Here is a 71,097-nt window from a genome sequence, read left to right as displayed (position 1 = left end):
CGGAGCACACTAAGGAGATTTTAAGAATGAAAAGCAAATTGCACGCAGAGCCTGCATCTTTTCCACTGCTCACCTGTTCACTAGTTTCCTCGCCTACTTCCACGGCCTCCACCGGGCGGCCACTGTGCAGCAGAGGCTGGCCTCCTAGGGCTCCCGGGAGCACGGATGGTGGGGGTGGAGGGGTGAGGGGCTGCAGCCCAGCCACCGGGGCATCCTGCAGGGCGCTGGGAGCAGGCAAGGCCCTTGCAGGGAGGAGGACCCAGCCTGCGGCTCTGCCAGCTGCCCTGGAGGGTCATGACCTTGGACAGCAGTGCCCTTTGGCCAACGACAGAGAGACGTAGTGGTAAGAGGTCAGCAGCCTGTGTCCCCATGACCGGGAGGACAAGGGCCTCAGACCTGAGGGGTCCGAGCAGCAGCCCAGCACCCACCCAGCGTCCCCTGGGCACCCAGCTTCGACTCAGTACCCCAGCACCCACTCAGCACCCAGCTCAGCACCACAGCACCCTCTTGGCCCAGACCCACTCAGCACCCAGCATCTACCCAGCTTCTTGGTTCGCTCTGAGCTGCTACAGCAGAATTTCACAGACTAGAGCCATTCATAGCGAGCACGCCATCTGGCTCTTGGCCGGGAGGCCAGGGAGTCCGAGACGGGAGGGCCGTGACTGGAGAGGGCCTCCGCAGCCGCATCCCACGGGCAGGGCCTCACGGGAGGGCGGGAGCGGGAGAAGGGCGAGCCCCTCTTTTGGCGAGCTCCCCTCCCGGGAACAGCACCAACAGCCCGTCTCCTCTGGAGGCCCCTCCGAAACGCTGCTGCTTTGCAACCTTCCTGGCACGTGGACTTTGGGGACACATTGAGGCCACAGCGGCCACCAAGGGATCCACTTTACCTGGAGTTTTGAGGTGACAAGGGCCCCCCTGGGAAGGACCTCAGCCCTGAGCGCCTGGCGAACAGGCCCATCCCTGGGCTCTTCCACAGTGAGCAGGCCGCTCTCAGTCCTGGCAGGAGGAGCTCAGGTCCCTCTGAGTTTCAGGACCTCCCACAAACCCTCCACAAAAAAGCCTTCGAGCACTGAAAACTAGCCCTGTGCCCGCGGCCCAGGAGGAAGAAGCCGGCCCTCCGACAGTCCAGGAGGAGGAAGCCGGCCCTCCCGCAGTCCAGGAGGGAAGCTGGCCCTCCCGCGGCCCTCCTGGTGGCCGCCCCGCGGCAGCACTCCAGACCTCCAGGAGCTCCTGAAACTTGCTCAGGCCGGAGGGAGCTGGGGAGGCAGAGGCCCTGTTTCTGACGTCTCCTGTTGGTTCACGGTGGCCAGGCTGGAACCCGCTGCTCTGGACACCTCGGGCCTAGCGGCAGGAGGGAGCACATGCCAGCCTCGCCGTCCGGGCGGCCCCACAGGTCCAGAGGAGTGACGACCCTCTCACCCACTGGCACCAGAGCTGCCACATAGATGGCTGTCTGTGATCGTAACACGATGGTGTGATATAGGCTTTTGCACGACAGCGGGCCAATCCCTATTGCTTGGAGCAGGTTCCTGGGGAGTTTTGAAAAGAACCAAATGACCTTAACACTGAGACCAAGGGTCAGGTCCTGCCAAAGCTCCTGGTTCCCATGAGTGGCCCTGCAGGAGGGAGCCTCCCTCGCGCTGCACGAGACAGTAAAATCAGATGCAGCACCCCCCTGGGAAGGGAGCAGCCAGGAAGATGTGACCAGCTGCAACCAGCTTGATGGTTTGTGTCAGGGTCTGCTTGACCCAGACACCAGGAGCTCGGTCACTTGGTCACACTTTGTTCTGGGTGTGTCTGTGAGGGTGTTTCTGGGTGAGAAGAGCCTTTGAGTCAGTGGACTCAATAAAGCAGACGGCCCTCCACAGGGTGGGTGGGCCTTGTTTAATCAGTCGAAGACCCAAATACAGCAAAGGCAAGGCAGGTGAAGGGGAGGCTGTGGCTCTCCCTGCCTGTGTGCAGGCTGGGACCAGGGCCTTCTATCCCTGGACTGGATTCACACCATCAGCACATGTCCATCCAGCTTGCTGACCATAGGGCTCATCAGCCTCCATTATACCCTGAGCAGGTTCCTTAGGATAATCTCTTCGCACCCAGAGCCAGGGCCATTTAAGGAGGGGACGCTCTGAGAAACATGTCCTGTGTGGAGAGCTAGAGCCCATGCACACAGTGCGGGTGGAGGGGCGGCGGTCCACACAGGTGCAGCCAGCGCCCACCTGCAGGCCCGGTTCAGCAGCAGCCTCCCTCGGGGAACAGGGGCCATGCCAACCACAACACCGGAGCCGCGCAGGAAGCCCAGCCGAGCCGCCAACGCTCCCCGCGCAGCAGGGCGCTGTACACGGACCACCACCAGTGTCTGCCGTGCTGTCAGGTGACGGGCCTTTCAGCTGTGTTGTGACCTCTGGGGCCCCTGTCAAGGACATGTGCCGGTGGCCCTCATGGCCAAGCTGGGGCTGTGCAGCGTGTGACTTGCTTAGAGACGCAGCTCATTCCATGCCTCTGTGTCCTGGCTGTTCTGCACCAGGGGACAGGAGAGAGCCCAAGGGAGGCCACAGTCCCCAAGGGCAGGGCTGCGTCTCAGCCAGGCTCCAGGTGTGGAGCCGGAGCGGCTCTCCTGAGGTCAGATGCCAGGGGTCTGGCCGTTCAGCCCCCGGCTGGGGCCGCCTGTGGAAACTCCCTTGGCAGTGGCTCCGGTGGGACTTCCAGGCCTCTGGGGCAGCCCAGGCGAGACATGGGAGCAGCGTGGCAGGCGGAGCACCAGGAGCAGGGTGCACAGGTGCCCAGGCCAGCCGCCTCCTGTGCGCGCTCTCTCCCCAGGGCTGGGCCACCCTCCAGGTGTGCTTTCTCCCTCCTCCACGTGGCCACTCCCAGAATCTGGGTGGGGACAGCGCATGCGTGTGGCAGGGGCCTCCGCAGGCTCGTGCACGGCCCGGGTGCCTGACTTTCGCCTGGCACGCCCGAGGTCCCTGGCGGTCCCCTCCCCTCTCTTGACCCCTCCTGGTCTTTCCAGGCTGGTCTGTGGCCTGCAGCTGCCGCCCATGAGAACTGATGGAACTGGGGCCGCTCTGGCTGCAGCCTGGGGACCCCAGATGTCCAGTCGGGCTCCCGTGAGCACCTGTCGCCCACCGTCCTCAGCAGGACCTGGACCCGGCACCCCGAGGCCCTCTCGGGAGACCCTCAAGACCCTCCTGTTCCCAACCACATAACTGTGGAGATGTTCTCCCCACTCCTAACCAGGACACCCCCTCATGTGGAGGGGCGCCCAGCAGACAGGACGATCCAGCCGCCGACAGGAAAGAGTTGGAAAACAGGGAACGGGCCCCTCTGTCCCTGAGCTTGACTTTGCCTAGGAGACCATGGCCGTCAGAGAATACGCATGCTGGATCTGTCAGCTTTGCTATTGTTTTTAAGGGTATGGATGAAGTTTTAGCGTCTATTCCTAGGATGGTAAATAGGGAGGGCTACGACCCCCAGAGCTAGTGCCCTTTGAGGTCCTCGGTGACTTTTAGGAAGGTCAAGGGGCCCTCTGGCCAGAAGGAGGAGAACAGGGCTCGGGTCCGGCTCTGCGCCCCGCCCAGAAAAGGGATGCCTGCCTCCTGTCACCTGAGCTGCTCAGGTGAGGGGAAAGTTGCAAACAGTGCTTTCTTTTTTCCAGGTGCTGCTTAAGCCCTTTGCAAACACCGGCTCACTTGATCCTCCTCCAACACAGCAGGCTAGTATGCCTCCACCTCCACTCACGGGTGAAGGACAGAGAGGTCGAGACACTTGCCTGCCGTCTCACAGCTAGGAGGAAGCGTCAGGCTGCAGCAGATCTGGCCTTCACACCAGACCTCACCCTCTTCGCTCTGCCAGCTTGAAGCTCCGCTTCCCCTCGGAGGGCTCCCCAGCCTCCTTGCCTCCCCACGCAGGCCGTCCTTCCCTTTCACCCAGCTCCTCGGTCTCAGGCCTGGCTGCTGTGTTCAGGTGTCTGCTCAGGCTGCGGTCGCAGCACGCTGCACCAGCTCTGTGTGCGCCAACCACAGAGCTCACCGCAGTGGGGCTGGCGTCGGAGGGCAAGGTGCCCTGAGCTCTCTCCTCGGCCTGCAGACGCACCTCCTCCCCATCCTTCCGTGCCTGGGTCCTGACCTCTTCTTGCCTCTCACCGATCAGGCTGGTTGGCGCTCAGCTGCGACCCACTTCAGCTCCTCGAAGGCCTGCCCCTGCCGGCAGCCACGTCCTGGCCACGGGAGCTGTGGCTTCCGCACAGGAGTTTGGGGTGCACTTCGGCCTCGTTGGGATGCCCCTGGCCGAGGCTGCTACTGGCTCCGTTGGAGGAAAGAGGGGAGCAGTTTACCGTTCGCCTTGCAGTGAGCTGGCCTGGGCTCTGAGAGGCTTCAAGGACAGACGGTTGGGACGGGAGGGCAGAGGCGGCTTCCCCGTCACAGGCAGTTCCTGGGGGCCCCGTGGCTCATGGTACCCACGTGCGCCTGGCGACGTGGGCAGCGAGGTGTCGTGTGCCCTCTGGGGCGCACCGGGAGACGGTGCTGCAGCACCTCTGGGCTTGCCTGAGATCTGCCAGAGTCCTTGCTCCTTGGTCTGTGGCCTGAGAGGCTGAAGCAGGCTGACTGGGCAATCACCTTGGGCCATCCCAAGGCCACCCCGGGGGGACCTGCCAGGCCTCTGCCGGTGGGCAGTTGGCCTTTGTTCAGTCACACTTCTGTTTCCGTAGTGGAATCCCTGTGCCCAGAGCGTGTCCTGCAGACCTGACCCTGGTGGGACCCTACGGCCCTGGCCTGCTGTTCCCTCCTGGGGAGCTCAGACTGGAACCCCGACACCATCTCTCCACAGTAGGGCTGGCTGGACCCGAGGCGACTTTACAGAGCATGTGGGGGCAGGGGTCTGGGCTGGTCTGGAGACAGGGCTCCAGATCCCTGAGTCCAGCAAACGGCCACTTGCCCCCAACCTCGGGGAGCTCCGCTGCAGGCTGCCCTCTGGCCCCCGGCCTGGTTGCACACAAGCCCACTGGCTACAGGCTCCCCTCTGGCCCCTGGCCTGCTTGCACAGGAGCCCACTGGCTGCTGGCTCCCCTCTGGCCCCTGGCCTGGTTGCACACGAGCCCACTGGCTGCTGGCTCCCCTCTGGCCCCCGGCCTGCTTGCACAGGAGCCCACTCGATTTCTGTTGTTGCAAAAACTATCAAAAGAACAACAGAAACCTGAGACAAGGTCCCCCTGCAGGCTGCCCGGGTCAGCTGGTCACCTGACTGTGCCCCTTCCACTGCCTGCCCCACCGTTGGTCTCACGCTTCATACTGATAAGGCAATGTCTCCCCTGGGGAGCGCCCTGTCTCGCTCTCCCCTCCGCTCCTCACTCTGCAGCGCTGGTCCGCCTTTCCAGTCTCTGTGCTGCTCCCAGAGCACTCAGAGGAAACGGAGGTGGGGCCACTGTCCAGGCTCCCAGAGGACATCAGGGGCAGCCCCAGGCAGGACCCAGCTTCTTCTGGGCTGTGGACGAGCCAGAGTCCTGCCCTGGGCCACTGCATAGCCCCTCCACCCGGATTTGGGCTGTCTTGCAGGCAGTGTGGGGGCGTATGCAGGCAGAGGCAGGGGAACCGGGGCCCCAAGGCCAGCAAGTGCCCTGTCCTCCTGGGCTTTGTCTACCTCCAGGGCCACCTTCCTGAGGACAGGGCCCCTCTCTCACCCAGGGGAGAGGGTGGGAACCTGCTGCTCCTCTGCCTCCTGGGCTTTGAAGATACGGCTGGTTCCCCAGGCCCCAGTCCCTGTGAGTGCCCACCCTCGCCTGCCCACCAGGACAGCCCTTCAGGCCCCAGGTGGGCACCCGCCCCTGGTCTGCCTGCCTGCACCGTGTGTCCCCTCCTCTAGTTGCACACACGCGTTCACAGCATGCTGGTGCAGCCAGGGCCACAGCTGGCCCAGGGCATCCTTCTGCCTGTCCCTGGCCATCTTTGTGGTCCTGAGGAAGCAGGAGGTGACTGCTGGCGGCTAGGGCTGGGACACCCAGGGCGGCTCAGGGTCTCCCGGACGTGGGCTTCCTCAGATGACCATCCCTTCCTCCTTTCACCAGCCTCCTGAAAATAAGCATGAGGACTTATCTAAAAGGCACTCAGCACGAGGCCGAGGAGCCCCACTGTTCAGAGCCCCGGCTGGGTCAGGGGGTTTCCTGCAGGCTGAGCACAGCCATCCTCCTGCTGGGGCAGGTGGTCAGCTCAGAAGCTCCTGACAGCGGGCCTGTCTCTCCAGCAGCTCTCCCTCCTGGCTGCCCCCATGTGCGGGGCCTGCCCCGCCCGGTGAGCCGGCTGCACAGGTGGGTGGTGGAGCGTGATCTGGCCCCTCAGTCCCTCTGCTCTCCAGAGCCCCTGTCACGGGTAACAGCGTGAGGACCCTCCCAGGTGAGGACCCTCCAACTTGGCCAATTTCATATCCAATGTGATTCCAAAAGCAAGAACAAAAAAAAAAATGTGCTTCAGGTAAACCTTTAAGATACAAGGTCAGGACGGGATTTTAACACTGATTTTCGAGACCCAGAGCACAGTGTGGAGACGTCATGACTGCCCAGTTGCAGGGGTTGGCACCAGGTGGCAGGGCTCCGAGCAGGCAGCCAGAAGAAAGGGGCCTACAAAGGGTGTGTCCACCAGAGCCAACCTGTGACAGGCGAAGTCTAAGGAGCTCCAGAAGACAGGAAGCTGGGACGGTGGCCCGCTGCAGGGGCATCAGAAGAACCCAGGCACGCTGAGCACGAGAGGAAGCCATCGCCCCGATGCAGGTGGCCTCTACGGTAGAGCCAGGGCCAGGAGGCAGCACAGTGTGGCACCCCACAGCGTGCCCCAGCAGAGGGAGGGGGCAGCCAGTGTGAACGGAGCCGCCCTAGGGAGGCTGGGCGTTCCTCCACGGGAACCCCGTTCCTGTGCCAGCGCACCTCACTCCCTCCTTCCGAGGCATCTGAGGAGACAGAGTCCACCCTGAGCACCAGTGCCGGCCAGCTCTGACCCCAGAGGGAGAGCCCGGGGCCAGCATGGCACCTCCAACCCTTGCCAGCTGTGGTCACCAGGGCTACAGGTCAGAGAGTGATCTGGCAGGGACACGTGGCACCAATCTCACTGTTGAAATGTCCACCTTCCTCCCTGAGACCCCTGTCTGGGACCCACCCCCTGGGAACATTGGAGAGGACCCTCAAACCCAAGGCCTGTGAGGACGGGGAGGAAGAGCCTCATGGAGCAGGCTGGTGACAGGTGTTGGCCGTGTCACTTTCTTTCGGGGTCAGGGAGAGACGCAGTACTGGAATGAGGGACTCGAAGCCCCGGCAGTGGACAGTGCACTGCCAGCCCTCCTGCTGGGGTCTGTTCACCTGAGGAGCAGGAATCCTCCCTGCTCATGGAGAAGCCGGATCTGTGGCCCCCAGGGCTCCTGCTGGCCACTGCAGTGCTCAGACCAGACCCTCCACCAGAGGCCAGCCCAGAACTCTGTGCCCCTCAGCCTCAGGGCCAGGGACCCACCCACAGCCCGAGCCTGGTCTAGACAGCAGAGCAGCCATGCCAGAGGGAGGCTCCGCGTTTCAGAGAGCAGCCTGGACGCTGCCCCACTTCCCACTGCGTTAGAAACACGGAACTCAGGAAAGCCTCCACATTTGGCCTCCCAGCTGTGGGCACCTACCCGTGCTCCCACCCTGCGGGCCGGGCCCCGAGCCCCTCTCCTCTGGTCTTCAGCCTGGGCTCCCTGCGTCCTTCGCCCACCTCCAGCGGCAGCCGGGCCCTGGGACTTATCTACCACCTGTTCACCTTCACTCCTCCAGCACCTGTGTCGCCGGCTCCCTGGACTAACAAAGCCCCTGCAGAGCCACCTTCCTGGCACCAACTTCCTGCCATCTGTGGTGATCTCAGAGCAGTTAGTGAGTCATGAGGTAGGAACCTGCAATGACCTTGAGCTTCTAGGGAACCTGCCAAGGGAAGAGGCCAGGGCAGGAGGACAGTCACAGACCAGGGGAGGTGTCTCAGCAGGAGGAAGGAAAGGAGGCCCTTCTGGGGAGCCAGAGGCCCAGTGGGTCTTCAGAACTCCCTCTATGGTGGCTGGCACGCCTCTGCCCTGCCAGGCCACGTGAGTTACACTGCAGAGCTGGGCCGAGCCTGGCCCACTGGGCGCTGGTTGTGTGGACCACTTGTGGGAAAGTGCCTCATTAGAGGACAGGCTCTAGGCCTCCCTGGGCCTCGCTGTGCAATGGAGCTGCGGCTTCAGAGGCCTGTGTTAAGGAGGAAAGGACCCAGGGGCGCCCAGCACTGGCTGTTCTACCTGCTGCCGATGCCATTCCCACCAACACGGCCGTGCCCACACCCAGCACCGGCGTGTTTCCCTAAAGGTCTCACTGTGCTCGGCTGCACTTGGGTTGTCTGGTCACCAACAGCTGCAGTCCTCGAGTTCAGCTGAGAGTCCAGCAGCTTCCCCAGCTCATGGGAGCAGGGTCCCCGGAGCCAGGCCCGAAGGAACACTGCACGCACACTCTCCCAGCAGGGACAGCTTCTTGTCAACAATGAGGACAACCTCAGAATGAACTATTGTTTTCTTTAATTTAAAATGTGAAAAAGTCCACGTAGCTGGTTTGTTGTTCTCTAGATCTGAAGAAGCACATCTGACTGAGCGTCTCCTTGCTAGGCCCGTGCCCTGCTGTGTGATCCGTGTCTAGCAGTGTCCAGGGATGTTTCAGGTGGTCAGGACTCGGGTGGGGACGGGGATGCTGCCTGCCTCCAGTGAGCGGAGCCTGCAGTGCTGGGTGGCCCGCCCTGGGCCCCACACAATACACCCACCTGCAGGGGAAGACCTGGAGGGGGCCAGAGCACCCTCGGGCCCCTCAGATGAGAGGGTCAGAGCTGGTGGGAGGCAGGTCAGTTAGGCCAGGCCTCCAAAGCCTGCTGTCCTGGTGGCCTGTGCTCGCGTGCCACAGAGCCCCACAAGCAGACGTCCTTCACGTCTTAAACATGCAAGCGACACTGACGGCTTTGTTCCAGGAGGGGCTTCCGGGAGCAGAACCTGAGGTGGGTAGGAGGATGTGGGATCTGCTGAGGAGTGAGAGGAGGCAGCGGGAGGGGCTTCTCAGCAACATGTGGTGGGGGAGAGCTCTGCCGGGGCACGAGCAGCCCCAGTCTTTGGTCAGGAGTGATGGGGACGGGGCCCATGGGTGAAGCACCCCCAGAGTGAGCGCTAGCCGCAGCCACAACTCAAGGGGCTGGAGCACTGGCCCAGCATGGGGGACCTGGACACAGAGGCGCCACCAGCCAGGAATTTCCCCCTTGGACAGGGATGCCCATCCCTCCAGGTCCCAACTGCCTCTGGCGTCCTGGTGTTAAGTCCAGAGCATCCCTGTAACATCAGCCCACCCATCATGTTTTGGGGACCAGGAAAGAGGTGCTTTTCCCAGAGGTAGGGCCAGTGTCCCCGCCATCCATCTCCTCTCCAGATGGCTCAGGAGACATCTCGTCCACTGTGGGCAGCTTCAGGCTTCCATGGAACAGGCCCCTGGCTGGGTTTAGCTGGGGTAAGGCCCCAGGGCTTGGGGACATGGTCAGTGCCACTGGCCTGGCGCAGACAGTCCAGCTTGAGAGCCGCCCCCGTTGGCTCTGGGAGCCATTCGAACTGGACCCAGCTTGACCAATCTGAGGTTATGCATGTATGTACGCATGTTTGTGTCTATTTTTTATCAGTTTTTCTGGGGGGAAACCTGGGGCCTCCCACAAACTGAGCACCACTCTGATTCTGAAGTATAGTCTGGAAGCAGCGAAGACATGTGCAGACTTTCCACGTTCACATCAGTGAGGTTCTGTGAGCGTCTGGTCAAAGCAGACCACAGGTAGCTGGGGGATGGGACAGGACCACCTAAGGGAGGGTAGGGAGTGGCCCCTTCCTCAGTCTGCTCTGTGACTGCAGAGGTGACTCTGGGGTCTCCGAATGGGACCAGACGAATGGCAATAGAAAAGTCAGGGAGGCGGAGACAGGGAGGGACAGAGAGGGACAGAGACGGAGGAAGGAGAGTAGAAGGTGGCAGATGGAGGGGGCCACCGTCTGCGCTGTCACCATCTGGGGACACCGCGCTACTGAGGGTCCTAGAACTGTCCCTGAGCTCTTCATGACACTGCACCAGGGAATGCAGCCCTCGAGGCCCACCCGGCCATGTTAGGACGAAACTCCTCACGGGACCAAGGACGGAGAGCCACTCTCACCCTCAGACGCCACCCCACCAGGGCCAGCTGGTGTTGAGTGCTGAGAACATAGAGAAGACCTCAATGGTCACGGCTTAGTCGATTTCCTGGTCAAGAGAAGACCGGGTCCTGGCCATGTGCTCCCTGGGCCCTGGCGGCAGAGAGCCACGCGTGGTGCGCACGTCTTAGACATCTGCTGGGCTCCACGTCGTCTGTGAATAAGTCGGCTTTAGAACCTAGGGCTGATGGAATCGCAGGGAGGTGACCAAGAAGGTGCAGCTGGTCCCTGGCTCCCCAGGCAAAGGAGCCACACCAGGGAAGCAACAAGGAAGTCTGGGGAAGGCAAGGGACCCCCAGAAATGGCCAGATGCCTGCCTTGCTAGAGACTGGCCACAGGTCACCTGGAAGACTGCCCCCAGCAGCAGCGCTTCAAAGTAAGAAAGACAAGACCAGCAGCAGGGGCCGGAAGCCACATATTTTTACGTTTTGTCTCCACAGGTCTGGGGAGGAATCGTGGCTTCTGAAGCAAGTGCAGTCGCGGGCCCCACAGCCCTCGTGGCAGGTGCTGTACACCTCCTGCCGAGCTCGGTGCTGCAGATGCGTGTTCTCTGCAACAGCCACCTGACAGGTGAGGAGGCGTGCCTCTGGACTGTTTCTGCCCAGGTGGCCACCTGGGCGTCCTTCTGAGGAGACGATGGGGCGGGTTCCACCTATCGTATGGGCCACCTCAGGTGTCTCCTGCCAGCACAGACCTCTCCAGGTCCATAGCCCGCTTGACCCAGAACAGCCTTCCTGAACCAGAGGTCTCCTCTTCTCCCTTCCCTAGGGCCTCCTGCTGGCTTCAGGGCTACAGGTGAGGCTCAGGTAGCTGACCAGGGTTTCCAGAAAAGCCCACAGGAGGGGAGAGGCTAGCCCCAACCAGGGAGGGAGGCCACACAGGCTCTGCCCAGGGAGGGCAGGATGGTGCAGGCTGTGTCGACTGAGGGCAGGGCAGAAAGTCCAGAGGTCTGGGCCTGGAGGTTAAGGTCAAGAGCCCCTAGGAAAGGGAGCCGAGAGGGCTGGACACACTGACCCCAGCTTAGTGCCCCACATCACTCACGCCATGGAAAAATCCCAAGCCCACACATCCTGCTGCAGGCTCTGGTGGGCCTGTCTTCCTCACCCGCTTCCTCCTGGCTCCTGAGCTTCAGTCGACCACCTCCCACCCCTATGCTTCTGGCAGCCCAGGGCCCTGCAGGAAGCCGCTACCCCAGCCTGTGGGTCACTTTCCCTCAGCCCCGTCCCTTGCTGCTGCTCACCTCCATGTGAAGGCAGTAGATCACAAGAACCCTGCGGAAGAGCGGGCAAGACGCGCTGGGGGCGGGGACAGGAGGAAAGGGGGTCCTGCTCCCCGTCTCCATCACCCAGCGCAGCCAGAACGAAGAGGAGAGGAAGAGGAGGAGGGGGAACGGCGGCAGCCAGTGCACGGCTCCTCCACCCGCCTGGGGGCCACGGGGCTACCTGGACAGCTGGCTGGGCTGAGAGGCTTCTGTCCCCAGTGTTGTATGTAAGGGTCAAATTAAAAACGCATGCTGACTCCTAATTAATTCAGTTACAATCAGACCACACGTCGCCCTCAGGCGATTGCTGCAGTCTGCAGAGAAGCCCAGGGATCACCCCGCATGCCCCCACAAGCAAGGGGGGAGGTGAAGACAGCAGCCAAGCGTCCCCCGGGGGGCTGCCCAGCATAACCAGAGAAGAAAGTACCCTGGAAGCAAAGGGTGTCTCTCCATGAAAGGAAGCCACGGGGCAGGGCCCACTCCTCCCGGCTGTGCACCGGAGCACTGGCCCAGCTCTCCCTCCCCGGGCGCAGGGCTGCTCTGGGGAGACCCCTTCTCTCCTGGTGGAGTCCTGGGGATTACATCTGCACCTCAGGACGATGCAGACCCCAAAGGTAAAATCTGACCTTGCGTTTCAGGCTTATGGGCTTTCTGGTGACGGTTACCTGAGGAGCTTGGCCGTTTCCTCTCTCAGGACACGGGGGACAACCACCTTCCCAGGGGCCTGGACAACTGAACACAGATCAAAGACCCGCCCGTCATGGGTCCCAGAGGAGGCAGAAACAATGACGTCACAGACGCGGGCCAGCTCATGGCATTCCACGCCCCTGCCCTGGCACGCTTGGGCTCTCACCCAGGGAGACACATTGCAGGGAAGAAGCTGAGCACACAGCTTCCAAGCATGGAGTCGCCCTGGCAGAGAGGGGTGGCCTCCCCAGCCTCGTCGCTGCTGCCAGTGCCCACACCTGTGGCCTTGCACCGTTCCTGAGTCATCCACCAGGAACTCGGGGCATTGCGGGTTCCCAGGTCCCCAGCCTGCTGAATCACTCTGCAGGAAGCCACAGCGCCCCCCGGAGGTTCTAGTTCATGCGCAGGGTCTCCTGAGGCCCCCATGTCCCCTGCAGGCCACCCCTGGTTCACAGGAGGGAGAACCGGCAGGAGGGGAGGCACTCTAGCACCTACACTGTGGGCCAGCCCCACCCAGGCCCCCCTCACCCATCCTCACCCCACCCATCCTGGCACCAGGAGCTCCTGTGACAGGAACACACAAGGGCCGTGCCAGCCCTCACACTTGGAGCAGAGCCCCATCTTCAGGCGCCCGAGTCCAGACGTGCGTGGTTCCCTGCGCGGCAGCTTCATCCGGGACATCCCTCCTCCCAGGTCTCCTCCCGACAGTGCCGTGCAGGTGTCGGCTCATCTGCGTTCTAATGGAGAGTCACACCCCCTTGCAACAGTGCACTGAGCCGCTCAGCCAGCAGAAGCGAATCCTCTCCCAGCCCTGAGGCTTTAGCCCGAGATCAGGTGTCCTCAGAGAGGTCCCGAGGGTGAGCAGGGTCTGCCCCAGCCTCTCCCCTCCGCTGGCTGAAGCCGTCTTCCTTGTCTCTCTCCCCTTGTCTCTGTCTTCTCATGGCGTCTTCTTCTGAGGACACCAGTTGGATGGAATTAGGACCCACCCTAATCACTTAATCGGGCCTTTAATTACCTCTGCAAAGGCCTTGTCTTCAAATGCATTCTGTCCTGGGGGTTGGGACACAGTACAACCCACAACACCTTGCGCCTCAGGTGTGTTTCCTCTGTAGAATTTTTAGTGTGTGGGATGTATTCAGAACCCTCTTTGGCCAGTCCTTGCAGGGAATCCTTAGGAAGTGAAGGGTCGAACCTGAGGCAGTCGCCAGCAGGGAACGCACACATCTGGGGTCCGGAGGGCCTGGGCTTGCCTCCCGGTCTTCCCTGTTCTTGAATCATCTTTCTCCCCTTTGTCTTGCCCTCCTGTTGACCCCCACACTCAGTTCCTGGAAAAGGCCATGGCGTGAAGTCTGTGGTGGGAGCAGGGGCCAGTTCCCTCCACAGGGCAGCGGATCCCTGGTGCCGGGCTGGGGGCCAGGTGCCGCCTGGACAGGTCTCTTCCTCCCTCCCTGCCCTCCTTCCTTCTCAGGAACACGTTAGATGTACCTAGTCCTGGAGTTGGGTGTGAATTTCAAAAGGTGCACCCAGTGCGCATGGCTGGGTCAGAGCTTCAGGGTCTGCTCTGCTCGTTACCAACACCACCACGGTCACTGTGAAAGGGCAGTGCCGTGCTCCCGCCTCACAGGGGAACAATAGCGACTCTGCAGAGGCCCTCAGACCTCGGCGCTCCACCTGCCCACAGTGTGAAGCCTCCGAGGGAGAAGAGGGGCTGGCGGCTGGGCCTCGCCAAGGCAGCCTGAGCAAGTGTCCAGACTCGGGGAAGCGAGAAGCCAGGGCAGGTTACTTGCTCTTTCCCCCGGGGCTTGATCCGGAGTTGAGCCTCTCCCGGGCTTCCAGGACGTCTGGCTCCCGGTGGGGCTTGCTGAGTGCCCCCGGGCATCCTGGGTGCTGGGAGGACTTGGTGTGTCTCCAACGCTTCCCAAGTGTTAGTCATGCTTTCCCTACAACATACTGCAGCCACGTGATTAAGCAAGACAGCAGGGAAGAAATGGCACAAAAAGAAAGCATTTTATTGTTTCTGTGAAAACCAAGTTGGACATGACTTCAGAAGATTCAATGGTGTGATTTTTTTTTAATGCCATTTTATTCCATATAGTCCAAACACCCATAAAAGAAGGGAAATCAGAACTATCAGGGAGCTTACCCTAGGACCCCCCAGCTCTCCACGCGCTCTGTGTTCCCAGACTCCTCACTGAGGCGTCAGAAGCACAACACTCGTGGTCTTAACTGCACGACTTGGTAAGTCCTGATCCTGTGACCTCCGTGTGGCTCAAGATGGGGCACATTCTAGCACCTGAGAAGGCCTCCAGCCTCTCACTGGTCGGTTCTGCTACTCCACTTCCAGGCCCAAGTGGAGACCCCAGACCACAGTCATGGCAAGGAAAGACACACCTTTTTAGGTTCTGGGTTTGAAACTTAAGCAAGATCTTATGTACTTTTAAAAATCTCCCTGCACCCCTCACCATTTTTACATGACCCCCAGCCAAGCTCTCCGTGATTGGCTTCTACAGCAGTTGAGGTGTCAAAACGAGCTTTGATTTCCAGGTTTGACCTTGACCTTGTCTAGTCTTTCCAAATACTCCATTCCGGGGTTTCCTCAGCAGAATTCAGTGCAGAAACACTGAGGGGCGGCCCCCATTCTCCAAGACTCCAGGGCACCTTGCCACCCTTGACTGTCACATGTGAGCACCAGGGTCATCGCCCCTCACCCCCCTTGCCCAAACTCTTGAGGCCGGTGGCACAAACCCAAGAACAGGTGTGAAAGAACGGGTGCGAAGTCATGGTTAAGTGCGTGAATTCCAGCATGCTGAGATGGCTGCAGCTGGGTCGACAAGGGAACAGCACTTGAGCCACACGCAAGACGCAGACGGGGGAGTGCGCAGGTCTGAACCCCGTTCCCAGCACGCATGTCCCTGGGAGAAGGCGACTGGAGGGACAAGCAGCCTGTGAGCCCCGGCCAGCCTGGGGCAGACTGAGGCTGGGTTCCTTTCCTTCTGCTCTTTGTAAGTATGCGTGGTAGCGTCCACTTGTCCACTAACAGAGTGCCAGGCCCCTTCCTCCTGCTGTCCACCGAGGCCATGTGTCCTCAGGGCTCCCGTGTCGCAGAGGCAGCCCTTTCCTGGATGTGCTTGGGCTGCCCAGCCTTCTCAGAGCCGGGCCTCCACAGCACTCAGGGGGACCCAGAGGCAGCAGCTGAGCACAGAGCAGGTGGTGAAGGAAAGTGCTTGGGTCAGCGGGTGTGCGAGCCACCAGGGAGCCCGGAGGCTGCGCCTGGGCCCTGACGCCAGGCCCCGCACCCCTGCTGACTGTGACGGGGCCCTGCCTGCTCCACCACCTCCCACAGTCGCCTCTCCACCAGAGCCCAGCCTCTCGCTGCTGGCCACCCAGCAAGGTGGCAGGGCTGAACCTCATTCCACAGCGAGGAGACCGGGCTGGGCTGGGCCAGGTGCTCGTGGCCGGCAGTGGAGCGAGGGCTGCAGCCGAGACCCCGAGGCCCGTCCCACACCTCCTCCCATCCCTGGCCTTTGTGCCGCCTCCCCTGGTGCCTGCCTGTCACGTCTCCCTGCCCGCAGGAGCCGTTGCCTCAGAGCTGGCCCACACAGCCCAGAGGCGCTGAGGCCCTGGTTCCTCTGCTCCTGGGAATGAGGAAGTCTCACCCTGGCTCCACAGCTGGTGGCTCGAGGGCTGGGCGGAGAACTCCAGGTGCTGCTGACCCCGGCTAAGGGAGGGGGCACCTTGGAGGTGGGGCAGGGCTCGCCTAGGGAGCTTAGAATCACCCCACTTCCTCGTCATGCCACGAATGAGGCCAGTTCTAGGCATGGAAATAGCCATCAGACCAGTTCTGGAAGCCAGGTAGGTTCCTTCCTGAAGGAGGCTGGAGGAGAAGGCCCAGTGTGCACTACCCTGCCCTGTCCCCAGAGGCCCTCACTGGGAGAGGAGTGGGCCAGACTGGGCAGTCATGCCGCTGCTGAGACCCCTGCTGTGCCCCCGGGGGCAGCAGGATGTTCTCATGCCCCCCGCCCTGCCCATCGTGATGCCATGGATAGAGCAGCTCCTGGGTCAGGAACTGGAGTCCAGCCTGGAGACCAGTGGGTCTGGTGATGTGCTTTGCAGGCCAGTAGAGGCAGCAGCTGTGACCTCCATGCAGCTCCATCACAGCTGCCAGGTGAGCACCACACCCAAACCAGAGGCCCGGCGTCTCACACGCTCCACGCCTGCAAGAGTGTGGGTTGGGCTCCTGTCACACGTAGCCTCCTGTCACAGCCCCTCCGTCCCTGACCAGGCCCCTGCCCAGGACCCAGGAGGCCAGACGCAGGTCAGCCTTGACCAGCTGCTCTCCCTCCTGCAGGCTGCAGCTGGAAGACAGTCTTGGCATCGGTCCTGTCGGTGACCTGGCCCTGAGTCCCACGTCCACCATCACCCCGTGTCAGTGCATGTGTTCACATGCCCACCTGCCCACTGTCCCCTGCACGCATCATGAACCACACAGACAGAGCTCCCTGTGCCAGGGGAGATGGACACTGCAGGGTGACGTCATGAACAAATGAACACTGGAGAATGCTCAGAATACCCGGGAGGGTTCAGAACTGCTGCCACGTGCACAGTGAGGGCAAGCCACGAGTCAAGCTCAAGACCGATTGGCAGTTTTCGTGTGGGGTGAAGGGCACAGGGTAGCGGTTCCAAGTTCAGAGCATTGGGTCAGTTTGTCTGTTGTGGTGGGGTTGTTTGTGGGCTTGTTGTTTTGTCTCTGTGTGGGCTTGTTATTGTTCAAAGTACGGTTCGGTTGTATTCCAAGAAACTTTGCTGGATGTTGGTATCGAGCGGGTCTTTGTGAGGCAGCGGGTCTGCCTCCGTGGGCGGGGAGCAGGCTGGGGCACTGTCCCCCTACTCTGCTTCCTCACGGCAATCTCAGGTCCCGCCCCCCGTGCTTAGTCAACAATGCTGGATCTAAAGCTGTTTGGGAAACTGTTTTGCAGAGTCCACCTAAAGCAGCAGAGTTGCCCACCCATGTGGACCTAGACCAGCCGTCCACACCGCGAGCACAGCGAAGTGACCAGGAGTGGAGCATCGTCCAGGAAGACGCACGTCCCTGGGCAGAGCTGCTCTTCCTCAGCCCTGCTTCCACCTCGCCTCCGAAGCTCGCAGCTCAGGAGTCAGGGCTGGACCCCTCGGGGCCATGGGAGTCCGGGAAGTTCACCGGAAGCAGCTGGGCTCCTGGAAGGCCTTCCCTGCACGGGCTCTGGGCAGAGTCGTGAGCCACAGAGTGGTCCAGGGCTGTGCAGGTGCACTGACAGGAGCTCCCGAGGCCCCAGAAGAGGGGACACTGGGCAGGTGCCTGCTCTGGAAGCAGGTGGCCAGGCCCAGTGAGGGCCTCTGGGGACAGGGCAGTGCAGACTCGGGGAGTGGAAACACCCGCCTGAAGAACTTCCTCAGCCGCGCTCACATCCGGCCCTGCGGGGGGCCAGTCTCGTCTGGTTTTAAAGAACACGGATGGGTTACCAGAACGTTCCAAAATGAGGAGCGACTAGCAAAAACAGAAGCTTGTCAATTAGAAGCTTTTTTCAAGAAATGACACTGGCATGGGAGGGGACGGAAAGAGAGAGCCGCAGATGGGGAGCTAGAGATAGGGACCCGGAGCGAGGAGGCCGGGGAGGAGGGAGGGGAAGGGGAGACCTGGTTCTGCTGGGCGCTGGGGAAGCAGCTTTCCAGGGGCCTCCCGCTCCCGCGGTGGGATCTATCTGAAACGCGGTGTGGACATGCTTGCAGGCTCTGTGGTCAAGCTTGGTTTATCTAATTAGAGCCATGATCTCAGCTGCCGCTAGGAGTCTATTAGAGCCCGTCCTCACTACCCTCCAAAACCCGCATCAAGGGGTCTCGCTCCCACCACCCTGGGGGCTACTTTTATCCTCTTGATCTTGGTGTGATTAGTGAAAGCAATTAAGCAGCAGGATCAAAGCTCAGGGCCTCACTGCCTTCCCCATGTTCTTTAACGACCCTGGAAGGGTTTGCAGAAATGAGCCTGGGAGGAAGAAGCGTGGCCATGCATAAACATCGCCCAGAAGATGCTGAAGGAGACCGGGCCCAGAAGCCACTCCACTGAGTATGAGCAGCAACCAAAATATCCAACCAGCAGCCACAGCCCGCGGATGCATTCAGTCAGTGGCCCGTGGGCTCCTGAGGCCTCCCCACTGTGCCCAAGCAGAGCAGGAGGTCAGGCGACGGGAGAGGCAGGCGGTGTGGGATTTGAGGAGCAGGCCTGCTTCCACAGGGGGCGGCCTGGGGAGAGGCCCTGCAGTTTTTGAGGCTAGCGCCATGACTGCCACTGGCCCAAAATCTGCTGATCCAGTTCCCACAGAGCAGCTAGTCCAGTCCAGGGGACACCTGGGCAGGCCTGGAAGCACCTGGACACCACTGGGGGCAGGAAGGCTTCAGGTTGTTAGATACGAGATCAAAAGAGAGCAGAGGGAGACATACCAGGGGCCAGACCAGGGGTCTGCTCAGACTCCATGGGCCTCCCAGGCCTCCCACTGCCCAGCACCCACAGGCCGGGCCTCTGCCCTGGGGCTGCAAAGCGCCCTTCCCCACACAGGTTCTCTCCCTCAGGCTGCGAAGTGGTGGGCATCAGCCAAAGGCACCTCTAGGACACCAAAAGTCAGCCCGTAGGGAGGAGGAGCGGCCAGGGCATCTCCACACAGGGCAGCAGGGAGCCAGGCAGGGCGTCCCAGGGTGAGGCATGCAGGACCGTGTGGGAACACAAGGCCGGGGGCGGTCCGCTGTGAATGGTGCTGGGAAGAGGAATTCGGGTTTCACTCCAGCCTGAGCCACAAAACAGCCTCTCCCCTCCAGCCGCAGGAGCCTGAGGGCTGCTGTGCTCTGGAGTCAACTCCGCATCCCAGGAGGTTCCCAGGAGCTGGCCCAGCCAGCCCCGGGCACAGTGGGACAGCAAGGCAGGCCCGGTTCTGAAGGTGAGGGACCTGCTGGGGCTGGCTGCAGCTGGAAGACCCCCGCCCACAGCAGCCGCGGATGGGGCAGCACCGGCTCTAGCAATTCAAGAGCCATCACCCAGCGACTGGCCAGTCTCCAGTCACCAGAGTTAAATGGACCGTGCAGGGGTCCTGAATGCCCAACCGCCTGCTCTGGGGGGCGTGTCTGAGCAGCTCCTGCACATCCCTGCCACACTGCGGGCTAGGCTGCCCACTCCCTCCTAGAGGCTCCCCAGCCGTCTCCAGCACCCGCCGTCTTCTCCACAGGCGTTTTGTGGTAAGCTGCATCCATCTTTCACCCCGTCTTGATGTCTGCTTTCAGTAGACCCAGAAGATCGCAGGGCCAGTGCTGGTGGGGCAACATGACCGACAGGAGCCAAACGGGGGCTGAGAAAGGAGAGCAGGGGTCCCAGGAAGGGGGAGCGAAGCTCGCAGGAGCGGGCAGGGCGGGTTTGGTAGCAGATGTCCCGCCTCTCCCCGTGGCGTGCCACCGCATTTGCTGACGGGCTGCACTGCGGCAGCAGGTCATCACCCAGACTTTAATTTGCATGCTTCAAAGCATGAGACGCTCCTGGTGGGGTTCAGTAGTTACTACGGATCCCGCGCTGGAACCAGTGTTTAATATCGTAAGAGGTCCCTGAAACAGCTGCAGAATGCAGAAAGGGACACCCTCACCCAAGAGCAGCCGTGGCCCGGCCACCCTCCTGGGAACGAGGGGAGCTGCGTGCACAGCTGTGCTCCTGGGGAAGGCGCTGCACAGCGAGCCTGGCGCGGCCGGGGCTGACTTCCATCCACGAGGGCGGCTTGCCGTGTAGCAGGCCTGGGTGGCCCTCCGAAGGCATGGGCACTCCGGTGGGCTGTGTGTTGGGGGCTGTGCAGGGGACTTGGGCATGCTTACAGGACGGACAGCAGCACGAGCAGAGGCCTGCTCAGAATTCTGTGGGGCCCGGTCTCAGGGCATCGACCAGCTGTTAAAGAAAAATCACTCAACCGCTCTTGGTAAAGCAGTGTGGAAGGCTCCACTTAGGAGCAGAGGCAGGCGCAGGGCCACTGGACAGGGCCTGGCCACGGGGAAATGACAGACTCAAGTCCAGGCACAGCACAGGTAAGCGGGGTCTCACAGCCGAGGAGCAGGGTAGGGTCAGCCATGGGAAATCTCCAAAGGGGCATCAGGGTCTGTTAACCCACCCGAGGAACCAACCAGCACAGGGCGCTATGCACACCCCGCTCCCAGGCTAGGAGCAAGGTATGGAGAGGCTGGCAGGTAAGGGCTGGTCTCATGACAGAGAGAGGCGGGAAGAGGCGCGAGTCTGTCTGGCCACAGGGCAGAGCTCCCTGGCCTTGCCAGGCTAGGTGCTGGAGACGTCCACACCAGAGCCCACAGGTGTGTCTAGGGTCAGGCAGCTTCCTAGCTTGGAGGCCACAAGGTCCACCCAAGTCCCTGTTGAAAGGCCCACTCTCCCTGCTTAGCACCAGTACCCGTACCAGGGGGCCTGTCCTCACCGTGCCTGCCCTGTGCCCGAGGCCCTGGATTGTGTGGGGATCAGTGCGAGGCAGAGCACCCTGCAGTGACCCTTTCCTCTCCCAGGCCTTGGCTTCCTGATGGGAAAGTGGAAATAATTCACGGTGTCTGCTCACTTACATCACAGAGGTTGTCAGAAGCTCTGGGGAGTCGTCCAAGGTCACACTAAGCAGTCGACAAATTCTGCCGCAGGAGGACTTTCCTGACGTGGGACGTGTGCCTGAATCTTAAGTGAAAGCAGAAAAACTCCTCTCTGTGGGCCAAAAGCAGGAAAGGGGAACTTGGCAAAGCCGACGTGCGGGCGAGGGGACTCCTCGGGTGTGACCCGTCACTAACGGTTCCCAGAACCGCTCACTGCACACTCCACTCAGTCTCCTTTACAAAACGACATTAAGGTCTGTTACCGCAACAGCGTGCCACAGGTGCCTCTTCTTAAGCTGGTTCTTTATGGACCTCAGTCCAGATTTCAGGAATGTGTAAGGGACCAAGAGTTTCAAAGATGGGCTAGAATCTCCTGAGCCCTTTTGGAAGAGGGTGGACCAGCACGGCCCAAATGGCCTCACCAGAGGTTGTCCCTGTGGTGGGCACAACCAGGAGTGGATGCCACCTCCTGATCCCTGGACCTGTGAGAGCAGATGGTCTGACCAGGAGACAGGAGGCTATCCCGGACCCAGGTGGGCCAGATATCACCAGGGGCCCTTAAAGCCAGAACAGGTGGCCTCGAAGTTAGAAAAGGACAGGAAGAAGTGGGTCCCCAGAGGGACTAGCCACATGAACACTTGACACACACTGGGCTCGTGAACCGCACAGCCGGAAGATGGTGCTGTTGGAAACCTCGAAATCTGATGATTTGCTCCACTGCAGAAGAGATCAGGTTGCTGGACCCCCCCGGGGGGCCGTGGCAGAGGCAGGGTTGGGACGGTGGTGGGCTGCCTCCCAGTTTGTTCTGTGCCAGTGCCTGCCCACTGTCCACATCCCTGGTGGACTCAGCGACCTGGGGCAACACATCATCAAAGTGTTTCTCGCTGAAGGCCCATTTTTCTCACCAGTTTTAATTAATGTCACAGGTGCAGAAATGAGCAGCACCCTGCCGTGTCTCCACGGAGAACCCTCCTGGTGGGTCCAAACAGCCTTCATGAGGGCATTTCTCACGAGGTTCAGTCCTCAACACCTGCTCTGAAGCAACTGCTCCTCCCACCTGACAGGCTGTACGCTGCTTGGGGCTGAGGGGCGGCAGAGCCCCAACTCAGACTCGGCCCTGCCCACGGGTCTCAGGTCCTGTCACACTGTCTCCAAAGCCTCCAACACCTGTACTCAGTTAAAACATGTCACTTTCAGGCATTAAAAATGGTTTTCTTAAATGCATTTATTTCCTTATTGCAGTGCTGGGAATTAAGCAGCAATGGGTTTTAAAGGAATTGAAGACATGTCAGACAGCTGAAATGACCAACGTATTTCCCTGTCAGGTCTTACATCAGACACTTGTGCCGGAATTGCCACAGATTCTGAAATGGGTCCAGTCCAGTGCAAGGAGATGGGCCTCCTAAAAGTGACCCCTGCTGAGGAGGGCCCAGCAGGACCGTGCTGCCTCTAACAGGCATTTCCTCCTAGAATCTTTCAGCCTGCCGGCCAGATGCATGCCTAGCTTCTCACCAAACGGAAAGGAGAAAGGCTTCTTCCCTCTGCCTGAGACAGACCCACCGATGCTGGACCTGCCACAAGCTCCCTCGGGGACATCACTCTGCCCGGGTCTAAGTTGCCAGCACTTGCAAGGTCAGAGAACCTGGCAGTTGGCAGGAGGACAGTTCAGCAGGCTGGAGGAGCGGGTTTCTGGCCTGGGGACACAGCCCAAAACCAAGTTCACAAAACAGCTGCTTTGCTGGGGCCCCTGTGATGAGCAAGCATGTCAGCATGGACTCCGGGTGGTGCTGAGCTGCGATCATCGGAGGGAATGCCAAGAACAAGGACAAGGCCAGGGAAGGCCAGAGGCGTGGTGAGCCTCGGTGACCTCAAAGCCTGTCACTGGCCTGGCCAGGGACGGGCCCCTGTCTCCACTGCCTGCTCGGCCTCTCAATCAGGGGAGGAGCACCTGCACGATGGCACAGCACGCCCCGTGCCTGGGGAGCCTGCTTAGTCCTGGCCGTGAACCAGACTAGAGAAAAGTGTAAGGTGCCAAGAATGCAGCTTCGGTTGGACACACCCAAACGTCAGTCGCGGAAAATGCGCTTTCACCTGGACGGCTTCTCGTAGACGTCTTGATTGACACGCACCCTTGTCCATCTTGTGGAAAGGGAGCGATGTTTGGACCCTGTGCACGTCGAGCCATGAGTAAGGCAGGGTGATGGGCATGCCGTCACCTTCTGCAGTTTCCCTGCGGCGAACCGGCGTAGGCATGGCCTTTCCACATCAGAGTGCTTTCGGTTCTCACAGCGACCCTGATGGGGAGGGCTGCACCCTCACGGGAGGGCCCTGAATCTGGCAGCAAGACTGCTATGCGGGGAGGGGCTGCCAGCTGGGCTCTGCCTGGATCCGGGCTTCCTTTTGTCACCTGGCTCCCAGGCAGCCTTCCGGCCCTGGCCAGAAGGTCTTGATGGCTACTGCTCAGACAGGACACAGGGATCTACAGTCTCTGCCAGCTTCGAGGCACTTGTGATACTGGACACTTTGAAGAGCAGAAGCGACGTGACTAAGGATCCAGCTAGGATACCATGGGCTGCGGAGGCTGGGACGGAAGGCCACACTGCCGCAGAAGATGCTCGCAGAAGGCAATCCTCAGTGTGCCGCTGGCGCTGGCTGGCGCCTGAGAACTTGACCCCTGTCTGTCATGCACGTCACGAGGGGGTGCAGAGTCTCCCGCAGACTAAGGCTCAAAGCCTGGAGACAGGGCCATCCTCCTTTCCCCTGCCTGGGATGGTGTCCTGGCCCAGGAGGTGCTGTGGTCTTGTGATGGGCTGGCAGACCTGGCTCCATGAGAATGGAGGCCAGACAGACTCCATTTTGCTTTGAGACTCCATGTTATGTAGGAAATGAGCTTCTCCCATGGGAACACCCCGCCTCTGTCCCATCATCGGTTACTTAGCATGACATATTTAGCAATACAAAATGACAATTCTTATGTAATGAAAAATTGTTCTCTGTTGATTCCTATTTCTCCTAGACAATGCACCGTGTGCACAGTGATGTCAACGATTATGTGGATGTTAGTAACCATTCTTTAGTTTGTACCCAGGTAAGGGTCGTTTTGACCCACTTCTCCCTCTGTTGATGATCTCATGATGTTAGTTTGTAATTTTGATCATAGCAACAGACACTTAATGATTGATGTGATTTTTGACATAAGAACCCCTGCAACACTATGGTCAGGGCTGTTCTCCTAATAGCCATTTTGGGGGGCATTGTGTGAGACAGTCAGTGGCCAGCTTAATAAAGACTCTCAGATTTGGACTTCTCAGTGGTGGTCGGTCTGCTCGTAAGTTGCGCCCATAAGAGCATGCTTATTCTTCCACGGTCAAAGTTTGTCACTCTCCTCATTATTGCTACGCTGTTGACAAAAAGAACTTGAAGCAACAGTTAATTTGAGTCATTTTTACCATTTTCAGATGCAATTCCTCCAGTCTCTCTGAGCCACTGCTCTCTAATGTCCCTTCCTGCTGTCCCTTCCTCCCCAGTAGGAAAGACAGGAGTTTCCATGTGGGTACCAAGTTCTGTTTCTCAGCTTCTCATGCAGCAAAATGTGGCCACGTTCCCGTTCAGGTCGTAGGATGAAAGCAGGGTTGGCCTGCCCACTTTCCAGGAGGAGTTCCTAAAGGAAAGAAGCACCGATTTTCTTGTGTTCCCCTCGTCCTTCCTGGCTAGAATAGGAACCGAACGGCTGGTGCTCTGGCAGTTCTTTTGGAACATGGGGTAGCCTTGGCGAGGGAAGTCAGGCATGCCAGACGCTGGGCAAAGGAGCCTGGCTCCCGGATCCTGCATTGCCACAGGCATTGTGCTTCCTGCCTGTGGGAGAGGTGATCTTCTGCTTCCTGTTGTGGCCACATGTGAGTCTAACACACACATCCTGCCTTTCCCCTCCTCTCTCAGCCAATGCTGGGGACAAGGACAGAAAACCAGGTGTGACGCTGGGGTACAGGAACACACCAGGGCAGGCAGGGGATGAGACCTCAGTGGCTGTTCTTAGAATCTCCTTCCATCTGCCATCACTCAGCTCATCAGCCTTTATCCGGCGTCTTTCCTAGGATAACTTGAAAGGAAAGCCCCTAAGATCAGAGCGCGCGTCCTCTCTGCGGCTCTGCGTGTTAAGCACGGCAGTTGCTTTCGGCCGCTCAGTGGGTGAAGAAGTGGCCGCTCAGCACTACACAGCTGGTGTGTGCTGCAGGGGATACCGGGCCTCACTCTGGGACGTCTTGAAGGGGAAAAGGCACGCAGGTTCCCTCCCTGGTGTCGTCCCTCTCCTCCAGCAAGGACGTCACCGTGGCCGCGCATTGACACAGGCATGGCTTCCGTGGAGACACAGACTCAGCAGCACTTCACACCACCTGGCGTGGAAGCTACCAGTTCTAACTCGTGCCCCTGGGGCCGCCTCTCTGCAGCTGCGGCCCCTCCAGCCCTGAGCAAGTGGCCACAGACAGAGGAGTGGGAAGACAGAGGCGGTCCATCCCCACAACAGGGAGTATTCAACCCTAACGAGGAAGAAATCCAGACAGACAGACCCCAGGGAGGAGCCCTGGGGTGAGCCCAGCGAGACCAGCCAGTCACTGAAGGTCAGATTCCCTGCGATTCCCCCTTGAGGGCACCAACTGCCGTCCCCTCAACTGCACAAATTCCGTTACCTACAGTCAACTGCAGGACACAAATCATCCCTTGGAACAGTGTGTCCCTTCTGGATATCCTACCCACCCAGTAGTTACTTAGCAGCTGTCTCCGTTATCAGACTGACTGGCAGTATCATAATGCCTGTGTTCAAGCAACCCTTACCATAATTAGTAATGACCCCAAAATGCAGGAGTCCTGAGAGTAATTTAGGGTGTGCCACAGAGAATCCATAGGGCCTCCTTCAGGTAAAAAAGGTGAAAGTTTATCATAGGTATGTATGTGTCACAATATGTATAGGGTTGGTACTATCCAAGGTTCCAGGCATCCACTGGGTCTTACAAGATACCCCTGAGGATAAGAGGGGGTGCCACTCAATTCAAATCACAGAGGACAGTAGCTGCAGGAGCAGGAGGGAGGGGAGAGGGGAACTAGTGTTTACTGAGGACAGAGTTCAGTGTGAGGATGAAACAAATTCTAGACGGAATTGCCCCACACTGTGCTTATACTTAACTATAACCAAAAGGGGGCCGAGATGGTAAATTTTATATTATATGTATTTTACCACAAATTTTTAAAAACTCAAAACTGGACTGATCTCTCCCCTCTGGACTTGCTTGCTGTCCACACACCCAACCCTGAAGGGCCACCTATGGCCTGGTGGCCCAGGTCTGAGTCGGGTGCCTGGACTTGTCCCCTCCCCACCTCTGGCCAGCCCAGCCCCTCATCTTCCCTCCCCCTCCTTCTAACCCAAAGGCTGCAGCTGGCCCGGTGTCCCCTCAGAAGTGAGGGACTTTTTCATGTGACTTGAAAGAACTTTACTAGGCTTCAGAGAACTAAAGTGCTCTTTAAACTTAAAAGCCCATCTTGGTAATTGGCTTTAAGAAAGCACATTAATTCACAAAGCCCAGGGGGCGGCGTGGACAGAAAGCTAACTTTCAGGGCCCTGGTCAGGGCTCTTTGGAACGACTTCAGTGAGCAGGGAGTGGACGGAGCTGTGTGACGCTCACTCCTGCATTTAACAAGCATCCAGTGAGCAACCAGTGTGTGCTGGGAACAAGGCCACGGCATGGATCCCCGACAGACAGGGAAGCACTGTCCACTACTGCTGCCGGTCAGCAGTGGTGAGGCCAAGCCTGACTCCCCAGAGCCTTCTTTACAGGGGAAGGGTGACAATACAAAATAGGGTTAAAGTTAAGTAATGCTGTGGAATGTTTGGCAGTAATTAGGATCCAAAAGAAAGCAAAGCCAAGCCAGGGGGCAGGGAAGGGCTAAGGCAGAGCCAGCTAGCGCAGACACTCTGTTATTTATTTATTGTGGTACTCGGGGTTGACCACGGGCACTCTCTACCACTGAGCCACCACGTCCCCAGCCCTTTTTTCACTTTTTATTTTGAGACGGGGTCTCAGTTGCCTAGGATCTCACTAAGTTACTGAGGCTGGTTTTGAACTGGTGATCCTCCTGCCTCAGCCTCCCCAGCCACTAGCATTACAGATGTGCACCGCTGTGCTGGGCTCCAATTTTATTTTGAGACAGGATCTTGCAATGTTGCCCAGGCTGGACTCAAACTGGCAACCCTCCTGATCCTGGCTCCTGGTTGCAGTCCCTGGGTTGCAGATGTGCAGCACTGTCCCCAGCACATGAAGACACCTATAAAGCCAGGGAGGGAAGGTTTTAGGCAGAGGGAGGAGCAAACACGCAGGCAGCCCAGCCTTGTTCTGTCTGGGGCGCAGGTGGGCCCAAGGGGAACTTGGGACTGCACTTAGTGGGCTGGGGCCAGAGGGGCTGGGGCTTAGGCACTGCTGTTCTCAGTGCTTCTGGGACTGCCTGCACCAAATGGTGAAAAACACTAAGGCAGAAAATGCCTGGTGAGGCTGGGTGTCAGCAGGTCGGTGTGCAGAGGAGTGGTGCAGGAGAGCAGGCCTTGCTGATTGGTGGATGTCAGAGCAGGAGGAGTGGTGCAGGAGAGCAGGCCTTGCTGATTGGTGGATGTCAGAGCAGGAGGAGTGGTGCAGGAGAGCAGGCCTTGCTGATTGGTGGATGTCAGAGCAGGCCCGTGTTCAGGGGAAAGATTTAGGAGAGCCAGCCTCGGGAACCAGAGGAAGGGAGGATGCTCTTCAGGCCTTGCACCGTGGAGGGCAGTGCGTTGTATGGAAAGGAGACCAGGAGAAGCAAGAGCTCATAGACGTGCAGCTTCAGAGGCCTGTGGGCACCAAGCCAAGGTGCCCAGGAGGTAGGTTTGGAGCCCAGGCAGAAGTGGAGAAAAGGACATGTGGGTGGGGACAAGGTGAGGTCACCAAGGAGCAAGGATGGTCATTTGTGGCCCTCACCAGGGCCAGAGGAGCAAAGAGCCCTGGCTGCCGGAAATGCACAGAAGTAGTGGCATTTCAACTACCTCTACAGAGCACTTCAGTTCACACAAGGAGGAGCAACGGGGCTCCAAGCGGAAGGAAGACCAGAAGCTGAGTCAGAAGACTGAAAAGGACTGTCCACTGTGTAAAACCCTCTGCAAGTCTAGCCTTACTGGAGCAGCCGTGAGCATGCAGACTGGAGGAACCCTCGACCTCACCAGGGAGCGGGGCATGCAGAGCTGGAGATAGCAGCTGAGCAGGTAGAAAAATTCAAGGACCTCCAGGGCAAAAATCAGTGAACAAATGAAAGATCACACTCGTCCAAACGGGGGCTCTGAAGTGAGTGCAGACCCTCCAACTCGGCGGGGCTTCTCCCCCTCAGCGAGAGGGCCCCAGTCCTCACGGCCCCTCCCCAAACACTGGCTTCCCACCCGGTCCTCCTGTACCCCATTCTCTCCTGCGAGGTAGAAGATGCCGCATCTGTCCCCAAGGTCTGGCACCCCGCCTGGTCAGCCAGGGGCTGCCCGGGCAGCCTCAACAGGGGTTGACGTCTTACCATCACGCAATTGCCTGTGCTGGGTGCCGCCTACCCCTCAGGCCCAGAGACACTGTCCGAGTGGACTGGCCATGGGGGGCACACACCATCCAGTTTCTAGCTGGGTTAATGCTGCTCCTGCCACAACCAGGTGGAAGGGACTGAGGTGCCACCGGGAGCAGATCCCAGGAGCACCGTCCAGGTCCAGGGGTTGGACTGCTCCCTCCATCCCCGATGACCGCCCCAGCTGTCATTGGCACGCGTGGTTTTGGTGTCATTCCACTCCGACTGTTAAGTCTGCGACTTACATGTCTGCCTGCGCAGAATCCAGGGAATGGGCAGCCAACCAGAGAAGGGCAGCTGCAGAAATCAAAGATGAGGAGGGGTCCCTAAGCCACCTGCAGGGCTGGAAGGAGAGCTGGGCAGGCTCTCCAGCAGGGGTGGCCCTTGCCTCCAGTTCTCAGTGTCCCTGCCCCTTCAGGCTGACTTCAGGCGTCACTGTTGGGGCACGTCCCTGAAGACCCCTGAGCTCCTGCATGGATCGCCCCACCCCGGTCGCACAGCTGCGTGAAGTGTCACTCATCGAGCCGTAGCACGTGCCGCTTTTCCATCCCAGTGTCTCTGTTGGTTGAGACCTCACAGGGCTGACCTGCGACTCCAGATTTACAGACGGAGGCATTGAGACCCCAAGGAGACTGGGTCATTGTCCCACGTCTTCCCACCAGCAGATTCTGGACCCCTGTGAGCTCCCACACAGCACCAAGCCCACCGCCGCCCTTCGTCCCGCCCATGAGCAGGTTTCTTCCCCCCTTACCTGCCAAGTGACCTCTCTGCAATGGACCCTCAAGGAACAATGGCCAGAGAGGACGTATCCTGCCTTCAGGCCCTCTCGCCTGGTAGGAAGAAGAGACAGAGGCCCCAGCAGTGCCGACACGGTGGGGCCCGAGCCTAGAGGGCAACCTGACCCAGGCCCTGCGGTCTCCGTGGGTAGATGGCTTCTCCTAGAAGACAGCGTCCAATCAGAGGCCTGCAGGATCATGGATGTGACCAGAGCAGGGTTTGAAGAACCCTGGGAGAGGAGGCTGCGGACAGCCAGGAGCAGCTCCTGCCAGAGGAGCTGAATCTCAACCTCTTCCGTTCCTGCGCTGCTGATGCAAACCAACAGACTTCACATGTGGGCTCGCTCTGGGCAAGGCCCACCTGTCTCGTGCATGTATCGGGGTCTCTGTGCGCCAGACATGAGGGATTCTGACTGTGCGAGCTTTCTCAGCCACCACAGCAAGTGCGCAGGCCAGGAGTCAACCACAGAAACCATCACCTCACCGTCCGGAGGCTGGAGGCCTGAGGTCAAGGTGGGCAGGCTGGTTCCTCCTGAGCCCTCTCTCCTTGGTTTGCAGATGTGTTTCCCGTGGCCCCACAGGGTCGTCCCTCCGCATGTCTGTGTCCTGACCTCCTCTTATTCACACCAGTCAGACAGGTCAGGGCCCACCCAGTGACCTCATTTTCTTTAATTATCCCTTTAAAGTCCTTGTCTACACAAACCCACACAGATACAGTCATCTGACCCCTGGCAAAAGTGCCAAAAACGTACAATGGGGAGAAGACGGTCCCTCTTAAAATGGTGCTGGGAAAACTGGTGATCCACGTGTAGAAGATGAGTCTAGACTCTGAGCTCTCACCCTGAACAAAATCAACTCAAAATGGGTCAAAGACCCAGGAATTAGACCAGAAACCATGAGACTTCTAGGAGAAAACAGGGCCAACACTCCAACCCAGGCAACGACTTTCTCAGTAGGACCCCTAAAGCTCGGGAAATAATGCCTAGAGTTAATAAATGGCAGGGCATCGAACTGAAAAGCATCTTCACAGCAAAGGAGACAATCAGGACTGTGAGGAGAGAATGGGAGAAAATCTTTTCTAGCTGCTCTCTGACAGAGGATTAATATCTAGAATACATAAAGAACTCAAAGAACCTTACACCAAAAAAATCAACTAATCCAATCAATAAATGGGCAAATGAATTGAGACAGTTCTCAAAAGAAAAAATACAAAAGGTCACCAAATTTAAAAAAAAAGTTCAACATCATTAGCAATTAGGGAAATGCAAATCAAAACTATCCTGAAGTGGGAGCAGTGGCTCGCAGCAGTAATCCCGGTGACTCAGCCGGCTGAGGCTGGAGGCCGGCAATTTCAAGACCAGCCTCAGCAACTATGAGAGGCCCTTAGCAACTCAGCCAGATGGTCTCAAATTAAAAAATAAAATGGCTGGAGATGTGACTCCATGCTTAATTGCCCCTGGGTTCAATCTTAGTACAAAACAAAACAGAATGCAACACTAAACTGAGATTTTATCTCTCACCAGTCAGAATGGTAGTCATCAAGAATACAAACAATAATAAATGCTGGAGAGGATGTGGAGAAAGGAATATTTTTGTTTTTGGTGGGGTTATAAATTAATACCACTATGAAAATCAGTATGGAGTTTCCCCAAAAGACTCAGCATGCGACCACATATGACCCAGCTATACCGCTCGTTGGTATTTATCCTAGATAATTAATGACATTTATCCTAGATAAAAGAATTAAAGTCATCTTACAGTGATACATGCACACCTATGTTTATAGCAGCACAATTTACAACAGCCAAAGTATGAGACCACCCTGGGTGTCCACCACTGGATGAATGGATAGAGAAAATATGGTGTATGTATGCAGTCAAAAAGAAAAATGAAATTATGTCATTTGCAAGAAAATAGAACTAGAGGTCATTATGTTATGTGAAATGAAACAGAAGCAGGTCAAGGGTCAAATGTTTTCTCCCATATGCAGAAGTTAGAGAGGAAAAAAGAAAAGAGAAATGGGGCAGAGCTCTTGAAAGTCACAGGGAGGTCAGTAGAGGAGGGACAAGGGATGGGAGACAGTGGAGGGCTGGGAAGTGCAGGGGAGGGGTATTGGCCAAATCTATTGTTATATTTTGTACTTGTATGAATATGGAACAACACCCACTGTCATGTACAGCTAAAATGCACCAATTAAAAATGTGGAAAGAGAAAAAAAGCCCTTGTCTCCAAATACCCCCGTCGCACGAGGACACCAGCACGGAAGCTGGGAGGAGGACACCTCACCCACTGTGGCGTTGCCCAACGTACATCTGCCCAGGAAACCCCGGAGCCTGACTTTGACTCTTCATGGCCCAAGGGGTGCATCTTTCTTGCCCCAATTCGCACTGCAAGAACTGGCCAGGCCAGGACTCTCCATGACTCTTCCTGTCCATAGCACCCTAAGGCCCTGTGCTGGCAGACGTCCCTATCCCAGCGAATGAAATGCCGTGGACACCTCCAGTGTTCAGTGCCTTGTGGATACAAGGAAATGTGGGCTCAGAACCCCCCTCGGGGTGCTCACAGCACTGCGGGTTCTTGGGCTGACACTCAGGGAACAATGAAGCATGGTTCTGGTCTTTACTCCAAGAATGTACTTTCTTCAGGGAGACCACCCAACCCCGTGGCTCTATGTGACTCCCGCTGTGCCAAATGCTGGGGGGTGGGAGCCCACAGTGCCTGAGGGCCGCTGAGCCCCAGCTTATCAGAATTGCAGAGGTGGGATCCGCGCCATCCAGCTGTAGGCTGCACTCCCAAGAGTCCCAGGTTGCTCTGCTGTGCAGGTGCTGAATATCCCTAGGGAGCAGACCTGGTCCCGAGTGCCAGGAATGGGTCTTGTTAAGTTGCTGGGGGCCTCACTATGTTGCTGAGACTGCCTTTCCACTTGTGGTCCCCTGTGTCACCCTTCTAAGCTGCTGGGATGACAGGCATGCACCACCACGCCTGGTGAAACTTATAGCTTCTATCAGAATACACAGCAGACATTCAACATAGTTTTGTCTTTGATGGTGAGTGTGCAAAACCAAAAGCAGAAACTATAAATGAGAAACTTCATAAACTTGACTTTATTGAAAATTTTTCCATTTTTTAAAATATGCTATAAACAGTGAAAAAACAAGCCATGAACTGAGATGAACTATTTGTCAATACATAGCTGATAAAGGTCTGGAATAAAAAATACAGTGAAGACCAGCTAAGCCTGCCGGGCATAACCAGCCACTGCACTGCCAGGCCCACACTCCCATGCTTAGTTCATACCTCAAGGAAAAACAGAAAGAAATCAGTTGGGCACAGGCAGTGGACACACATGCTCACTATTTTATCCACCATAGTGGAAACAACTCCTTAATTTCTTGGAACCAATATTTTTCCTTTTTTTCTTTGCTGTTGTTGTTGTTTTGCTTTCTTCTTGGTTTTGGTTTTCTACATTTGGTTTTGTTAGCTGAATGTATACTGATTGACTCAAGGACTCCTACATATCTATATGCATATTTGTTTCTCTCTCCTTGCTTCTAGCCCCCTCCTTTTTTGAAGGTGTTATTTTCCCATGCTCTGTATTTTGAGAGGTTTTGATTAGCACATTTTGATTTTGTTTGTTGCAGTCTTTGCCACTCTATCTCCCTTGTCTCTCCCTTTTTTGTATGTCTGACAGACAAATTCCATTCTCTCTTCCTTTATATTCTTACTTCTTTTTTTCTTCCCCTTTCTCATTAACAACATATTCTAAATTTCCACTGCATCTGCCCAATTTACCTTTGAAATTGAAAACACTTTTCTACAGTCTATTCTCTTGTTATTTCCTCATACTCAATTCTATCCTTAACATTACTTAATACTAAGTGAGGTATATAATGTCTGCCCCTACCACCAAGGTCATGGTAATAATTATTACAGTGGAAGTCACAGACAACACCTTTTGTTTGATTTTACACCAGACATAATTATTTACTGGTTTTACTGTCAGAAATTGCTGATCCTATTATTTCTGCATATTGTACCAATTAACACTGTAGATATCAAAAAAGGAACTAAGTACCTAGTATACTGCTATATGTTGTTCGCATAGATTGTTGCTCTCATTAGATTATCCCTCCCCCATCTGTGAGGAACTAGCAACACAGAGGGACACTATAAACTTGTAAAGTAGAAACTCTATGCTTCAGATCCATCCAGATAGATGAATAGACACCCAAATAATATGAAAAAGCAAGGGGAAAAACCATCACAAACAACATAGAATACCTGAACAACAGACTCCATTGGCACCACAGTGGAGGAAATGTTAGAGATGGAATTCAGGAACTTCATGGTTAAACTGATCTCTGAGGTAAAGGATGACTTAAGAAATGAAATAAGAGAGAAAATACAAGAAGTGATATGTCACTTCAATAAAGTGATAGAGATCCTGAAGAAGAATCAGTCAGAAATTCTAGAAATGAATAAATCAATAAACAAGTTAAAAACTCTTTGGAAAGCAGCACAAGCAGACTAGGCTACTTGGAAGACAGGATTTCAGACAATGAAGACAAAATATATACTCTTGAAAATAAAATTGACCATGGGGGAAAAAATGTTAAGAAACCACAATATCACTTCCAAGAAATATGGTATAACATGAAAATGCCACACTTAATTTATCAGGATAGAAGAAGGCTCAGAGATTAAAGCCAAAGGAATGCATAAACTTTTCAATGAAATAATTCCTGAAAAGTTCCCAAACCTAAAGAATCAAATAGAAAATCGAATACAGGAGACTTACAGGACCCCAAATATACAAAATTACAGCAGACCTACACCAAGGCACATTGTTATGAAAATGCCTAGCATACAGAATAAGGATGGAATTTTAAAGGCTGCCTGAGAAAAATTATCGGTCACATTTAGAGGGAAGCCAATCTGAATCTCAGCTGATTTCCCAATACAGACCCTCTAAGCTGGGAAGTCCTGGAATAACATATACCAAGCTCTGAAAGAAAATGGATGCCAGCCAAGAATACTATACACAGCAAAATTAAACTTCAAAATTGATGATGAAATACAAACCTTCCATGATAAACAAAAGTTACAAGAATTTACAATGAGAAAGCCCACACCACAAAGCATACTCAATAAAATATTTCATGAAGAAGAAATGACAAATAAAAGTGAAATCCAGCAAAGGGAAGAATGACACTAAAAGTCAAACAAAGTAGAAACTAATTCAAATTAAAAAATAGAAATAAATCAAAATGACAAGGAAAAAAAATTATTTCTCAACAATAACATTGAATGTACATGGCCTAAATTATCAACCAAAAGACATAAACTGGCAGATTGGATTAAAAAACAAGACCCAACAATATGCTGTCTCCAAGAGACTCATCTCATAGGCAAAGACATCTAGAGTCTGAAGGTGAAATGATGGGAAAAAATATTTCACTCACATGGATCGAGTAAACAAGTAGGGGTTTCTAATTTCATATCAGATAAAGTGGATTTCCAGTCAAAGTTAATCAGAAGGAACAAGGAAGAACATTTCATATTACTTGAGGGTTATACATCAACAAGACATAACAATTGTAATCTTTGTGCCCCAAACAATGGCACATCTACATACATCCAAAAACCCTTCTCAATTTCAAGAATCAAATAGACCACAACACAATAATACTGTGTGTTAAAATAATACCGGGTGACTCTAACACAACTCTCTCATCACTGGATAGATCGTCCAAACAAAAACTAAATAAAGAAGTTTAAAACTAAAAAATACAACCAATAATTAGATTTAACAAACATATATAGAATGTTTCATCCATCAACGACTGAATATGCTTTCTTCTCAGCAGCCCATAGATCCTTCTCTAAAATAGAATGTGTCTTAGGCCACAAAGCAACTTTTAGGAAATACCAAAAAAATAGAGAAAATACCTTGTATTCATAATGAATCATAATGGAAAAAAATAGGAAATCAAAGATAAAATAAGAAAATAGAAACTACTCTAATACCTGGAGACTAAATAATATGGTATTGAATGACCAGTGGATAGAGAAAAAATGAGGGATGATATTTTAAAAATCTCTCATTTTAAAGGTAAATGAGAATAACAACACAACATATCTCTGGGACACTATGAATGAAGTTTTAAGAGGAAAGTTCCTTGCACTGAGCTCATTCATTAAAGTAATAGAAAGTCACCAAATAAATAATCTAACATCACATCTCAAATCCCTAGAAAAAGAAGAAAAAAATCAATATCAAAAGGAGAAGACAGGAAATAATTAAAATCAGAGCCAAAATCAATGAAATTGAAACAAAAAAAATTCAAAAATCAAAAACTTTGTTCTTTGAAAAAATAAATAAAATTGATAAATCCTTAGCCAAGATAATGAGAGAGAGAGAGACAGAGAGAGAGAGAGAGAGAGAGAGAGAGAGAGAGAGAGAGAGAGAAATTCCAATTACTAAAATTCATGATGAAAAAAGAAATATTACCAAGGACACTACTGAAATAGAGATGATAATCAGAAACTACTTTGAAAATCTATACTCCAATAAAATAGAAAATCAGGAAGATATTGACAAATTTCTAGAGATGTATGACCCACCCAAATTGAATCAGGAGGACAGAAAATTTAAACAGACAAATTTCAAGCAATGAAATTGAAGATGCCATTCAAAGTCTACAAAGTCCCAGGACCAGATGGATTCTCAACCAAGTTCTACAAGACCTTCAGAGAACTAACACCAATTCTCCTCAAATTATTCCATGAAATAGAAAAGAGGGAACCCTTCCAAACTCTTTCTATAAAGCTAATATTCCCCTAATACCAAAACCAGAAAAAGATACATTAAGAAAAGAAAACTTCAGACCAATATCCCTAATGAACATAGATGCAAAAATTCTTAATAAAATACTGGCAAAGTACATACAAAAACATATTAAAAAGTTAGTGTACCACAACCAAGTGGGGTTCATCCCATAAATACAAGGTCGGTTTGACATATGGAAATCAATAAGCGTAATCCATCACAATAAAGACAAGAATCACGTGATTATCTCAATAGATGCAGAAAAAGCATTTGACAAAATTTAGCATTCATTCACGCTCAAAACACTGAAAAAACTAGGGGCAGTAGGAATATACCTTAGCATTATAAAAGCCATATATGCTAAACCCAAGGCCAACATCATTCTAAATGAAGAAAAATTGAAAGCATTCCCCCTAAAAATTGGAACAAGACAAGGATGACCGATTTCACCACTTCTATTCAATACAATCCTTGAATCTCTCACCAGAGCAATTAGACAGAACAAAGAAATTAAAGAATATGAATAGGAAAAGAAGAGCTCAAACTATCCCTATTTGCTGAGGACATGGTTCTGTATTTAGAAGACTCAAAAACTCCACCAGAAAGGTTCTAGAACTCATAAACAAATTCAACAAAGTAGAAGGATATAAAATTAATACCCATAAGTAAATTGGGTTCCTATATATCAATGATGAATCAGCTGAAAGAGAAATTGGGAAAACTATTCCATTCACAATAGCCTCAGGGAAAAAATCCCTTGGGAATCAATCTAACAAAGAGGTAGAGACCTTGTAATGGTTAATTTGAATTGTCAACTTGATTAGATTAAGAGATACCAATGATTAAGAGGCTCCTGGGTGTGTCGATCAGTGTGTGTCTACGAATGATTGGCATGTGGGACTGTGAACTGAAGTGGAGCCCCTCTGTAAGCATGGCCAGCATCACCCAATAGGATGGTGGCTTGGATGGAAGAACAAGCAAGCAGATGCAGAAGCAAGCTCGGCTCTTCTTAAATGGATTCTTGATTATCTGAGGTTATTGGACTCTCTCTTCTTCACTCTTCTGAAGCAGACTCTGCCAGTGATTCTCCAAGGAGTTTCCAGAAGCCTTGGTCTTGGACTAGGGTGGCACTGTTGATCCCTCTTGTTCTGGGCCTTCTGCCTCTTGGACTGCACAGCTGCTGGTTCTTCCAGCTCTCCAGCTGCAGATGGCCATGGTGGACTAGCCAGCTTCTGGTTGTGTAGGCCAATCTAATAAATCCCCTCTTCTCATCACACTTCCTGTTGATTCTGCTCCTCTAGAGAGCCCTGACTAAAACAGACCTCTACAATGAAACTGAACACTGAAGAAAGAAATTGAAGAAGACCTTAAGAAATTGTAGAAGATGGAAAGACCTCCCATGTTCTTGTTTTTTTGGGGGCGGGTGCCAGGGATTAACCCAAGGGCACTTAACTACTGAGCCACATCCCTGGCCCTTTTTATTTTTTATTCCAAGACAGGGTCACTTAGGTTGCTTACAGCCTTGCTAAGTTGCAGAGACTGGCTTCAAACCTACGATCCTCCTGCTTAACCTCCTGAGCCACTGGGATTACAGGTGTGCGCTACCATGCCCGGTTCCCATGCTCTTAAATAGGCAGAATGAATAATGTCAAAATACTATAAAAAGTGCTATACAGATTTAATGTAATTCCTATTAAAATTCCAGTGATATTCTTCATAGAATGAGAAAAAGCAGTCATGAAATTCATTTGGAAAAATAAGAGGCCCAGAACAGCCAAAGCAATCCTTAGAAAGAAAAGTGAAGCAGGAGGCATCACAATGCCAGACCTAAATCATCTTATATTGCCTTTGGATTAGACGAAGGGGAAGGGAGGACAGGGAGGGAAGGGACAGGAAAGACAGCAGACTGAACGGACATCACTGTCCTAGGGTGAATACCCGGCTCTGCGACGCCATATCATGGACAACCAGAGCATGGGACCCCAGCCGGAATGAGGTGCACTCCATGTAGGGACACGGTGTCGAGACACACCCTACTGCCACGGGTCTCTAAGAAGAACATGTCACGAAAAGAAAGGAAGCACAGAGGCAGGTGTTGGGTGGCCAGGGTCCACACACACCTGGAGAAGGGCCTTTCTGCAGCGAGGAGAGCCGCCTGGGGCCTCCTCCAGGAGTCTTCAGGGGCCGGGCCTCAGCAGGCATCCTCAGAGCCTCTTTGTGGTCTGCCTGATGTGGGCTGCACTGTGCCCCCTGAGAGCCACAGGCTGCAGCCCTAACCTCAGGACCTCAGGAAACGACCTTATTGGAGATGCGGCTGTGGCAGGTGTCATCGCCCTGAGGAGGTCACACAGAAGGAAGACCCCTAATCCCATATGACGGGTGCCCTCATAGGTAGGAATGCCATGAGAAGAGAAAGGGCTGTGTACTGAGGAAGATGATGTCAAAAAACACAGGGAAGCCAGGCACCGTGGCCACACCTGTGATCCCAGCTACTCGGGAGGCTGAGGCAGGAGGATGGCAAGTTTAAGGCTAGCCTCAGCAACTTAGAGAGACCTGTGTCAAAATAAAAAAAATTAAAAATAAAAAGGAGTTGGGATGCAGCTAAGCGGTGAAGTGCTCCTGGGTTCAATCCCCAGCACCACCAAAGAGAAGGTACAGGGAAAGTGTAGATAAGCCAGGGAGTGCCAGAGATGGCCGCAGACCATCTCTAGTGGGAAGGATCCTCCTCACAGCCTCAGGGAGACCCATCTCCACCTTGATCCCAGACCTCCAGCCTCCAGAACCCAGACAATCGTTTCTATTGTTGGAGCCGCCCACGCTGTGTACTTTGCAACTCCCGCTGGGGTATCCTGACCATCTGCTCCCACTCCAGGCTGAGGACCCCACCGGGTGCTGGAGGAGACGCGTCGCAGGAAATAGACTTGGAAGAGGCGTGGGCAAGGGGAGTAGGGAGTCCACACAGGCGGAGGGCACGGGGTGGGGTGAGGCTTCAAGCATCTCAGGGAAAGGACGGGAGTGACATGGGTCATGACCACCAGAAGCAGCGGGCGGGCTTTCCAGAAAGCAGGTGGCCAGGCAACCCTGCACCCTGTCTCCTCCCCCTGCAGCCTCCGGGGGACGAGGAGGCGCACTCCTTCCTCCCTCCCGCCTCCTCCCCCATTTCCTTTTCTTTCTTTCTATTAGGGATTGAACCTAGGGACACTCTACCGTTGAACCAGTTCTCTAGTCCTTTTGATTTTTTTCTGTTGAGACAGGATCTCACTAAGTTGCCAGGTCTGGCTTTGAACTTGCGATCCTCCTGCCTCAGCCTCCCAAGTAGCTGGGATTATAGGTGTGTCCCAGCACACTTGGCACAGAGGTGAATGTCTGCCGCGGGAGTGGTCTCAGAATCACGATGGACGCTCCTCCTGAACTAAGATCCCAGCCACCTGAGTGAACACGTGGCAGTCTCAGACCTGTTTCCCAGTAGTGGGATGCCCACAGGCCCATCCCGACGTTCTGCATTCACTGCAGGGAGCAGGCAGCTTCCCGCTTCTTTTCTCAGGCTCAGCCAAGCCTATGACCAAGGATGGGGTGACTCAGTGAGCCACTCAGAATGCACAACCTTTCCAGAGGGTGTTTCCACTATGCACACGGTGACTTATCTAAGTTCCTCAAAACACTCTGTTTCTGGACTTGGCTCCCTGGTGTAGACAGGTGAAAGCACACAGGAGAAGCAGATCTCAGTCAGCACAGGGCTGCAAGAGGAAATCAGGGTTAACCAGAGAGCATCAGGAGCAACGGACACTGGGCCATGTTTAGATTATCTGCAGGTCTCTGACGTCAGGATGATAAAGCTGGTGGCAGCCTACCTCTGTTCCCAGGGGAGAGGCCTCTGGGAAGGCTCACTGGCCTTCATGTGTTGTCTGCAAATAGCCTTTGGAAAGCCAGTAGCTGAGACTCACAAGTCATCGAGGGACAGTGCACCCCGGTCTGGGTTAGGGGGCAGGGACTTGCATTGCATTCAGTGGGCTTCACCAGAGGACTTCACAGGATAGATTGAAAGTACACGTTGTCAACCTGGTGGGAAGGAGGTCAGGACTGTGCAATGCTGTCCTGAAAACACGCACTGTCAAACAAATACATGCTGGCAACATCCATCCTGAAGAGGAAAGTGCTCATGTGCTTCAGTCTCTGACCTTTACCCTGAATGTTGACGTACCAATTTGCAGCAGGCCAGGGAGAAGTCACTGATAGTACTGGCAATGAGAGGGCATTAACAAAGCTGTCACAGCAAACCCAGATGCGCAGCAGAAATAATTTTGCCTTCATTAATAATATGCTAATTTGCATGATTAATATGTCTTGGTCCATGAACGCAGGCAGATACGAATAAAATCTCTGAACAAAATGCCACCTGCTGAGCAAACAGAAAAAGACAAAGAAATGACTTGACACAGCTGCATGAGCAGGAGACGCTGTGTTTCCCCAAAACAAAACTGGAAATGCCTGAAATATCACCGTTGTTGGAACAACTGCCTGAGGAATGCAGACAAGCATCCCAGATGCTTCCATGGAAGGGTGAGCTCCAGGCTGAGCCCGACACCGGCGCTGCCACTGGCTGGGCAGATGGCTGCCTACTCCCAGACACCTTCCTCACCTCACTGGCTTCCTGGCTGGCCCCAGGCAAGGAGGCAGGACATTCCAGGCCAGAGTGGTGCCACCGCATCAGCCCAGACTCACTTCCTGCAGCTGTGAGCCTCAGCTGCTTTTGGCTGGCCAGCCTCAGGGCAGAACCTGCCAAGAGTACAAGCATCAGCAGAGGGCCAAGGGTAGGGGAGCTGGGAATGCCCAGGCAGAGGACTCAGACCCTCTGGATGCTGGACTCAGCTCCCATCCCTGGGGAGAAAGGCACACATGGGTCCCAGTGCAGAGCCCACTCAGTAACCCTGAAAGGTGGGGTTTCTTTGGAGGCTACTGGGCAGGAGATGCCCCAGCAGACAGCAGTGCTGCCATGTACCTGCGTGCGGTGGTGGGAATGTTCAGGACCTGCAGTCACTGGTCATATGTGGCTGTCGTTGAGCATTGAAATGTGGCCAGGACAGTTGAGGGACTACATTTGTATTTCATTTCTTTTTAAATTGAATGACTCATGGGTGGTTAATGGCCACCATGCTGGATGGGGTGGGAGGGAGGGCCCTGCACGGGGCCAGGAGTTAAGCACGGGTCTCCCACCTCACCACCTGCTCCTGAGACATGCGATCTATCCCTCTGGCTCCACTTCCTCACCTGAGGCTCAGAGGGCTGGGTTTGGGGATCCCTGGATCCCACATCTTAATATCTGCTCTGCTCAGACCCCCTCACCCCACGTTCCTCCAGCTCCCAGGTTCTGGTAGAATCTTCCTCCCCTCCACACTTGAGTTCCTCACCCCTGATTGGCCATGCTCCACATTTCCACCATAGGGATAGGTCTCAGTCTCTGACAGGTCACATCTGCAACCTAGAGACACCTTGTGCCTCCCATCTCCTGCCTTGTCCCAGGCCATTTCTGTTCTTCCCTGTCCACCCTACTCAATACTGGCAGAAGACCCCAGTCAAGTCCCTCTTTCTGGAAGCTTCACAGAGCTCCATGGCTCATAAACACTTTTCTCTCTATTTCAGAAGGAGCCTCAGCCTCTGGTGCAATGCTCTTTGCCTCTGGTCATTTAGTCGCAACAATCTTGCACTGCCTTGGTAACAGCATAACCATGCAGTGCAGAGGGGGGGGGGGCAAGACTGGGGATTGGACAGAGGAAGTGGGCAGATGACCTTTGGTGCCAACTGGCAGCATGGCCTTGGGAAGCAAGTGAGCCTCACTATGTGCTTAGCTTCCTCACTGGGGATGTAAGGATAGCACATCTGTCCCTGGGGTTGCTGTCCTCTTAGGGATCTTCAGTTCATGTTGCTCCCCCTCTTACCCCCAAAGGACAGCAAAGGTGGCGGGTCTAATTTTCTGCACTCCAACCATGTCCATGGATCAGGCATACTATGGTACGAGCATAAGACCCGGAAGTTCACATCTTACTAGGACTTTCTTTCCTGTATTTCTTCTGTATAATCCCTGCGTGGCTTTCATTAATTCAGACAGTGCTATCCCAGAAGAACCAGCCTTGGTCAGTCCCATTGCTTCTTTCACTCCTGTGATCTTTCGTTATTCTGAGTTCCATGAGTCAGTCATGTGGCATGGGCTGAGAACCTACGTGGGTGGTGCCCTGAGGGAATATCTCGAATAAAAAGCGGGTCCCTGTGCTGCATTCTGTGCAGAGAGTTGCATTCGAAGACAGAATCAGAAGCCAAACCTAACCTGGCGTCCCTCAGCCCTTAGGTCTGTCTACCGCAGCTTGTCTTCAGAATCCTACCTTCGCAGTGGCAGCTCCTACTGCTCTGCCTGAGCCCCTCCTGAGTGAAGGCCCAGCTCCCCCCAGGCTCATGCTCCTCCTCCTGCCGCTGAGCGACTCTACTCAGCCAGCACTAGCCAGGGGAAGCACGCCACCAGCTACCAGGCGCAGAGAGCAGAGCACTGGCTATTGGGTGGGGAGGGCCAGGGTAGGAAGGATGGCGATGTATGATGGGAGGATGTAAGTCGATAATCCATCCTCGGCTCTTAACCGAGGGCACACTCGGTTAAGCATTGCTAGCAGACTTCATCACTGTGCAAACAAGGTAGTGTGCTGAGACAGCTCCCACACCACCAGATGACATAACCTGGAGGGACCTGTCACACACGCAGTTAATTGTTGACTTTAAGGACCATTATGCAGCCCAGGATGCATTGCACTGCAGATTCACCAAGACAGTATGTTTGAGAAGTCCTACCGCAGGCACCCGCACACACATGCACGCATGCACGTGCACACAGGCGATGGACAAGCTCATTTGCCTGACTTGTGGTAACTGCTCCACTGTCAAAATACATATATCAAACTATGTAAGATGTTTTTAAATCATGTTGGACACCTTAAATACACACAAAAAACAAAGTACGTCCATAGCCACATGGGTAAGTTGAAATTCTCATAGACACTGTTAAGGTCTACATAAGATGAGTCCAAACCTCATGTGGGAAGCAGAACAAGAACACTCCAAGGTAAAATGATTAAGTGGGAGAGCTGGACCTAATCAGTGGATTAATCCACTGATAGGGATTACCTGGATGGTAACTGTAGGCAGGTAGGGTGTGATTGGAGAAAGCAGGTCTCTGGGGTGTGCCTTTGGGGTATGTATATTTTTCCTGGTGAGCAGATTGCACTCTCTCTCCCTGCCTCCTGCTGGGCGAGTCCTGGCCTGCTTTCCTCCTCCGTGCCCTTCTGCCATGATGTCCTGCCTCACCTTGGGCCTAGAACAATGGAGCTCACTGTCTGGAGAGATACCTCTGAAACCATGAGTCAAACATTTCCTCCTCTAAAATTGTTCTTGTCAGGTTTTTGGTCACGGTGGTGAAAATGCTAACAAACAATAGGGAGAAAAGGGTCATTGCTGCAACTAACCTGACCACATGGCTCAGAAGCCCCAGTGACTGGTTTGTGAGCTGAAGAATTTGGAAAAACATTCATTGTAAAGAGGCTGCGCCTGCCCTGGTGACTCCATGGTGTGTAGAACAGCAGCTCTCAGGCTGTGCCTGCCCTAAGTGACTCCACGGTGTGTAGAAGAGCATCTCTCAGGCTGAGCCTGCCCTGAGTGACTCCATGGTGTAGAACAGCATCTCTCAGGCTGTGCATGCCCTGAGTGACTCCATGGTGTAGAACAGTATCTCTCAGGCTGCGCCTGCCCTGAGTGACTCCATGCTGTGTAGAACAGCATCTCTCAAGCTGCGCCTGCCCTGAGTGACTCCATGGTGTGCAGAACAGCAGCTCTCAGGCTGTGCCTGCCCTGAGTGACTCCATGGTGTATAACAGCAGCTCTCAGGCTGTGCCTGCCCTGAGTGACTCCATGTTGTGTAGAACAGCATCTCTCAAGCTGCGCCTGCCCTGAGTGACTCCATGGTGTAGAACAGCAGCTCTCAGGCTGCACCTGCCCTGAGTGACTCCATGGTGTGCAGAACAGCAGCTCTCAGGCTGCGCCTGCCCTGAGTGACTCCATGGTGTAGAACAGCATCTCTCAGGCTGTGCATGCGCTGAGTGACTCCATGGTGTAGAACAGCATCTCTCAGGTTGCGCCTGCCCTGAGTGACTCCATGGTGTATAACAGCAGCTCTCAGGCTGTGCCTGCCCTGAGTAACTCCATGGTGTGCAGAACAGCAGCTCTCAGGCTGTGCATGCCCTGAGTGACTCCATGGTGTATAACAGCAGCTCTCAGGCTGTGCCTGCCCTGAGTAACTCCATGGTGTGTAGAACAGCAGCTCTCAGGTTGCGCCTAAACCTTTGTCACACTATTTTGTGAAGCAGTAGTTTGCCATAAGCTACTCCATTTTGAGTTAAGTGCCAAAGTCTCCACATCCTGTTTTCACAAGTAAACAATCACTGTCTGGCTGGCACCACCATGGGCATTCACTGATAAGTAAATTAATCATGATAATAAAAAGACCACCTGTGAACTTATCAAATTACTCAGAAGCACATAGAAGCATGAGCACATCAAAGCCATATCCAAAAACCAGACCCATGAGCTTATGGAATACAGAAAGCCACCAAATGATGCAACCCCCTCCCTTCACACCATAAAAGGAGGGGCACCCTGAGACTGGCATCACCCTGATCCGTCACCTGGTCACCTTCCAGGAGCCTCGCCCAGGGAAGTCCGCACAGCAACGAACCTCTGAGTCTTGTGCTCGAGCGTCAGCAGAGCCTGGTTTCTCCTGCTGTGTGACCTCGTGAGTCCTGCTCCGGGCTGACATCTCAGGCTGACACTCCAAGCTGACACTGCTGCCCATCGGGACCGTGGCCTAGAAGAAGTTCTGCACTCTGGTGACTCTGTCCCCGACAAGCTCTCTGCCGGCTCTCAATCCTATCTGACCACCAGCAGGGACGTGGCCGCTTCCTGCTCCGGCCTTTGCTCTGCCCCCGAACCCTGAGCTGCCTTCAGCCTTCCTTCGCCTTCCTGCCACCTACGTGCTACTGTGTGAAGTGTGAAGAGCGGCCTGAGGGTTGCGGATATTAGAAAGGAAGCCGGGAATGAAAGACCCTGTGACTGCCCGGCTCATGACACCCGGGTGACCCGCAAGTAGTGACTGAGTGCGTGGTGGAAGTGGTGTGGCCTGGGACTGTGTCACTCAGAGCGCAGACATTGTGTGCTTGGGCTCTGTTAATAACAGCATGCTCACCACTACTGGCATGTTCCGCAGGATTCCATACATCGAAGAATGGAAATATACAAAAGTTTTCCAACAAATTCCGCTGTTGGTCACAGTGGTTATAAGTCGGCACCCATAGCAAAGGCTCGTGAACAGAGAGACTAAAGCTCACTCTGTGAGTCCACGCCTGGCTCACACTGCAGGGTCGATCATGGGGTGAGACCCAGCTCGGACTTTGGAAGGAAGGCAGTCCTCCAACCACTGCAGATCAGGATCAAAGTCTGGAGGAGGTGGGATGCAGATTGCTTCCATGGTGCCCAGTTCATCTCATGTAAGAAATACACAAAGCAGCAGAAAGAGAGGAAGCAGTCTCACCTCACGCACCTATGATTATTCCTCTGTAAGGTGGACCGTAGAGTTATACTAGACCAAGGAACTGAGTGGACAGGAAAATTAGGAAACGTGCTAGCTCTGGGACAGGAGATTAAGGACAGAGTGAAGAGGAAGTGCTGCCCTCCCAGGACCCAAGTTACCTGCGGAGAAGCGGGTGAGGAGAAAGCTGTCTATCGCAGTCCCAGAGGATACGAATTTAGATTTAAAGGATCCTAATAATGTCAACCCCTGAATACAGACAGCACCAAGAGAAGAGGTACCAGTAATATTTGTTCATAAAACAACCTGTTCAGGACAGACATACTGCAGATGGCAGACATTTAAAGTACTTAGTTGCTATGAACCTGTAGATACTGTAGTGACAGATAGTGTACAGACAGTATAACAGATGACTCCCTGGGACCTTGGGATCCCTAACTCAAGGACCCAGGAAACTGATGATCCTTGGGTGAGAATTTATGTGCATGACCCATTGTAAATAGGAAATAATAAGTCATGGTCAATAATAATTATATGACAATATACTAATCACATACATATTATGTCACAATATATACTGATTATAGAAAAACAGTAATGGGGCTGGGGAGATAGCTCAGTCGGTAGAGTGCTTGCCTTGTAAGCACAAGGCCCTGGGTTCGATCCCCAGCACCCAAACAGTAATACTTTAAAACTATGGACAAGAAAGGCCTCCATATGTCGCAAACATAGTCGAAGATAGGGAGACCACCAAGGCAGAATTATAGAAACTTAGGACAGACCTCCTGCAGAAACAAATGCAGTGGGGGTGGAGGGGCAAATAGCATGGCCCTAAGTGGCTCTGAGATGCATAAAGTTTCCTACTTAACCAAAAAATCCAGTTTAAATCATGAGGTGCTATGGTTCACAACTAAGCACCCAAACAGAGTCCTGCAATTATGGGGCTGGAGAGCAACAAATCCTCACAGCAACCCCACAAAATTTGGGGATCATTTAAAATGGACAGATGTAGATCAAGCAATTGGAAACGTCAGGGTGCTCTCAATCTCAGCACAGTTTGAGGTGCCAGCAACACTTGAGGGGCAGATGCCATTGCTACCAGGTGCAGCAGAGCCTTGGGGTCCTCATTCTCGGATGCTCAGTGGCGGCCCCAGCATGTGGGGCATATTACAGACATGCAAATCGTCATCAGAGCTATCTGGGTCACACAGAATAATGTTCATGGCAAAGTCACTTTCAAATCAGGGCCCACGACCAGTCGAAAATGTGTTTTCACAGCCGACACTAGGACATTCGGTCGGTCAGCTACACCTAGGACAAATAACATAGCATAACAGACACGCAGAGCTGCAGCAGGCTAGGAACACCGACACCAAGAGCATTCTGGGACTGTGCTCCACAAAACAGAAATCAGCTTCAGAGAAGGAATTTGTTTTTCTAGGAAACCAACAAAGAAACAGAAACATTGCAACAGAAAAAAAAAAAAAAAAAAAGATAAAATAGAGAGAGAGAAAGAAAAGAAAAAAAAAAAAAAAAAAGAGGCACACAGAGATTCTTTTCAAAAAGTTGGAAGAACCTCAGGTCAGAAATATCTTCCTAGGACCTGGGAATAATTGACCATATATACAATTGACAAGAAAAATTCAGGAAAATATAAAAAAAGCACTTTCTTAATAGACTCAGGATCACAGATAACCTTACTAAAGAAACTAATTAACAAACATAATAACCCCACAAAAAATAAGAGGATTGCGTGGCAAAAGTAACTAAAGCCAGCTTAACTAGACAAAAATTTTAAGTTGTACTCGTAACCCAATAGACATGCCATGCCTTGCTCACTTGAAGTGGAAAACATTTGGGGCATGGATGTGATGCCTGCAATCTATAAAAATTGGTGGCCAAGAAAACATAAAAACATGAAATTCAGATTACACTACCCACACCCACGGCAACAGCCTGTACAAAACAGTACCCATTAAAGGGTAGACATAAGAAATTACAGAAAAAATAATGGAATTAATCAAGGAAAACAGATAGTGCCTGCTTAATAGCTTTAACAGCCCAGTATGGTCAGTTCTAAGACCTCAGGGGTCATGGAAATTAAGAAACCTAAACAACGTATCTCCCAGAGTCCCAAGGGCATGGCCAGCTGTAGCAGAAATCATCCATAAAATAACACAATGTAATGGAAAAATTCCATGTGACTGTTGACATGTCAAATGTGTTCTTTGTAATACTTCTAGATAAAGAAAGGCAAGGGTGCACACTTTTACTTGTGAAGGCAAACACTACCCATTCGCTATTTAAATAATCTAGTTCATTCAATACCACCCTCCCAAATCAAGAAAACTATGACACCCTGGTCTTATCCTATATAGATGAAATGACAATGATAAATAACAATATGGAAAGAGTAGGAGCAGAAAAAAATCAATTAATACAAGAACTCAGAAACATAGGTGGACAATAAATGAGGAAAGGACCACAGAACCTGACATCACTGGCAGGCTTTTAGGAGGTACATGGTTATCAAGTGGTAGACAGGTGCCAAAGAAGCGACAGACAGAACTATGGCAACAGGGACCCCCCAGTCTAAGAAGAAGCAGAGGCTGACAGGACCATCTGGCAGCTGGAGACAATGTGTACCCTGTCTGAACATTGTATCAAGACCTAGGTATTAAATCATGAGAAAGTCACAGAACTTCACTCGGGAAGCAGAGCAAGAATGGGCACAAAAAACTTTAAAAGATTATGTCCATACCTTCCCCAAATTACATTACCCAGCACCTCAGCACAACTGAGATTAGAAATCACAGCACGGGATTAGGGCACATGGTCACTGTGGACCAAAGAGCCAGAACAACATAATTTTGTTCCAGTAGAATTCCCATATGCACCAAATAAATATGCACTTTTTGAAAATTATATTTGGCAAACTTATGAGGTACTGACAGACATGGAGCCTCTGACTGGTAGGAGACCTATTGCAATCAGACGTATGATGCCTTGGCTCCACTAGGCTAGGTTAAGTCCCACAGAGTTGGCAGGTATCCAAAGTCAGCGAAAACTTGTTACCTGGAAATGGTACACACGGCAAGGCTGCCCAGGGCCCCTCACAGAGGAGATCCACAAGGTAGAAATGGGATGTGCCAGGATTCGTTCAGAGGGCAGAACAAATCCATGCCAATAGAGGGAAATGGTGTCCCTTCTGGTCCAATAACCTCCATAATGCCTGGATCCGCCTCCATGGCCCAGGGAACACAAACGGAGGCAGCAGCCCTCAGAGCTCAGGATGACCTGGTCCTCGTGGAGCAAGCTGCTTCACCTTCTGCACAACACGCAAAGCTCACAGCGATGGTAGCCGCGGTCAGACAAGCCATGGCTGAAAAACAGAGACTTATTGTTTTAGACTCATGGGCAGTTGCAAAGGGCACAGGCTATGGCCACACCAGGGCATCTTGTCACGCTGAGGGCTTTGATCAACAAGCAGCAGCACAGGCTGAGCTGAGCAGCTGGGCCTCCTGGGTGTTCAGCGTCAGGAGATGGCTCACGGCACCTCATCCAACTTCCAGGTGGCCCATGGTAGAGAGCATGCCCGCCACAGCAATGCTACAAACATGCAATGACCATAAATGGCAAATTTCAGCCAGAGGAGACCCATTATAGACACTCTTTTAAAAAGATATGGTGCATAAATGGTCAACACCTGTGTGTTGCACGTTTAAGGAGTTTACCCCAGACATGGACTCTTACCCTATAAATGCAGCAGCCTTATCTACATGAGTTAGGGATATAGGAAACTTTGTGTGGATGCCTTGTCATGAATCAATTTCTGAGGTGCAATATCACACTCACACCTCGGGATCTAACGTTCACGTTGTTATGAACCCAGAACCTGCAAAGTTGACAAACAAAATGAGCATGTCTATGAATGGAAAACCTACTTGGCCTCCTCCACCCAAGAAATGTCCAGAACTGTGGCATGGTAGGATCTCAGAAATCCTGTGGGTCAATATGACGCAAGAGGACACTGTTATTGAGTCAAAAAAGGAGGAACTCAGTGGCGTCTGGTGCCTTCCGCCAACAAGTGGCTGATGTCAAGAACTAACCTGGGCCTGCAGGGGCTGCACTGAATGCAACCTCCATTACACTTGCAAAAGATATCGAGAGTGTACATGCAAAATGTACATACTTCCAATTACCTGGCAAATCCTTCAAGCACATGCACCACACACATGTACATGGTCTGATTGGGCCCTCTGACCTGGATCAAAATTTGTTGGTATAACCAGATCAGGACAGTAGGGTCTCATCTAAAGGAAACATTGCTCTTGTTATTGGCGATACTATTTGGATTCTATTTGCTCAAAACGTGCACCATCTGCCTCTGTACTGCACCTGTAAAAAGAGCAACTTTGATCCCTCTCATTTCAGAGCATTTAGGCTCATACACCAAGAAATCAGGGGGTGAATTGTGGAGGAGGAAGTTGTGCCTGCCCTGAGTGACTCCATGGTGCGCAGAACAGCAGCTCTCAGGCTGTGCCTGCCCTGAGTGACTCCATGGTGTGTAGATCACCAGCTCTCAGGCTGTGCTGTCCTGAGCAACTCCTTGGTATGTAGAACAGCAGCTCTCAGACTGTGCCTGTCCTGAGTGACTCCATGGTGTAGAACAGAAGCTCTCAGGCTGTGCATGCCCTGAGTGACTCCATGGTGTAGAACAGCAACTCTCAGGCTGTGCCTGCCCTGAGTGACTCCATGTTGTGTAGAACAGCAGCTCTCAGCCTATGCCTGTCCTGACTGACTCCATGGTATACAGAACAGCATCTCTCAGGTTGTGCCTGCCCTGAGTGACTCCATGGTGTATAACAGCAGCTCTCAGGCTGTGCCTGCCCTGAGTAACTCCATGGTGTGTAGAACAGCAGCTCTCAGGCTGTGCATGCCCTGAGTGACTCCATGGTGTATAACAGCAGCTCTCAGGCTGTGCCTGCCCTGAGTAACTCCATGGTGTGTAGAACAGCAGCTCTCAGGTTGCGCCTAAACCTTTGTCACACTATTTTGTGAAGCAGTAGTTTGCCATAAGCTACTCCATTTTGAGTTAAGTGCCAAAGTCTCCACATCCTGTTTTCACAAATAAACAATCACTGTCTGGCTGGCACCACCATGGGCATTCACTGATAAGTAAATTAATCATGATAATAAAAAGACCACCTGTGAACTTATCAAATTACTCAGAAGCACATAGAAGCATGAGCACATCAAAGCCATATCCAAAAAACCAGACCCATGAGCTTATGGAATACAGAAAGCCACCAAATGATGCAACCCCCTCCCTTCACACCATAAAAGGAGGGGCACCCTGAGACTGGCATCACCCTGATCCGTCACCTGGTCACCTTCCAGGAGCCTCGCCCAGGGAAGTCCGCACAGCAACGAACCTCTGAGTCTTGTGCTCGAGCGTCAGCAGAGCCTGGTTTCTCCTGCTGTGTGACCTCGTGAGTCCTGCTCCGGGCTGACATCTCAGGCTGACACTCCAAGCTGACACTGCTGCCCATCGGGACCGTGGCCTAGAAGAAGTTCTGCACTCTGGTGACTCTGTCCCCGACAAGCTCTCTGCCGGCTCTCAATCCTATCTGACCACCAGCAGGGACGTGGCCGCTTCCTGCTCCGGCCTTTGCTCTGCCCCCGAACCCTGAGCTGCCTTCAGCCTTCCTTCGCCTTCCTGCCACCTACGTGCTACTGTGTGAAGTGTGAAGAGCGGCCTGAGGGTTGCGGATATTAGAAAGGAAGCCGGGAATGAAAGACCCTGTGACTGCCCGGCTCATGACACCCGGGTGACCCGCAAGTAGTGACTGAGAGCCGTGGTGGAAGTGGTGTGGCCTGGAACTCAGTGTCACTCAGAGCGCAGACATTGTGGAGAAAGACAAGCATGTTTCCTCTATTTGTTGACACAGCACACTCATGACAGCTTTAGAATGTTGTAAGCAGAGATTAATGGGTGATTCTTGTGGGAGCTCAAAAGAGCAGAATGCCTTAGGACAGTGGACTGTGAAGATTGGGCTCATGAGGTTCAGAGGAAAAGGAGGACCTTTTTGGAAATTGAACTAGAGGCCATTCATGTTACGCTCTGACAAGGAAGTTGTCTACATTTTGCCCATGTCCTGAGACTGGAGGTTGAATTTAAAGATGATGGACTACTTAATCTGGCAGTAGAAATTTCAAGGCAGCACAGCCTTCAGGTGGTGGCAGAGTTGTTGTTGGAACTGTTGTTGGAGACTATAGAAATATTGGAAATGGACTAAATATATTTTGAATTGTGAGGTGGGCATGAGCTCTTGGGGGCCAATGGTGGAATGTTATGTTTTCGATATGTGGTGTCACCCAAATGCTCCTGCATCAGACAATGCAAGAATGTTCAGAGGGGGTTGATTCAATTATCAACCTAAACAGTCATAACCTAAACAGCAGTTTAATTTGCTGATATGAACTACTTGGTGTTAACTGTAGGCAGGTAGAGTATGGCTGGAGGAGGTATGTCATGGGGGCATGCTTTGGGGTTTGTATTTTGCCCCTGATGAGTGGGGCTCTTTCTGCTTTCTGGTTGCCATGTTCCGAGCTGTTTTCCTCCTCCACACTCTTCCACCCTGACGTGCCACCTCATCTCAGGCTCAGGGTTATGGAGTAGCCGTCTATGGACTGAGACTTGGAAACCATGAACCAAATAACTTTTCCTCCTCTAAATTGTTCTTGTTAGGTCTTTTGGTCACAGGGGTGAAAAAACTAAACCAGATGCATTTTAAAAAGTCAAAAGAAATGAATGAAATTTATTTTAATATTGTTTTATTGAACCCACTATATACAAAATGTTATCATCTCGGCATATAATAAAGAACTTTAAATTACTTACAGGATATTTCCCATTAATTTTTATCCTAAGCTTTTGAAATTCAGTGTGCATTTTATACTTAACCACACATCTCAATATGCCCTGGCCACCATTTGGCTCATGGGACATTTCACCTGCAGTTCTAGCCCACTCTACTGAATATTATGGGTTGAATGTTTGTATCACCCTGCCCATATTCATAAGTTAAGCCCCCAGTGGGGTGGAATGTGGAGATGGGTCCCCTAGGAGTAATTGGGGCTGGATGAGGTCTTAGGGTAGGGCTCTTATGTTGAGATTGGTGCTCTTACAGGAAGAGACAAAAGAGCTCACTCCCCTCTCCACCGTGTGAGGTCACAGCAAGTGGGTGGCTGCCTGCAAGTCAGGAAGAGAGCCTCACGAGGAGCTGACCATGCTGACTGACACCTGAGCTTGGGCACCGGCCAGAACTGTAAGAAAGCAGATGTCTCTTACTTGAGCTTCCCAGTCTGTGGCATTTTGTTTTGGCAGCTTGAGCTGAGACTCTGGCTCTGATGGCAACAGCCTGCAAGTGGTGCAGCAGAATCAAACCCTCCGTAGGGGGCTCAAGGCCGAGAGGAGCAGGAGCAGAGGCTCCCATCAGGTCCAGGGCAGCGGGAGCCCCAGGCGATCATGCATGCAGGCCTCATGGTGGCCACCAGTGAGCAGCTGTGCTTGGCACTGTGTGCAGAGAATTACACTTCCAGTTTCTAGTTCATGAGGCTTAGCATTCTGCAGGGGAGATAAGACAGTGGCTCTCATTTATGGCTTGTATTACTGTCTAACCTGCTATCTGTTTGAGTGGGAAATGATCCACATGAGCAGCTGAGACAATTGTTGCAGGATCCAAGTAGAAAGTCGAAGAAGTACTCTGGGGCAGAGTAGGAAGAACCCACCACTCCCGCCCTCTGCCGACAACAACCAGGAAGTCAGGTTTCCCCGGTGGCAACAATCAGGCTTTTGTCCAGGGGCTGGGGATGCAGCTCAGTGGTAGAGCTCGCTCTGGCCTCCAGCCGGGATCACACAAGAAGAGGAAGAGAGGGAGGAAAGAGGAAGGGGGACAACAGGCAAGATCACGGGCTTGTGAGGCTGCATTTGCTGTGACTGCACTTTTGCCCATTGTTTTGAATTGTCCCTGAGTCACAAATTCCCCACTATTGAACACAAAAGAATCAAAGCCCTGGAACCATTAAAAATTAATTGCCCACTGTTATGGTTTAGATGTGAGGTGTCCTCCAAAAGCTCATGTGTGAGGCAATGCAGGGACGTTCAGAGATGAAACGGCTGGGATGCGGGAGCCTCGGCCTAATCAGTGTGTTGATCCCCTACAGGGTTTGACTGGGTGGTGACCCTGGGCAGGGGTTCTGCCTGGAGGAGGTGGGTCGCCAGGACTGTGCCTGTCCCAGTGAGTCCACTTAGTCTTTCTGCGTCCTGGTGCCATGTCCTGAGCTGCTTCCCTCCAACACGCGCAGCTGCCATGACGCTCTGCCTCACCTTGGACACAGCAATGAAGCCGCTGTCTGTGGACTGAGACCTCTGAAGCCCTGAGCCCCAAAATAAAACTTTTCCTTCTCTGAAACGGTTCTCGTCAGGTATTTTGGTCACAGCAGAGAAAAGGCTGAAACACTCAGCAATGGCCTAAATGACAGAAAAGTCTCCAACTCTTTCAAGGTCAGGACTCCACAGGTAAAAAGAAAATCTAGAGAATTGTTAAAACACATGCCTCAAGTTGCCATCATAACGATTGCACCAGTGGCCTCTGAAGACCAGCTTAAGCTAGGTCAAAGGGCCCCCTCGTTCCAAACACAGATGAATGCAAGGTCATGGTTAACAGAAGTATTTAGGAATAACTGGCAGGGTCAAGGTACGAGGAAGTGTCCTTGGGTAAAAAGATAGGGCCTGGGATTAATCTGAGCACAGTGTAAAATATCCAATACAGAGTATTGTATTCCTTGGCAGAGGAGATAGAGAATTGGATCCTGAACCCTTGGCATTGAGGCTTACCCTGAATACCCCAGCAAGGCGTCAGACCTTCTCCAAAATGCTGCAGGAAGCCGGCACAGCTGATTTTAGGAAAGCAGACAAGAGAAAGTCTGGAGAGGAAAAATATTCTGAATTGTGTGAAAGGTCTCCTAGGAAATTGACCAACCATGAGGCACATTGTAGCAGCCTGGGTTGGACAGCAGTCCACGAGCCGCTGCCAAGAGGCTGAGCCACGGAGCAGTCTGACCACAGGGGCGAGGCTGAGGCTGGAGAGAGCGACTGAGCTCGGGCTGATGGTACTCGTCCAGCGGTCCTGTTCAAGAAAAGCTCCGCCTCCTCCCCACCCCTCCCCAGGAGTACTTGGAAAGACCCGCCCAGGCTGCATAGCCCTGACTCAGCGACCCGCTGGGCTGACCTGAGACTTGGCGGGCAGCTGGTGACCAGCCGTCTCCACGCCCACAGCGTCTGGTGACTGTCCTTCGTGGTCCTCCTCGCCTCTTCTGAAGCCTCACCCACAAAGTGTCCTCTCTGCCTAAGGACTCAGGGTCATCACCCCACCTCCCAGCTGTCCCTAGGCCTTGCCCTCCCTGCCCCCCAAAACACACCCTCCTGCTGGTGAAGCCCCTGCCGCTCCAGCCTAGCTCTCTCTCGTCCACAGTGCTCTGCACAAGGTCCCTCCACGTCCCACATGCCCTGAGACCTCTCCAGGAAGCCGACCCTGCTTGGGGGTTTGCGCAGGTCTGCTTCCTAATAGGGCTCCTGAGCATACACTCTGCCTTCATGCCAAAGACGGTCCCCAATGCTGTGAATGGCAGGCCCTCAACTGGACCAGTGGGGGCACTATTTTAGACTAAGTGAGTTCTTTGGGTTCTCTCAGGAATATGACTGGCCCTGCCCAGGTGTATATCCAGCTAAGCATAGAAGGTGGGTAATTCAAGCTAGAAAGCGTCCCCTCACGAATATAAACGTCAGCTTCAGCTTTGGTTGACCCCATAACTATTTATCTGATCACAAAAACAATGCAAAGGCATTATAAGGAATTAAAACACTTGCTTTATATGTAACTAAATTTTTGTGGAAATGTTGTTTTAATGTACCTGCAAGAAACAGAGCCTAAATTTCCACTGACATTCTTATAGACCACTCTGTATGCTCAATAGGAAGAGGTACAGAAATGTGTGATGTTGCTGTAGAATTCCTGTAAGGACCATGTCCCAAGGGCCACTGCCAGGTCACAATTGATATTCCTTTGCTCACATCAATAGCACTCCTGCACTGCAGAGGGAAGCCTGGGGACAGGGGTCCTACTGTTGTCCCAGGAGTCGTGGGTGCTGTAGGCCACTCACACAGTGATGCACACGGACTGGGTCCTCAAGAGAACCGGGCAGCTTGGTGTGGGTTTGCTGTGCCAGCTCTCATCCCCAAGTTGAGATACAGGCTCACTGTCAGTGTGTCCTCATATAAACACACCCTGGGCCTGGGGACACCTGTCACTCTGAAGGAGGTATCACTAGTACTTCTGGGTGAACGGACTTGCTCAGTGCCAGTGTCCCCAGCCTGTTCCCAGACCCACAGCATCCCCAACATCCTCCCACTGTGCTCCTGCTGGAGCCCCTGCCCTTTGGAGGTGCAGCTGGCCAGCCTAGAGCTAGAGGTGGCTGAAGTGTCACACTGTGACTCCATGACAGCGTGGGAGAAAGCTCCAGAGCCACAGAGTTGCATGTCCTCTATGGGAAGCTGCCCATTTCACAGTGCTCAGGGCCAGCAGGCGACTCATTGTGGTTTAGGAGCAAGGAGTGTTTACCAGGCACCTCTGTCTGACCAACAGCAACCAGGAGGGCCCGTGCAGAGCAAGGCACCAGCCACCTGCCAGAGTCCCTGGCCTACTCCCCATGCAGCTGTTGTCCACCTGCTCTTCCCTCTTTGGCCAAAAGGAGCCATGAAGAAGCTCAGGCACTGTGCGGCCCATGAAGAAGCCTCGGCCTGGGAGACCAGCGGCTGCCTAGAGATGTCGTGCTCAAGAGCAACGCCAGCTTAGCTCTGCCCTGAGCGAGACGGCACACCACACCTAGCACCCAGGTCAGCTGTCCCTCCTCCCCACTCTCCACTCTGTCCTGAATCTCAAAGGGACACACCTGCATAGAAGATGCATAAGGACGTGTGTCCTCTCAACCAGCACCCAGACTGCAAGTGTCATCTTCTCCATGGATCAGCCTTCAGAAGCTTGGCAGCCAACCCGGCAGTGTGCACGATGAGCCTCCTCTTCCTGGGCCCCCCTTTCTCCAGACCTGCTGATCGAGCCAGAGTTACTATCACACTCCACCTTCCTAGCAAGGAGCCTTCGGCTTGACACAGCGTAGGGGAGCCTTGGCCATTCTCTGGTTTGGAATCATGTTCTTCTGGAAAACTTTGTCATTCCCCCAGACTGTGCCCATGCCAATCTCTTCCAGTTAGAAGTGAGCACTAGGCGTCCAGGTCATGGGAAGGGTCAGGCTTCATGGGGGTCTTGAGGGTCGTGCTCAGAGCGGCACACATTGGGCCTGGCGCCTCCTGGAGTGGGCAGCATGCTCCCTCTAACAGAGCAGAAGGGCTGGGGAGATTTTTGCCAGGGGTCTTGCTCACTGGTTGCAAAGGTAAGGAAAACAAGTCACCCCACAGCTGGGAATGCTCACCTGGGGACTAAGGGAGCACTCCTGTCTGCCACCAGCCTCTCTCCCCACATCATCCCAGAGAGGTGCCCACGGCACATGGCCAGTTGGAACACCAGGCCAGCAGGCATTTGGGGTAGGGCTGGTGCTGGATGCACAACCAGGCACACTTGATGACGTGAGCCGATGTCTCCCAGGCCAGCGGAAACTGACCCCATTCTGCTCTGTGTTCGGTGTTCTGAGCATTGTGCTACAGAATGAGCTGCACTCCAGAGTGTGCAGGGAGGAAGCGCGGGAGCCCTAGGCGGCACGCACGCGCTCCCTCAAGACAGGAAAGGGGCTGGAGCTCCAGGACAGCTCAGAGGAAGAGGGTGCTGGCTGCCAGAGTCCTTCGTCTCAGGCCCTGAAACCTGGCGGAACCTGTTCTTCAGGGCCCTGGATCTGCTTAGGACTGGGACCCCTTCTTCTTCCTTCTCCTTTTGGAAAGGAAATATCTGTCCCTTTGCTGCATTTTGAAAGCAGATCATCTGTTTTCCGTAGACAGCAGAACCACATGTAAGACCCTGATGCAGGGAGAGCCGTATGGTGATGGAAGCAGAGATGATACACCAATGGCAGGGACCAGGGAGTCCGCAGCAGCAGCAGCAGCTGAGAGGGCCTGGAGCAGACACTCCTTGGCCACCTCGGAGGGAACCAGCCCAGCCCACACTTGGAATTCCGACCTTTGTCTTCCAGGACCAGGAGGGAATACATTTCTGTTGTTTAAGCCACCTGGTCTGTGGTTACTTTTAGCAGCCCTGGGAAACGAATCCGTGCACACAACATGCTTACCTATAACAACGCACATGACGTATGTGAGTGTGGTTCATCCTCCTCTGATCGATGACTGCCCTTAATGCTGTGGGAGTCCCCTTGCTTCACGAGGTTAAGGCACGGTGAAGGGCAGCACACCTGCTGGGCTGGCCCCAGGGTGGCTGGTGTGCATGCCTGGCTGCACCCTCCTGTGGCTCTTCTGGAGACATGTGGGCAGGCTGTCATTCCTGCACTGGCCTGCTCTGAGCCAGCTTCCTCAGTGCCCTCTGGACTTTCAGAACTCTCCTGCCACAGTGGACCTCGGTCATGCTACTTTTGGTCACCTGGTGTCTGGCCCTGGTGCTGGGAAATTCCCCACTCTTGAGGAGCTATTGGATCCAGCTGCATGTGGCGAGCAGGAGGTGTGCAGGGGCCAAGCTGTGTGCTGCCCACTGCAAAGCTGGTGACTCCATTCCAGAGACAGGGGCAGGTCTGGGGCAGCCTCCTGCCTCCCAGGCCTTGGTTCTATCTACACATGTCGGTTCAGCTATGTGGTGGTGAACTCTGCTTGGGCCGGTCACCAAGGATTCTTTTCCCTAGCCTGGGTAGCCTATCAGTCAGGTTCCCAGCCATGCCTCCTGTCTGTGGGCTAGACAATGGCCCTTTAACAAATTTCTTTTCTGCTTCAATTAACCAGAGCTGTGTTTATCACTGACAAGGAAGTGCCTCAAATGGAAAGTCACTCCCCTCTTGGTATCCATGTGCTCCCGGTTGGCATGGGAATGTCAACGTAGTTATTTTTCTGTCTGACCTAAAGTGTGGGATGCCTGACTCCCTCCTACCGCACAAAGGAAACGTGCTTGTGTTTAGGTCTCACGTGGTCAGTGCTGAAGCAGAGCTATATAACTGCTCAGCTGGCCTCCTGTCAATTACAATGATGGACTTTCAAAGTCTATGTTGGGCTGGCTTTTGTTAAAGGTCATCTTTTCTCCTTAAGTAAGGAGGAGTATTAGACAAACGTTGCTGCTGCAGTTGGATCTCTGTCTAGCACGTCTGTAGATGGTCAGAGGCAAAAACACCAGCAAACCTCTCCAGTGCCATTTGGTCCATGGACATTCCTGTCTTTGGCTCCTTTTCCTTCCCATCAGCCTTAGATCTCCCTCCAAAATCACCAACTTAAGGAAACATCTTTGCTTCAACAAATCCCTCCTCTTTCAAGTGTTGCTGATGGCCTCCTGTCTTGAGAACTTCCAGACGATTTGTCTTCTCCAAGGAGGTGCTGGTGGCCCCCGCCCACGTCTGACCGGTGCGAGTTGCCACCCTCATCGTGCCTTGCTTGCCGCCTCCTCCCCCACTGACCTTTGCCCAGGCTTCCTGCTGGCGTGGACACCCGTGTATCGGTGATCATGTGCCCGTTGTCTGCTAACTTCCTGTGACTTGCTCACTGCCCACCCCAGAACCAATCACACCTGAAGGGCCCCAGTCAGGGCTGATGAGCAGCCTGCTACCTATGCCAGCCCTGGCCAGGTGGTCTCAGCAACACTGTGTGCCCCCTGGGTCAGCCTGGCGATGGCTGCCTCCGTGACCATGTCGAAGCCCTCTTCCTGCCCCACCACCTCTCCCCACCACCCCCTGTGGCCAGTACCGCCCTGCAGTGGCTCTGGGGTGGGGGAACAAGCTGCCACCTCAGTGCATGTTGCCCAGGCCTGGGCCTCAGCACCAGCTGCTGGCCGCCTCGAGGGGCCAGACTGGGGAGTGATGTGGCCGAGGTGGAGGGTGTGGGCTGGTGCGTGAGTGTGGAAAGTGAGCAGGTATGCACGAGTGTGTGTGTAAGGAGTGAGAGTGCAGGTGAACTAGTGTGGGCTGTGTGAGCAGGTAGGTGTGTGGAGTGGGCACGCAGAGGAGCAGCATGTGGAGGTGTGAAGGAGCAGGTGTGAGTGTGAGAACAGTGTGTGTGTGAATAAGTGTGTGAGTGTGAGTGAGCAGGTGAGTGTGAAAACAGCGTGTGAGTGTGGGTGAGCAGGTGAGTGTGTGAGTGTGGGTGAGCAGGTGAGTGTGAGAACAGTGTGTGTGGGTGAGCAGGTGAGTGTAAAAACAGCATGTGAGTGTGGGTGAGCAGGTTAGTGTGAGAACAGCGTGTGAGTGTGGGTGAGCAGGTGAGTGTGAGAACAGCGTGTGAGTGTGGGTGAGCAGGTGAGTGTGAGAACAGCGTGTGAGTGTGGGTGAGCAGGTGAGTGTGAGAACAGCGTGTGAGTGTGGGTGAGCAGGTGAGTGTGAGAACAGCGTGTGAGTGTGGGTGAGCAGGTGAGTGTGAGAACAGCGTGTGAGTGTGGGTGAGCAGGTGGGAGTGTGAGAACAGCGTGTGAGTGTGGGTGAGCAGGTGAGTGTGAGAACAGCGTGTGAGTGTGGGTGAGCAGGTGGGAGTGTGAGAACAGCGTGTGAGTGTGGGTGAGCAGGTGAGTGTGAGAACAGCGTGTGAGTGTGGGTGAGCAGGTGAGTGTGAGAACAGCGTGTGAGTGTGGGTGAGCAGGTGAGTGTGAGAACAGCGTGTGAGTGTGGGTGAGCAGGTGGGAGAGTGTGTGAAGGAACGTGTGTGGGTGTGTGAGGGAGAAAATGTGTGGTGAGCGGTTGTGAGGTTGTGAGCAGGTCAGCGTGCGTGTGGAGGGGCGAGTGTGCAGGGGAACACGTCTCGTGCTTAAGGAAATGAAGGCGGTCCTGGTTCTCGGGAGCGGGGAGTCCAGACAGCCCCTGCGTCCACTCAGGCTCATTCAGGGAACCCTCTGGAGAAGCAGGAAGCTACTCCTGTCATTCCAGCCTGGACGCTGACCAGCCGGAAGAAATGTCCTGGATCCCAACCGAGCGGGCTGCCCTCAGGGGTGCCCAGGAGTGACTCTGGAGGACGTGGGAAAACAGTGCACACTTCACAGTGCGCACTTCACACTGCTTCGTGCCACGCTGGCTGAGTTTCGACTCCCATATGCAAATGGAGGAAAATGTATTAGTAGGTTTTGGGGCACAAAGAAGATTATCCTCACTAATGAAGAGTGCAGTAAGATGATTTATTTTTCATGAGATTTTATGATCTTATCTTTTCAGCAAAGTATATGATTGTCCTCAACCTTCACCCAGATGGGAACACAATCCTGTTCTCAGAATTCAAAAGGAGGAAGTCCGGTAACTGTCACTCTGGTTGAAACCCTGTTCTGCAGAGGGGTCTCTCTTGCATGGCACCCCAGGGACATTCTGAGGAAGAACAGAGTCATCACTAAGAGAAAGGCAGCCTTTGATTTCCTGAATACACATGGTTATTTTACTTTAAGTAACAAAGTATAAAAAATGCCAACACTTCAGTGTAAAGCATTTTCCCCTTCTTCCCAAAACCTCTTTCAAATTTGAAAACACACCTTTCCTTAAAAGGAGGAAGGGTTAATACTCTTTCTTTCCAAAAATAATGAAGCTGTGCATTGCATGGAAACATTTGGACATTTCCCACCTGCTTGGCCCCAGGTCCCATGGCCTCTGTTCCCAAACCTTACAGATGCTGGGACTGGGGTTTACCAGTGATAGAGCGTGCGAAGCACTGGATTCAATCCTCAGGACCACATAAAAATAGTAAATAAAATACAGGTAGTGTGTCCTCCTGCAACTAATGGATCTATAACTGTATTATATGAAAAGCCTCTTAGAGCTGCTTCTGAAGCCCACTTTGTCAAGCAGGAGGTGCTGTCTCTGGGCACTTCTCACTGTCTTCTTCCTTCTCCTGTGTTCAGCCCTCTTGTAGGTGTGGATTTACCAGGATGACCTTTTTAAAATGAATTTCTTTCTGAAGTAATTTGGAAAAGGCTTTCCAATGAGTATGTCTGGAATCGTCAATGACGTCAATGGACGGGGAATCCAGGACGGACGGAGAACCACAGTGACCAGTGGAGTCAGGAGGAAGCAAAGTAAAATCTGACAGGCATGAAAGAGAAGCAGCCCCGAAAGTGGGAGGCGGGAGAGGGAGGAGCGGGTCCAAGGGACCCCGGCTGCCACGGATGTCCCCCGCAGCAGCACGTGGTGTCATGGCGGAGGGCAGGCCAGAAGGGGAGTCAGTGTGCCCGTGAGGTGTGCAGGGCCCTGACTGAGGCAAGGTGCTCAGCGAGCGCCCAGCGTGCGTGAAGGCCTGGTTCGTCCCCGGCACCCTGAACGGATGAATGGAGCAAGGAGCAGCCGAACAAACCCACAGGGGAGAAGAGGCCATCCTCCTACCGGAAGAGACCCAAGCTCCTTGGAGCTGCATGCAGCCCCCACTTTCAGAGGGGGATGAGCCCTGGCGTGGGGCGGGAGGGTCCCTGTGTGGTCTGAGGAGAGACAGCTGCACCTACATGGCTGCTTTTTCCTTTGGCCCATTTTAGGGTAGAAGCTCCCTTTTCACCATGCATCTCATGCCATACTGGGGGTTTGTTTGTCCATTTCCATATTAAGTCGAGAACGGTCAGCTTTTCACTTACAGGAAGCACTTTAAGGCTTCCTTTTGGATATCCAAGTTGCCAGCGTCGCCAGTCTTGTGCTTTTGGGGCCATTATTAGGTAAAACAAGAGTCCTTGAACCCAAGCACTGAGACACCACAGCTGATCTGATAACCCACACCTCTGACCTCTCCAAAGTGGCCAGTGGGCAGCTGGTGGAGGCCACATGGACACTCTGGACAAAGGGATGCGTTTTCTTCTGATGGGACTGAATGGAGGACAAGAGATCTCTTAAACTACTCAGGATGGCAACAAATTTAAAACTTACGAATTATGTTTGGAATTTTTCACTCAATATTTTCTTACCACAGCTGGCCTTGGAGAGCTGGAACCACAGGGGACACTACCTGGGCAATGACTTGCCAAGGAGCAGGGGTGGCAAGGGGGGACCTTCCATGGGCCTCTTGGCTTCTCAGCACTGAGCTCAGTTCCCCTCTGGGATGGAGAGACTGAGGCCCAGAGGGGCTGAGAAGCTCCTTGTCAGGAGCCTCATGCTGGAAACGTGATTTTAAATTAACAAACACAATGGAGTGTTAATTTTTGCCTGCCAACATGTTACAGTACAGAGCAAACTGGGCACACGTCACCCGTATTCCTCATGGCAATGAAATGCCCCTGAAGGTGCCTACCTTGAGCAGGCTGCTGGGAGGTAAGGCTGCAACAGCATCTCTGCATCCTCAGCGCCTACCAGGGAGCCCAGCCTGCAGGAGGTGCCCATGATTTGTGGATTTACAGTTTGGTTATGCACAATGTATCAGGATGGTACGTGATTTGTGTGCTCCTGATTCATGGCTCCCTGGATTTCCTAATTCACAAGGAAATACATTACAGATAGTGAATTGCTTTATCAAGGACAGAGCTCCAGGGAAAGTGGAGATGAGGTTTCACAGAAGACAACACACATTTGGATGAATATTTTGATTAGAACTGTGCTCACGTGCCAGGCATTGTGATGCACACCTGTAATCCCAGCTACTTGGGAGGCTAAACTGGGAGGATCACAAGTTCAAGGTCAGTCTGGTAACTTAGCGAGACCTGGTCTTAAAACATAAACAGGGCTTGGAGGGTAGCTCTGTGATGGTGGCCCAGGTTCAACCCCCAGCATGGCAGGCAGGGTGGGGATGTCTGTGCTAAAGTTCAAACAGAGGAAGATGATTACAGACAGCCCACCGCACGCATGTGTTACTTACAGTGAGTTTCTTCTCAAAGCCCTGCTGTCCTGTAGACCAGCAATGTGGGCACAGCCCGGGAGTCACAGAACTGCAGAGCCAGCCAGCCAGCACCTGCTGCGTGGGATCTGCCGACCAAGAGGGGGAGGTGCTGCGAAGTCCTGCTTAGGGCTTTGGCTTGCAGACTTGCCACCTCATCCCGACACCTGGAAAAAGAAGCTGGGGAGGTGTGGACATCCCAGCCACCCCCAAATGCAGTGCCCTGGGTCCATCCCAAAGGGGACAGCAAGGAGGCCAGCCCTCCCACAAGGGCCCTCCTCGGCCAAGCTGCTGAGGGCGGCTTTGCTTTCTCTGGTGCTGTCAAATGTCTCCCGCTCTGTTTGGGAAGGGGACACTGCAGGACAAATCAATAACCGAGCCAAACAAATACTCCTGATGCGCAGCCATGGGTCATGACCAGAAGGACAGCAGGAAAGTGAGACCTGCAAACAGCAGAGGGGCTGCCCATGCTGGACCCAGGCTGAGCACTTGGGCGAAATCTACTTCCCAGTGCTGCAGGAGCTTTGGTCTCTGAATTGCATTCCCACCTTGGGGGAAGGTGGTGTGGGGCTAGGTGCTCCACAGGCCAGCAGAAGGGAAGGGCAAGTGGGGTCTGGGGTCCCTAGGGCCTGGGGTGAGCGCTCTCCCTGGTGATGGTGGAGAGCTCCCCGGTCCTGGACAGGTCACCCACCTGCAGGAGGCGGGGCCAGCATCAGGACCTAGCCTGCTCCACATGGGTACTAGCTACGCAGTCTCCAAGAAGGTAGGGGTGGCTAAGGCTGGAAGGAACCCAGGGCTGCAGGTGTTGACTCTGCCTGTCAGGGTGGACGGTGCTCATTACTTGAGCACAAGGTTATAAAAGTGTTCCTAACCTTATCATTTAAATTTTCTCCCATGCTCAATGGGAATGCTTTTATTTAGATAACTTTTCTTCAAATATTTTATTCAATCAAAATTTATACGTTTTACACTTTTTTTTTCCTGGAATTTATGCAAGAAGTGTTTAAATTATCCCAAAAGTCAGATGAGGATCTGACTCAGCTGGAAGTGGTCATAAGCACCACCTGAAGATTTTTTAACGTTGTCGAGTGTGTTAAGGAAACTAAAACGTAGAGACGTCTGACCAGAACCAGCCCCTGCGACTCCCCAGCCACAGCCCTGCTTCACACAGATCCCTGACTGGGGCCTGTGCATCTGGACGGTCCCCCAGCCCGGGAAGCGCCTGCGGCTCAGCTCTGCCGGATCTTGCTTCCTGCACTCCATGCTGTCCTTCCGCTCTGACACATCCTGGTGGGGGGTCTGTGATGAACGTGCCCCCTCCAGTTCTGGCCACACTCGGTCACCAGGTTCTTTTGTCTGATGTTAACAGAGCTCCCTCGGCCTTGCTGAGGCTCCCGGTGCCTTCCAGGGCTTTCCCTGCTGGCCACCGAGTCTTCATACTTAGAGAACCGCCTGTAAAAGGGGTGGTCCGTCCTTGGGTCTTGCCCTTCATCCTCTCTGACCATTGCCACCTTTTCTTTTGGGGAAAACCACCACCAGTAGCATAACTGCCAACGGTTCCAAGGCTACTGTCGGGCCACCATTTCCCCTTTGTCCCCTGGCTCCGCTCTTGCTCCTCTTCCTTTTGAAACCAGAATTGGGGACAAGCAGTTAGTGTAGAAATAGGGGATCGAGTCAAATCGAGGAAATGGAGGCCATGAAAGCCATCTGTCTTTGGAAGTTGGAGACTGCCCCTGGGAGAACGGAATGTCAAGGAGCCCATTGATTACCAAATTTACCTGCCCTTATCAAGGACTGCAGGCAAGGAGTTGCTAATTAATGCCCCCTGGGCCCTTGCCCGCCTGAATCACTTTGGCCCTCCCCCTGCTTCTCACTTTTTGCATCTCACCTGCAAAGCCAGGTCTAGTCACATAGGCAGGAAGGAGAGATAAGCAGGGAGAGAACAGGAGGATGAAAGAGACCTTAACCTATAAAAGATGTAGGGTGCATGCACTTCTTGGGACTCTAGGACATCAGCCATCTCCTCCCGGGAGAAGTCTGTATTATTACCTTTAAATAAAACCTGCTTAATATGCTTGCCTTGGCGCACTTCTCTAGTGTTATACTTCAACACCTGAGGAAGCGGGACCGGTAAACGGCGGTATCACTTTCCTGCCTTCTCTGAGGTTGATTGATGTTTTACAATCACACTGGCATTTAACTGGTGGTTTTTAAAGCTGAATCTCTTAATCCATTTTCAGTTGCTGGTAACAGTCCCACAGACTGGGCAAGTTTTTGAGGTTTATTTTGGCTCATGATTCTGGGCCAAGGTCAAGGGACTGCATCTGGTGATGGTTCCCTGGGGGAGAGCCCCAAGGCCACGAGGCACCAGGTGACCGGAGACTGGGAGCACCCTAGCAGAACTGGCTTTTACAGCAGACCACTCACTCAGAACCATTAACCCATTAATCATTCATGGACTGAGTGAATTCATCTACTCAGGGGGAAAAGTTCCACCCACTTTTTCAGGGTGCCACAAGGCCCCACGTCTTAATATCTCAGGATTAAATTCTAACACGAGTTTCAAAAGGGATAAATTACATTCAAATCATAGCATCATAGCTGTTTTTTAGATTTTTTTTTTTTTTGGTTCTGGGGATTAAACCCAAAGGTGCTCTACCACTGAACTATATCCTCAGCAATTTTTAAGCTCTTTTTATTGCTTTATTTTGAAACAGGATCTCACTAAGTTGCTGAGGCTGGCCTTGAACTGGTGATCCTCCTGCCTCAGCCTCCCTAGTAACTAGGATCACAGGCATGGCTACTTCGCCCTGCTGGTTTTCTTTTTTCCCAACATATTATGGCAAAGCATATGCAACATAAATTTGCCACGTGGTTAAAACCATCTGTAAGCATGGGATTCCGAGGTGTCCGGTTCATCCTCGGCGCTGTGCAACCATCACCGCTTTCTGAGATTTTTACTTTGCCCCAGAGAGAAACTCCGTCACCATCGTGAGTGCTGCCTTCTGGCGTTTTGGCTGCACTATGTGTCCCCACTTGCCACTGCTGCCTGCTTATCTCCAGCTGTATCGCTCTCGTGTGCAGCTGTGAAAGAGCCACTGGCCACCGCCCCCCAGGTCTCGCAGCCGCACACACACAAACCCCGGAGGCTGTGGTGCTCCTGTTTAAACAGCCGAGGTGTTTAAACACAGAAATGTAAGCACGCCCAGAGCCCCTTTTGGGGTCTCAGGCCTCCCGTAATGCAGGGTGGCAGACAGATGCCCTAAAGCTGTGCAAAGGGAACCTGGGCAGGCGCAGGTGCAGAGAGTGGCCCTGTCCCCACGCAGTGCTTGTGAAGCCTGTCGCTGGAAGGATGAGATTGCTCTGAAATAGCAGGGAAATTCGTGTGCAGTGCGAGCAGCACCTGAACAGAAGAGGGCTGGGAGGCCCGAGCGAGCCTGCGACCCAGCAGCCAGTGGATCCCGTTCTCACTGCTGGGCCAGGGCTGTGACTCGGCAGCAGGCGCTGAGGTTCCGCCACGTCAGAAAGCCAAGTCAGCGACCTGCAGGCCCAGGCCTGCTGCTGGGGTCCACTAGCCCCCACGCTGAGCCCGTGCTGAAGGAGCCCAGCAGCCACTTCCTCTTCCCTGGCACATGACCTCGCCCTGACTGGATCCGATTCAGGGATCCTGACATTGCTCAACTTCTTACTTCCCTACTCCCCTTTTCTCCAATTTTGTGGGGTTTTCTTGCTTGCTTTTGTTGTTTTCAGTCTGCCGAGGTCTCTTCTTGAGACACGGTTCTGTCCCAGAACCTTCTCTTTCACACAACTTCAAATCTTTCTACTGGTTCTTAAATCTCCTATTTCTTTCAACTTAAAGAAATCTGGTGAAGTCTCCTTTCTTTAAGAGACTTCAAAATCTCCTTCCCATGCATGAGTGAGAGGCCAGTTCTTATCTTCATGTAGCTCTTTGGGAAGGAAAAAGTGTCCCTTTTTTTTCAAAAGTGCCATCTACAGTACTTTGCTTATAGGAAATGCTTAATAATGGCTCATCATTGTTCTTTTGAACATTAATAAGGCCCCTTTGACAAGAATTGTTTTTTTATTACATAAAAAAGGCAAAAAAAAAAAAAAGTAGAAAGCTCGGCCTTTTTGGGGGGAGTGGGTACTGGAGATCAAACAGGACTTGCTTGTTAGGCAAGTGTTCTACCCCTGAGCCACACCCCCAGTCAGAAACAGGTATCTTTAACAAATATTTATCAAGTCCCAGGGAAAGCAGGGCTTAAACATTAAACCACCGTATGCTAATTGCCAGGGGCCTTTGGAAATGCAGGTTTGGGGTAGGCCAGGAGCACCTTCCCACCACCCCCAGGGATGCCGACTGCAGACCTGGGCTGGCTTCCTCCTCCAGCCCAGTCAGCTACTGCCCCTTCTACTTGGAAACAGAATTTTCCAAGTATTTTGTAGTAATAAATCCTTAATTGTAGACTCTTGGTATGGTATGGAGGGAGGCAATATTTCAGAGCTGTCTTTGTTAAATACTTAGCTGTTATTCTGAGACATTACAAGTTGTGTTGATACAAAATTACTTCAGCCATGCAACTAACAATCCAGTCAGTGGCCTGAGGAGCAGTGATCCTAACTAAGGAGAGGCTCTGTGGTGGCACAAGGTACCGGTGGGAATGGATGCCAGTAGAGGCCATGCCAAGGCTGTCACCAACCCCTGGGTGCCACAGTGGCCCTGTGGCAAGGGCAATACTTCCCGCAGACCTGCCTCCCTGGAAGCCAGGAGGCTCGCCATGCATCAGGCCAGCGCCTGCTGCAGAACAGGAGCAGAGGGCTCGTCCAAATGCAGATGCTGGGCCACTCTGAGCCTCTGCCAGAGGCTGCTGTGCCCCCAGTCACAACACGGCATGCTCAGATGAAACATTTCTGTTCCCAAAGTCCCCCTCAGAAGCCCCTACACATCTTCACAAATGGGTTTCAGATGGAGACTCCTGCAGAAGAAATAAGAGACCATGTCTGATAGAGAATCCCCCTCCTTCTTCATTTCCCAGAGCAGGAAATTAAGAAGAGCCAGATCCACCTCCACGCAGTTCCCTTGAGTAAGTGGGTCAGAGCATGTTGTTCTGCTCCTGGAACATCCCGAGCACGGAGCGCCCAGCACCCATGACCAAGGAAGTATGTGCAGATGTGCGGAGCTAGGAGCACCACCAAACCAGAGAGGCGTTGGGCTCGCTGTCACCCAGGGGTTCTTACCTGGAACCGAAAGTGCAAGTGGGCCAGCAGCAGCGTGCTTGGGGCGAAGCCTTCATTGTTGACCACTGCTGAGCGTGGCAAGCAGCTGACGCCAGGCCCAGGCCTGCGGCGCCTTCACGGCCTGCGGGCCTTCACGGCCTGTCTCCTCGGCCTAACGTGAAGGCCAGCTGCTGCCTGGTGGAGCCACGCTGCAGCCGCACCCAAACCTAATAGGCTCTCCTTAGGGTGTGACCCTGTGGTCAGAGAAGAGCGATGACCCCGGTACGGGGCAGGGGCGAGACTAGCCTCTTTTTAGAATTCTTAATACACAGAGTGTTTACACATACACCCCAAATCTGAGCAGGAAATTAGTGCAACATTTAATTGTGATCACCAAGTCAAAAATTCCCTTAGATTAAGCTGCCCTTCAGCAAAATTTTATACATAACAAAGCCAACTAAATCTAGACTCAATCAAGCACGGCGGTCCTGTTCATTAATATCTTGTTTTATAACTGCTGCTGAATATTGAGAAGTATAAACAGTTCAAGAATTTCTTGTTAAAGCACCGTTTAAATGACCGTGTGTGTGTGTGTGTGTGTGTGTGTGTGTGTGTGTGTGTGTGTGTGTGTATGCGGTGCAGGGGATGGAACCCAGGGCCTCATGCATACTGAGCAAGCATTCTACCACTCAGCTACACCCCCAGTTCTGATTTTAAATCATACGAATAGGGAAACGGGAAATCATTGAGAATGAAAAGTAGAACAAGAGTCACTTGTCCCCCAGCAACTGACAAAGGCTGAAAACAAGGACAAGATGATCAGTCACTTCCCATGTCTCCACATGGGACAGAAGAGGCTGCACAGAGGTAAGACTGATACGGGCTCAACTCTATACTCAGAAACCAGGATAACATGTTGGAAAGCACTTCCCCACACTTGACGGAGTGTGAAATTGGATTATTTTATGTCAGTGCCAGAAATCATGCTAAAGAAAAAGAATAAAAGATGTACAAAAATATTCAACTGTTAAGATGTTGGTTGCAGCTTTGTTTATGGTGCTGACTGATACCAGATGGTCTGCAGTGTCCAGTGGAATAACAGGTTAAGAAACCGGACGCACGTACCCCATGCAGCCGGCGAGAAGGTGGCGGGCATGCATTGGCTGTCCCAGGGCGTGCTTGCCAGCATTGCTGGGGGAGGAGCTCACTGAAACAGGAAGCAGTCACACACAGAGGACAGTCCACTTACTCAAACCCGCACCCATGTTCACAGGTGTAACTACACACGTGGAAGAGCCTAGTGGGTATAGACAAAATGCTAACCACAGTCACCTCCAAGTTTGGGGGTCAAGGTGATTTTTATTTTCTTGTTTTACTTCCATTTTCTGACTTTCCTCATTAGTATGAATCACTTGTGTATCTAAAAGCAAACAAAAGTTTTTTAAGGCAGTCACACACACCAGGGCATTTCTTATTTTTAGAACACTCACTCTTTCAGTTTACATTTATCCAATGAAATTCTCATAGTACTCTTAAGACTATTCATAATTAGCTGCTCTAAATGAACACACTTGAACCTGGCCACCGCATCTCTTTAGAGTGTGGCCCATGCTCTTCATGTGGACAAGTCCCAGTGTCTTGCCCCCAAATACTGGAAACAGGGTTGCTAGCAGCAGCTGCGGCTGGGTGCTTGGAGCTGGGTGCTTGGCCCTCCCTGCCCTTGGGGTCACGTTTGCCCTCCTGAGGTCTTCAACTCCCTGCGTGGAAAGAGAACTGGTGAGATAAAATTGTGTCCCCAGCAAGATCTATTGACCCCTGGGACCTGCAATGTGACCTTATGTGGAAATAGGGTCACTGCAGATGTAAAGGGTTGAGATGAGGTCACACTGGAGAATGGTGGACTCATAACCCAATGTGACTACGGCCTGCCAAGAAGAGGGGAAAGAGTCAGAGGACACAAAGGAAGACGCGAGGGCGGGCAGGGCTGGGGACACTGCAGCCCTGGTCCAGGAGCTTGAGGACAGCCAGCTGCGGTGGTGGCAAGGCAGCGGCTCCTCCCTAGCACCTGCAAGCCAGTGTGGGTGCCCCAGCGTGGGGTCCTGGTGTAGCGACCGCCCCTCCAGCAATCCTGGAGTGAGTGCCAGCACTGCCCGCGACTACCAGCGAGTC

At 53.3% G+C, this 71,097-nt stretch overlaps 1 long non-coding RNA gene across 2 annotated transcripts; it reads right to left on the bottom strand.

Moving 5' to 3' along the window:
- Positions 1 to 13,784: 13,784 nt before the first annotated feature.
- On the bottom strand, positions 13,785 to 52,005 carry LOC306667458. 2 transcript variants are annotated; one of them, XR_013765557.1, is made up of 3 exons: positions 51,110 to 51,603; positions 48,750 to 49,056; positions 13,785 to 14,137 (listed from the first exon to the last, which is right to left on the bottom strand). It is a non-coding gene; the product is annotated as an uncharacterized lncRNA (long non-coding RNA). The 2 variants fall into 2 exon arrangements; XR_013765556.1 differs by lacking the exon at positions 13,785 to 14,137 and having other exon boundaries at positions 48,584 to 49,056; positions 51,110 to 52,005.
- Between the last annotated feature and the right edge of the window lie 19,092 nt (positions 52,006 to 71,097).

Source organism: Sciurus vulgaris, assembly GCF_902686455.1.
Source record: "Sciurus vulgaris genome assembly, chromosome: 8".
Taxonomy (NCBI): Eukaryota; Metazoa; Chordata; class Mammalia; order Rodentia; family Sciuridae; genus Sciurus; species Sciurus vulgaris.
This window is presented reverse-complemented; position numbering and strand designations above follow the sequence as displayed.